This window comes from Salmo trutta, chromosome 21 (genome assembly GCF_901001165.1).
Source record: "Salmo trutta chromosome 21, fSalTru1.1, whole genome shotgun sequence".
Lineage (NCBI taxonomy): Eukaryota > Metazoa > Chordata > Actinopteri > Salmoniformes > Salmonidae > Salmo > Salmo trutta.
The window spans coordinates 46,357,453-46,418,400 of NC_042977.1; the positions used below are offsets into that span (position 1 = coordinate 46,357,453).

General features: G+C 41.2%; 2 protein-coding genes across 5 annotated transcripts; one reads left to right on the forward strand and one right to left on the reverse strand.

Moving 5' to 3' along the window:
• Nucleotides 1-15,948: 15,948 nt before the first annotated feature.
• LOC115157566 (solute carrier family 22 member 13) lies at nt 15,949-34,767 on the forward strand. The gene is made up of 10 exons (XM_029705939.1): nt 15,949-16,469; nt 16,578-16,681; nt 16,861-17,015; nt 17,159-17,327; nt 17,568-17,688; nt 24,643-24,737; nt 24,862-25,076; nt 30,735-30,843; nt 33,270-33,476; nt 33,698-34,767. The coding sequence occupies exons 1-10, from the start codon at nt 16,095-16,097 to the stop codon at nt 33,774-33,776; spliced, it is 1,629 nt and encodes a 542-aa protein (XP_029561799.1). The 5' UTR covers nt 15,949-16,094; the 3' UTR covers nt 33,777-34,767.
• Nucleotides 34,768-46,119: 11,352 nt separating this feature from the next.
• LOC115157568 (solute carrier family 22 member 13) lies at nt 46,120-60,324 on the reverse strand. 4 transcript variants are annotated; one of them, XM_029705941.1, is made up of 11 exons: nt 59,767-60,318; nt 59,555-59,658; nt 59,221-59,375; nt 58,909-59,077; nt 58,548-58,668; nt 57,651-57,760; nt 57,313-57,527; nt 48,774-48,882; nt 47,416-47,622; nt 47,089-47,196; nt 46,120-46,264 (listed from the first exon to the last, which is right to left on the reverse strand). In XM_029705941.1, the coding sequence occupies exons 1-10, from the start codon at nt 60,139-60,141 to the stop codon at nt 47,118-47,120; spliced, it is 1,644 nt and encodes a 547-aa protein (XP_029561801.1). In that variant the 5' UTR covers nt 60,142-60,318; the 3' UTR covers nt 46,120-46,264; nt 47,089-47,117. The 4 variants fall into 4 exon arrangements, with proteins under 4 accessions (XP_029561801.1, XP_029561800.1, XP_029561802.1 ...); XM_029705940.1 differs by having other exon boundaries at nt 46,120-47,196; nt 59,767-60,317; XM_029705942.1 differs by having other exon boundaries at nt 46,120-47,196; nt 57,651-57,745; nt 59,767-60,315.
• Nucleotides 60,325-60,948: the final 624 nt, after the last annotated feature.

The following is a 60,948-nucleotide window of genomic DNA, read 5'->3' on the forward strand; positions in this document are numbered from 1 at the left end:
GTCTAAATTGTAAACAATGAATAGTTGAAGATGGTGGGCAGGAATAAAAACTTGCACACAGTGCAGTCCATTGTACAAAATAAGACAATTTTTAAGTTTGGTCACCTCCCTGATCAAGGCCCGTCTCCCCTCCCAGACTGAGGGGGACGTTCAAATCCAATGAAATGTTATTTGTCACATGCACTGAATACAAAAGGTGAAATGCTTACTTTACAAGCCCTTAACATTCACGTCATTTAGCAGACGCTCATATCCAGAGCAACTTACAGTAGTGAATGCATACATTTCATACAACTTCATACATTTTTTTCCTGTGCTGACCCCCCATGGGAATCAAACCCACAACCCTGGCATTGCAAACAACATGCTCTACCAACTGAGCTACAGGGTAGGCTAACAGTTAGCCAACAATACAGTTCAACAAATATAGTTCATAAAATATTTACTAAATAATCTCAGTAAGTAAAGTAAAGTAAGTAAAAAAAAAAATCTAATCAATAACATGGTAACACAAGAAATGTACATAACAATAATGAGGCTATATACAGGGGGTACCGGTACAGAGTCAATGTGGAGGCTATATACAGGGGGTACCGGTACAGAGTCAATGTGGAGGCTATATACAGGGGGTACCGGTACAGAGTCAATGTGGAGGATATATACAGGGGGTACCGGTACCGAGTCAATGTGGAGGCTATATACAGGGGGTACCGGTATCGAGTCAATGTGCGGGGGGGGGGGGGGGGGGGGGGGTTCAATGTAAATAGTCTGGGTAGCAATTTTGACTAGTTTAGTTGTTCAGCAGTCTTACGGCTTGGGGGCTGTTAAGGTCTAGACTTGGTGCTCCGGTACTTCTTGCCGTGCGGTGGCAGAGAGAACAGTCTATGACTTGGGTGACTGGAGTCTTTCACAATTTTTTGGGCCTTCCTCTGACACGCCTAGTATATAGGTCCTGGATGTCAGGAAGTTTTGCCCCAGTGATGTACAGGGCCGTACGTACTACCCTCTGTAGCGCCTTCCGGTCAGATGTTGAACAGTTACCATACCAGGCGGTAATGCAACCGGTCAGGATGCTCTCTATGGTGCAGCTGTATAACTTTTTGAAGATTTACTCAGTCTCCTGAGGGGGAAAAGGTGTTCTTATGCCCTCTTCACAACTGCCTTCGTGTGTTTGGACCATGATAGTTTGTTGATGATGTGGACACCAAGGAACATGAAACTCTCGACCCGCTCCACTTCAGTCCCGTCGATGTTAATGTGGGCCTGTTCTGCCCTCCTTTTCCTGTAGTCCACGATCAGCTCCTTTGTCTTGCTCACATTGAGAGATTGTTGTCCTGGCACTACACTGCCAGTTCTCTGACCTCCTCCCTAAAGGCGGTCTCGTTGTTGTCGGTGATCAGACCTACCACTGTACCACAGCAAACTTAATGATGGGGTTGGAGTCGTGCTTGGCCACAAGGAGTCGCGTGCGAACAGGGAGTACAGAAGGGGACTAAGCACGCACCCCTGAGTGGCCAGTGTTGAGGAACAGTGTGGCAGATGTGTTGTTGCTTACCCTTACTGCCTGACGGTGGCCCGTCAGGAAGTCCAGGATCCTGTTGCAGACAGGTGTTCAGTTCCAGGGTCCTTAGCTTAGTCATGAGCTATGTGGGCATTATGGTGTTGAACGCTGAGCTGTAGTCAGTGAACAAATCAAATCAAATCAAATGTATTTATATAGCCCTTCTTACATCAGCTGATATCTCAAAGTGCTGTACAGAAACCCAGCCTAAAACCCCAAACAGCAAGCAATGCAGGTGTAGAAGCACGGTGGCTAGGAAAAACTCCCTAGAAAGGCCAAAACCTAGGAAGAAACCTAGAGAGGAACCAGGCTATGAGGGGTGGCCAGTCCTCTTCTGGCTGTACCGGGTGGAGATTATAACAGCACATGGCCAAGATGCTCAAATGTTCATAAATGACCAGCATGGTCAAATAATAATAATCATAGTCTTTGAGAGTATCTCTACCGCTCCTGCTGTCTCTAGAGAGTTGAAAACAGCAGGTCTGGGACAGGTAGCACATCCGGTGAACAGGTCAAGGTTCCAGCAGGTCTGGGACAGCAGGTCTGGGACAGGTAGCACGTCCGGTGAACAGGTCAGGGTTCCATAGCTGCAGGCAGAACAGTTGGAGCTGGAGCAGCAGCACAGCCAGGTGAACTGGGGACAGCAAGGAGTCATCAAGCCAGGTAGTCCTGAGGCATGGTCCTAGGGCTCAGGTCCTCCGAGAGAGAGAAAGAAAGAGAGAAAGAGAGAATTAGAGAGAGCATATTTAAATTCACACAGGACACCGGAAAAGACAAGAGAAATACTCTAGATGTGACAGACTGACCCTAGCCCCCCGACACATAAACTACTGCAGCATAAATACTGGAGGCTGAGACAGGAGGGGTCAGGAGACACTGTGGCCCCATCCGATGAAACCCCCGGACAGGGCCAAACAGGTAGGATATAACCCCACCCACTTTGCCAAAGCACAGCCCCCACACCACTGGAGGAATATCTCCAACCACCAACATACCATCCCGGGACAAGGCCGAGTATAGCCCATAAAGATATCCGCCACGGCACAACCCAAGGGGGGGCGCCAACCCAGACAGGAAGACCACGACAGTGACTCAACCCACTCAAGTGACGCACCCCTCCCAGGGACGGCATGGAAGAACACTAGTAAGCCAGTGACTCAGCCCCTGTAATAGGGGTAGAGGCAGAGAATCCCAGTGGAAAGAGGGGAAACCGGCCAGGCAGAGACAGCAAGGGCGGTTCGTTGCTCCAGCCTTTCCGTTCACCTTCACACCCCTGGGCCAGACTACACTTAATCATAGGACCTACTGAAGAGATGTGTCTTCAGTAAAGACTTAAAGGTTGAGACTGAGTCTACGTCTCTCACATGGGTAGGCAGACTATTTCATAAAAATGGAGCTCTATAGGAGAAAGCCCTGCCTCCAGCTGTTTGCTTAGAAATTCTAGGAACAATTAGGAGGCCCGCGTCTTGTGACCGTAGCGTACGTGTAGGTATGTACGGCAGGACCAAATCGGAAAGATAGGTAGTAGCAAGCCCATGTAATGCTTTGTAGGTTAGCAGTAAAACCTTGAAATCAGCCCTTGCCTCAACAGGAAGCCAGTGTACTCAAAGCATTCTCACATAGGTGTTCCTTTTGTCCCGGTGGGAAAGGGCAATGTGGGGAGTGATTGAGATTGCGTCATCTGTGGATCTGTTTGGGCGGTATACGAATTGGAGTGGGTCTAGGGTTTCTGGCATGATGGTGTTGATGTGAGCCATGACCAGCATTTCAAGGCACTTCATGGCTACAGACGTGAGTGCTATGGGGCGGTAATCATTTAGGCAGGTTACCTTCTCTATCTTGGGCACAGGGATTATGGTGGTCTGTTTGTAACATGTGGGTATTACAAACTCGGCCAGGGAGAGGTTGAAAATGTCAGTGAAGACACTTGCCAGTTGGTCCGCGCATGCTTTGTGTACATGTCCTGGTAATCCGTCTGGCCCCGCGGCTTTGTGAATGTTGACCTGTTTAAAGGTCTTGATCACATCGGCTACGGAGAGCGTGGTCACACAGTCATCCGGGACAGCTGGTGTTCTCATGAATGCTTCAGTGTTTCTTGCCTCAAAGCAAGTATAAAAAGGCATTTAGCTTGTCTGGTAGGCTCGCGATACTGGGCAGCTCGCAGTTGGGTTTCCCTTAGTAGTCCGCTCTGACGAGCATCAGAGACGGCTTAGTAGGATTCAATCTTAGTCTTGTACTGATGTTTTGACTGTTTGATGGTTCATCTGAAGGCATAGAGGGATTTCTTATAAGCGTCCAGATTAGTTTCCCGCTCCTTGAAAGCGGAAGCTCTAGCCTTTAGCTCGGTGCAGATGTTGCCTGTAATCCATGGCGTCTGGTTGGGAAATGTACGTACGGTCACTGTTGGGACGACGTCATCGATGCACTTACTGATGAAGCACATTTTCCAGTCTGTGCTAGCAAAACAGTCCTGTAGAGTAGCATCCACATCATCTGACCACTTCTGTATTGAGCGAGTCACTGGTAATTCCTGCTTTAGTTTTTACTTGTTATTGTACTTGTACTTTTACTTGTTATTGTAATTATGGTCAGATTTGCCAAATGGAGGGCGCGGGAGAGCTTTGTATGCATCTCTCTGTGTGGAGTAAAGGTTGTCTAGAGTTTTCTTTCCTCTGGTTGCACATCTGACATGCTGGTAGAAATGAGGTAACATGGATTTATGTTTGCCAGTATTAAAGTCCCCGGGCACTAGGAGCGCCGCTTCTGGATGAGCATTTTCTTGTTTGCTTTTGGCCTTATACAGCTCGTTGAATGCAGTCCCAGTGCCAGAATCGGTTTTTGGTGGTAAATAGACAGCTACGAATAATATAGATGTGAACTCTCTTGTTAGATAGTGTGGTCTACAGCTTATCATGAGTTATTCTACCTCAGGCGAGCAATACCTTGAGGCTTCTTTAATATTAGACATCGCGGACCAGCTGTTATTGACAAATAGACACACAACCCCGCCCCTTGTCTTACCAGACGTAGCTGCTCTGTCCTGCGGAAAAACAGAGAAGCCAGCCAGCGCTATATAATCCGTGTCATTGTTCAGCCAAGTCTCGGTGAAACATAAGATATTACAGTTTTTAATGTCCCGTTGGTAGGATATTCTTAAATTGTAGATCGTCCAGTTTATTTTCCAATGATTGCACGTTGTCCAATAATACAGAGGGTAGTGGTGGTTTACTCACTCACCGACTAATTCTCACAAGGCACCCAGGCCTCCGCCCCCTGTATTTCCATCTTTTCTTTATGCGAATGACGGGGTTGAGGGCCTTGTCTCCGGGAAACAGTACATCCTTTGCGTTGGACTCATTAAAGAAAAAATCTTTGTCCAGTTCGAGGTGAGTAATCGCTGTTCTGATGTCCAGAAACTATTTTCAGTCATAAGAGATGGTAGCAGCAACATTATGTACAAAATTAGTTACAAAAGAAATCGAAAAAACAAACAAAATAGCAAAGTTGTTTAGGAGCCAGTAAATGCTGCAGGTGGACTCCAATCAAGTTGTAGAAACATCTCAAGGATGATCAATGGAAACAGGATGCAACTGAGCTCAATTTCCAATCTCATAGCAAAGGGTCTGAATACTAATGTAAATTAGGTATATATATTTTATACATTTCAAAAAGAAATCTAAAAACCTATTTACGCTTTGTCATCATGGGGTATTGTGTGTAGATTACTGAGAATTGTTTTTATTTAATACATTTTAGTATTAGGCTGTAACGTAACAAAATGTGGAAAAAGTCAAGGGGTCTGAATACTTTCCGAAGGCATCAATAGAAGTGACCACGTCTATTGGTGCCGGCCATGACAAACTGGGCAAGTCTTCAGTCTAGGAAAAAGACTATCATGCCAGCAAGGATGCACTGGCCAAATCCACCTAGTGTCTGACTCAAACAAGATGCATAAGAACGTCTTGTCACTCCGACCCATTCAGTTGCTGTGTGGAAGGAACATGTAATAATGTTAAACAACTTAATATGACCGGCTGACTGACAAATCATTGACTAAGTTTTGTTATCTCATGTTTATTCCTTTAGAAGGTAGGTTTGTTTGGAATGGAAATGATTTTACCTAGTATCACCCACCATATGCGATCCCTACTAAAAACTGGGATGCCATATACAAATAAAAGTTTGGAGACAAGCCTGTCGTTACAGTAAAAATGAGCATAATAACCATGGGTATCTGAGTTGCTCGTTGGCGACCAAATCTGGAAGAGAAAAGGGGAGAAAACCATGTTGGTTAAAACTGTTTTAAACCTCCTTTTGAAGGTTTGATGAATGTTCCTCTGAAAAAACGTTTTTATGTTTGGTTGCATTTTTACAGAGTGACAGAAGACCAGAAGTAAAAGATGTCATTCAAAATGTACAGTTATGAATATAACTACTGTTCCCTGAAGGAGGTATAAGATACTATCTTTTTTCTAACTTTATTTAACTAGGCAAGTCAGTCAAGAACAAATTCTTATTTTCAATGACAGCCTAGGAGTAGGTTAACTGCCTTGCTCAGGGGTAGAACAGATTTTTTTTACCTTGTCAGCTCAGGGATTTGATATTGCAACCTTTTGTTGCTAATCTAACACTCTAACCATTAGGCTACCTGCCGCCAATGGGGCAGAAGAACCAATCATATTCACTTGAAGAAAACTAAACTCACGCCCAACAGGCCAATGGATGCCGAGCCCGCCCTCGGAAGCCACTCCTTCCTGCCTATAATAACTGGGCTTGTATTCATTTCCTCAATTCAGTACTGCTCTTTAGTGAGCCCAAATCACCTGACGACGCTGGGCCAAAATATGCTATACCTCGTTTGCTCCTTCAGGGAACAGTAGTTATTTTCAAAACTGTACTTTCCCTTTCAGTCGGTCACTCGGTATAGCATACTATAGGGACATACAATCACGCCTCAAGCTGGCTCAGAGGGTAGCGAACTAGGAGGCCCACTGCAGCCTAACAACACACAGGTTCCACCGGCAACAAAAATAGGATAAAGAAGCCACTTTTTTCCTTAAGAACCGAGAAGCCTAAACTGTCATAGCCTCATGAAGCCTGAACTGTCATAGCCTCATGAAGCCTGAACTGTCATAGCTTCATGAAGCCTGAACTTACGAGTTGCTGTACCCTAAGGCAGCCCAAGGACCAACCCGGATAAATATGCAACTTCCGTGCTGTCTAAAGGTGGCCGAAACAGTTCAGAACCAGTCGTGCATACAGTACCAGTCAAAAGTTTGGACACACCTACTCATTCAAGGATTTTTTTTATTTTTTACGATTTTCTAAATTGTAGAATAATAGTGAAGACATAAAAACTATGAAATGATACATATGGAATCATGTTGTAACCAAAAAAGTATGAAACAAATCAAAATATATTTTCTATGTGAGATTCTTCAAAGTAGCCTGCCTTTATGACAGCTTTTCACACTCTTGGCATTCTCTCAACCAGCTTCATGAGGTAGTCACCTGGAGTGTGCAAAGCTGTCACACTCTTGGCATTCTCTATAGTTAAATAGTAAAAAATTAAGAAAAAACCTGGAATGAGTAGGTTGACCTTTCTTTTTACTATTTTCCACATTGTAGCCTCGATTCTTCTTGGGTATGACGCTACAAGCTTGGCACACCTGTATTTGGGGAGTTTCTCCCATTCTTCTCTGCCGATCCTCTCAAGCTCTGTCAGGCTGGATGGCGAAAGTCACTGCTCAGCTATATTCAGGTCTCTCCAGAGATGTTAGAGCAGGTTCAAGTCCAGGCTTAATTGATTGATTGAATTTATTTGACAATTTGTAAAATCCATACATAAGGGTGCTCCAGCTGGTGACGCCTCCACATACAATGAAACTTGTTATGGATAGGGGGCAGTATTTCCACGGCCGGATAAAAAAACGTGCCCGACTTAATCTGATTATTACTCCTGCCCAGAAACTAGAATATGCATGTAATTATTAGCTTTGGATAGAAAACACTCCAAAGTTTCTAAAACGGTTTGAATGGTGTCTGTGAGTATAACAGAACTCATTTGGCAGGCCAAAACCTGAGAAGATTCCAAACAGAAAGCGCCCTCTCTGACCATTTCTTGGCCTTCTTGATCATCTCTATCCAAAACAGGGGATCTTTGCTGTAACGTGACAATTTCTAACGCTCCCATAGGCTCTCAGAAGGCGCCAGAACGTTGAATGATGACTTTGCAGGCCATGGCTGAAAAACAGTAGCGCATCTGGTAAGTGGTCGATCAGAGAACAATGACACTGGCGCGAGCGTGCACGAGAAGAGTCCATTTTAGATTTTTAGTCTTTGAACGAAAACAGGGTTTCCCGGTCGGAATATTATCGCTTTTTTACGAGAAAAATCGCATAAAAATTGATTTTAAACAGCGTTGGACATGCTTCGAAGTACGGTAATGGAATATTTAGATTTTTTTTGTCACGAAACGCGCCGAGCGCGTCACCATTCTTTACCCTTCGGATAGTGTCTTGAACGCACAACAAAACACCGCTATTTGGATATAACTATGGATTATTTGGAACCAAACCAACATTTGTTATTGAAGTAGAAGTTCTGGGAGTGCATTCTGACGAAGAACAGCAAAGGTAATCCAATTTTTCTTATAGTAAATCTGAGTTTGGTGAGTACCAAACTTGGTGGGTGTCAAAATAGCTAGCCTGTGATGGCCGTGCTATCTACTCAGAATATTGCAAAATGTGCTTTCACCGAAAAGCTATTTTAAAATCAGACACCGCGATTGCATAAAGGAGTTCTATATCTATAATTCTTAAAATAATTGTTATGTTTTTTGTGAACGTTTATCGTGAGTAATTTAGTAAATTCACCGGAAGTGTTCGGTGGGAATGCTAGTTCTGAACGTCACATGCTAATGTAAAAAGCTGTTTTTTGATATAAATATGAACTTGATTGAACAAAACATGCATGTATTGTATAACATAATGTCCTAGGAGTGTCATCTGATGAAGATCATCAAAGGTTAGTGCTGCATTTAGCTGTGGTTTGGGTTTTTGTGACATTATATGCTAGCTTGAAAAATGGGTGTCTGATTATTTCTGGCTGGGTACTCTGCTGACATAATCTAATGTTTTGCTTTCGCTGTAAAGCCTTTTTGAAATCGGACAGTGTGGTTAGATAAAGGAGAGTCTTGTCTTTAAAATGGTGTAAAATAGCCATATGTTTGAGAAATTGAAGTTTTTGGATATTTGAGGAATTTGTATTTCGCACCACGCCCATCATTGGATATTGGAGCAGGTGTTCCGCTAGTGGAACGTCTAGATGTAAGAGGTTATTAACCTGTTAGGGCTAGGGGGCAGTATTTACACGGCCGGATAAAAAACGTACCCGATTTAATTTGGTTACTACTCCTGCCCAGTAACTAGAATATGCATATAATTATTGGCTTTGGATAGAAAACACCCTAAAGTTTCTAAAACTGTTTGAATGGTGTCTGTGAGTATAACAGAACTCATATGGCAGGCCAAAATCTGAGAAGATTCCATGCAGGAAGTGGCCTGTCTGACAACTTGTTGTTCTTCTTGCCTCTGTTTATTGAAGACTGAGGATCTTTGCTGTAACGTGACACTTCCTACGGCTCCCATAGGCTCTCAGAGCCCGGGAAAAAGCTGAACGATATCAAGGCAGCCCCAGGCTGAAACACATTATCGCTTTTGACAAGTGGCCGATCAGAGGACAATGGGCTTAGGCGCGTGCCCGAGTCGACCCTGTGCTTTATTTTCTTTCGTCTGTTTACCTAATTGCAGACTCCCGGTTGGAATATTATTGCTTTTTTACGAGAAAAATGGCATAAAAAATGTATTTTAAACAGCGGTTGACATGCTTCGAAGTACGATAATGGAATATTTAGAATTTTTTTGTCACGAAATGCACCGTGCTCGTAACCCTTATTTACCATTCGGATAGTGTCTTGAACGCACGAACAAAACGCCGCTGTTTGAACATAACTATGGATTAGTAAATCGGAGTTTGGTGAGGGCTAAACTTGGTGGGTGTCTAAATAGCTAGCCCGTGATGGCAAGCGTCCCACCTAGCCCATAGAAGTTAAACAAATCAAAATGTATTTTATATTTGAGATTCTTTAAAGTAGCCACCCTTTGCCTTGATGACAGCTTTTCACACTCTTGGCATTCTCTCAACTAGCTTCATGGGGTAGTCACCTGTAGTGTCACATGGAGTGTGCAAATCTGTCATCAAGGCAAAGGGTGGCTACTTTGAAGAAACTAAAATCTAAAATGTATTTTGATTTGTTTAACATTTTTTGTGGGTTAGTACATGATTCCATATGTGTTATTTCATAGTTTTGATGTCTTCATTATTATTCTACCATGTAGTGTCATGACTCTCTCTCCTTGGTGAGGATTAAAAGGGCCAGATCAGCTTGGCACATGGCTGACAGATAGCCAGACTCCGGTTTTATGACTTAACAGCCGGTCATAAATAGTTAGCAGAAACTTTCTCTTTCTTGCCCTGCAGTATTGGGAAATAAATCCCTTTGTCCACAGAAGATCTTTGCTGCCAAAAACTCTAACGGCCAAAGAATGACCTTTGGAACAATATTCATGAGGTAAGAATATTAAGAATGGTCCGTGGGGATCTAAAGAATAATCCTGTCATATGGTTTATTATTTTGTGATGTCATTAAGGATGGTATGACAAAGTGACTGTAACTCGGAAAGTGTATGCGTCCTTCATATCAAGTTTACATCTAAAGGTGGTATAAAATATATGATTAAATATGAGAATACTTTTCTGAAGATAGCAACGTGATTTTAGCTTTCTAAATGAGATAATTGTTTTTCATATAAACTTGTGCCCAGTCAGTAGCCAGGCCCAAGTGAGCTCAAAGTTCATGTCAGCATGACGAAACGCCCCCTTTGGTCAGAGTGCTTGAAAGGACTCGCTAAAAATAAACATATAGACCAAAAAGATATGAGGCCGCGGTCCACACCTTGAAATGGTTAGAAACGTTGTACTGAGACCACACAGCGTGGATTGGTGGCTACACGGCTGAAAATGTATTTTAAACTCTACAGACCAGCCTGACATACAGCGTGAGCTGAACGTTACGAAATGATTTAAACTCTACAGACCAGAAAATACGGGACGGTAGTCCATAGGTTTGAAATGGTGAAACTCACTCTCAATCTCTACAGAAGAAGATAACCTCATCTAGGAGACCAGAAACATTCACAGTCTGCAGCTGTGCATGTAAAAAAGTACCCTCATCACCTTACTCTAAACTTGATTTTAAAAAAAGACCAATCATCAATCTACACACAATACTCAATAATGACAAAGCAAAAAATATAATATACACTGCTCAAAAAAATAAAGGGAACACTTAAACAACACATCCTAGATCTGAATGAAAGAAATAATCTTATTAAATACTTTTTTCTTTACATAGTTGAATGTGCTGACAACAAAATCACACAAAAATAATCAAGGGAAATCCAATTTATCAACCCATGGAGGTCTGGATTTGGAGTCACACTCAAAATTAAAGTGGAAAACCATCCCTACAGTGAAGCATGTTGGTGGCAGCATCATGCTGTGGGGATGTTTTTCAGTGGCAGGGACTGGGAGACCAGTAAGGATCGAGGGAAAGATGAACGGAGGATAGTACAGAGAGATCCTTGATGAAAACCTGCTCCATAGCGCTCAGGACCTCAGACTGGGGCAACGGTTCACCTTCCAACAGGACAATGACTCTAAGCACACAGCCAAGACAATGCAGGAGTGGCTTTGATACAAGTCTCTGAATGTCCTTGAGTGGCCCAGCCAGAGCCCGGACTTGAACCCTATCGATCTCTGGAGAGACCTGAAAATAGCTGTGCAGCGACTTTCCCCATCCTACCTGACAGCTTGAGAGGATTTGCAGAAAAGAATGGGAGAATCTCCCCAAATACAGGTGTGCCTAGCTTTTAGCGTCATACCCAAGAAAACTCAAGGCTGTAATCTCTGCCAAAGTACTAAGTAAAGAGTCTGAATACTTATGTAAATGTGATATTTTCTATTTATTCTTTGTAAAAACCTTGTTTTTCCTTTTTCATTATGGGGTATTGTGTGCAAATTGATGAGGGGAAAAAACTGTTTAATCAATTTTAGAAGAAGGCTGTAACGTAACAACATGTGGAAAACGTTAAGGGGTCTGAATACGTTCCTAATGCATACACATATATATGTGTGTGTGTGTTTTTGTGTGTATAAATAAATGTATCTTATGTACATATATGGCCCATGAATATAACTTATTTTACATTGTTTAATAACCCTTAACTTATCACATTCTTTGCTCCTTCATTCAGACAAACGGCCACAGGCTTGGGCTCAATAGCGATCAGAATTGCTTCAATGCTGTCTCCAATGCTCAACATATTGGCCACATACCATTGGTCTATCCCCACTATTGTGTTCAGCAGCCTGTCATTGGTTGGTGGGGCTCTGTTTTTTCTACTTCCTGAGACTAGGAGGACAGAACTACCTGACTCTACAGATGAGGCCGAGGGGAAGAGGTAGGTGGTACCAGAGGATATGTGAGGAAAGATGCACATACATAAAACTTGGCAGATCGTTTTTGCATTTGTAGGAATGCTGTGGAACTATAAGAGGGTATTCGTTCATATATGAGGCAGATGGAATAATCAAAATAAGTTACAAAGAAGTTGTTTAAGGATGTATAACTCTTTGTTGTCTTTTGAAGCTTGGTGTCATTGATATCTCCTTTTTCCTGTAGAAATGTGACTATCGCCATGAAGATAGAAAAAGGCTGCAAAGTGGATGATTATGACTGTGAAAAATCTACCAAACTATAAAGTCATGTTTATGTAAGTCTTTTTTCTGGGTAAATTTATTTTCAAGGTTTAGTTAGTAAGACTGGTGCATGGTTGTTGTAACACCAAGGTTGTGAATTTGATTCCTGGATGGGCCACATAACTTGCTGTTTTTAACTTTGGCTAATATAATTTTTTTGAATTACTCTTTTTGTAACTCTTATTACTGGCTAAATGGATCAAAAACATACAATAAAAGTGTCTACTAAATGAACATATTATTATTATTATATTTGAATTTAAATACATTTGCAGTGTATCAACAAATCCAATGATATATACACCATTACTCACATTTGTACAAAAAAACGGACTATCACCCATGTTACCCAATGAATCTGTAAATATTGTTAGGAAACCACCGAGCCAGCCTACTGCTGACTTTATAGTCGCAGTGTCCAGGGGTCCTATAGTTCTGGCTAAATAATCTGTATCCTGATTGAATGTGTGTATTTATGTGAGAAGTAAAAGTATGCAGATCAGGTGTTGAATTCATGTGACCCAGGAGATAGCAAACTCTGGATCCAGGGCCAGTTCCTGATTAGTAGTTTAGTTATGTTTAGTAATGTTCACAATGGTTGGTGACAAAAATAAACATATTCAAAATAACTTTTTTTTCGGGGGGGGAACGATGGATTTAACCACCCAAACACAGGAAGTCCCGTCAGACCCAAGGGGCTACATTCAAGCCTCACTGAAGGGTCTGCCAGTCACTGATTGCCCAGAGCTGATCAACTTAGCATTAAGCGTTGATATTTCAATCAGCTGTGTAATGCAAAGGCAAAAAAACTAAATGTGTACCCCTTTTGGTCCCCAGGACCAGGATTGAGAAACACTATTCACAATTGTTTCAGATAACTTTTTTTTTATTTGCTACGTCACGTGAAATTGCCGTACTGTCTACCTGTCGGGTTGCCAAGATTGTTTACAATAAATAGCTTCTTTTTTCTTTTTTATACAAACAGGTAACTTTGTCATCTCAATTCTTACATTCAGCATCTACCCAGATCATTAACTTAAAATTAAAACTAAAAAGTATTATATTCAGAGGTCCAACCCTCTGTAAGTCATCCTTGCTGTTCCACAATAATGTTTTTTTTCTGACTGAATAAAACCCAAAGAGCATTCCTACTGTACAATAAGCTAATTAAATGGAAGTGACTTTATGTCCCAGGTTATTCAACTACAGTTCTAAGAAGGCACCTGCCAAGTGTCAAGTGAGGTTTATAGCATCTGTAAAGAATCATCAGTCGACGGTCGACTGGCAACAACATGTCATTACTCAGCCGTACTGTAGAGAACCCCATCACAGTCACCCTCTCTGGCCCTGGGACACACTCACAAAACACTCTGTCACTTCTAACTCCTGCAGAAGGCGCTCCTCCCCCGCTGGAGCCTAGCACACAGAGGGGTTGGAAACTATCTTTCCTTACATCAGGCACTAGCCAAACCCAGTGGTTTCTTGTTGTCAGGGGCCCTTACCACACGTGGAGTCAGCCAATCACAGGCAGGTCATCTAGGGTCTCTGATCCTCCTCCCAGTCTTCAGCAAGCAATGGCAGAGTGAGGAGCTACCTCAGAAACCTCTGCCCTGTATACCAACAACTGGGCCACAACCAATAGATCTTTCTCTTACAGCCCTGGACACTCACAACAGATGCATGTTTTAGTGTGTTACTGACCTATGAAAGTGGACTCTGGACAGGAAAATTATGTCTAATTGTACCATACGCTTGTTCAGGAATTCTCAAAGCCACTTAAAAGTTAGGTCTAAAAAGTTAAATGCTGTTAACTAATAAGATAATACACATTAAAACAACAGTATCTAAGTCACAGATTTGGACTATAAAAATGATTTTCCTTAGCATATTGTCATGATGTTGGCCTGTGGGTAAGGTTTATGACCCACCCCCCCATAAATACCTTTCTCCCTTCCCCTCTCTCTCTGACCCTACTGAAGGACTGTTGAATAGCCTTTGTTAAATATAGAGAGTCTGGGAACATCAAACAAATGGGGAAAATAAACCATTTTTCGGTAATAGAACCAGTTGGAAATATGCGTTGGAACTTAATGAGTATGGATGTCAGTTCGGTTGTCATCTGAGACATTATGACTGATGACAGGACGACATAAACTGTACCTGGGAAAGTCTACACATTATAGTTATCAGATTCACATGGAATTGTTGTGCAATTTAAATGTTTGATGTTGAGATTGTTTGTTAGGAGATTAAATGTAATTTTATCTTCCAAATGAGAGAATTGGGATTTCATAAGGAAAGCGCCCTGCTTAATCAGTGGGCCGCCTCTGTGAAGAGACAGTGGTTATAAACGATGAAACACATCCATCTCCCCTCACCACTATATAAGAGAATGGCACAATGTAACCAGGGTTCCACTACGTGAGGTCTGCAGCCTCTACGTTAGAAGGACACACATGTCAAGTACAGAACTAAGCCAACCTCGGCGTGAGCTTTGGTTGCGAATGGTATGAACTTTGAACGCTTATTCACTACAGAAGTGATACTTCCTAGCCGTTGAGTTAGCAGCGGCCGCTGTAGACGTGGGCTAGGAAAGGACGGACGACGGATCCAGTCTAACACACGACGAAGATACTTTTGTTCCTCAGTCTTCCCGCTCTTTCATTCAAGCCCAACCCCCTTTCTTTGTGTAACAAGCCGCCATGTCGGCTCCATCCACCAGGGTCGTGTTCTGTATGACATCATTTGTATTCTGTGTATATGTAATTCGGTGTGATTAGTTAGGTATTTAGTAAATAAATAATTAAACCCAATTTTGTATTGCTGATTCAACTTGGTAGCCAGGGTTCGTGAAAATAACCAAGAATTTACAACTTTCATTATGAGACTGAAAATAAGATGAGGATTAATATTGACGGCTATCGATGTGAAATATTACTACGTTTTTAAGAGTTTATTCGGAAGATAACGGCTCTATAAACACTCTTCCGTGGTGTCCCGACTTTCTAGCTAATTACATTTACATGATTAGCTAATCAGGTGATATTAATTACAGAGAAAGGATTTTATAGGATAACATGTCATATCACTTAATCCGGCATAGCCAAAGACACGACAATATGAAGGATTATCTCACCCTTGTAAATTTGAAGTAAGTTAAATTCACAGGAGGTTGCTGAAGGGAGAACGGCTCATAATAATGGCCATAATGGAGCAAATGGAATGGCATCAAACACTTGCAAACCACATGTTTGATGTATTCCACTGATTCCACTCCAGTCATTGCCACGAGCCTGTCCTCCCAAATTAAGGTCCCACCAACTTCCTGTGGTAAATTGTATAATGTTGATCTGCTTGCGTCATTTTGAAACTCCTAAGCGGTATTATAGTGCAACTAAAATATTTTGGGGCAAAATATTTAGATATTTAAAAAAAAAAGTTGAATAACTAGGGAACGGACGGTGCAGAAAGGTTATATTCCTTCTAACTGCTCTTCTTTAAAAAATCCTGTTTCTACACATGCTGAATCATGGTTGCTGAATGACTGTGGGAAAGTAAAGTTAAACATTAATTGATCTTGCATAAAGGCTTATCTGACAAAGCACTTTCATTCTGGAGCTCCTCAAGCAGAGAATTGCTTTAATTCTTGAACATGGCTGATTTTGGCGAGATCCTGAGGACCATTGGAGACTTTGGATTATTCCAGAAGCTCATACTATTTGGACTATGCTTCCCGAATCTTGTCCTGCCTTTCCACCTGGCCAGTTTGATTTTCATCCAGTCAGACCCTGAGCGCCACTGTAACACTGACTGGATACTTAGAGCTGGTTCCAATCTGAGCAGTGAGGAACAGCTGAATCTGACCGTGCCCCGGCAGGAGGATGGAACCTTCAGTAGGTGCCTGATGTTTACCCCTGTAGACTGGGACATTGACACCATCAGGGAGCATGGACTCAATCAGACCACTGACTGCCAGAATGGATGGGTGTATAGCAATATAGTGTATGAAGCCACCATAGTCACTGATGTAAGTAGGACTAGATGAGTGTTGGGGATGTTTTTTTACTAAACATAAGACTGTATATTGTCATGTCATTAATGAGCTTGTATGTTATCTGATTTTATTTTGTTGCAGTTTGATCTTGTCTGTGGCAAAGCTAACGTTGTCGGACTTGCACAAACTGTGTTCATGGCTGGCATACTTCTTGGTTCACTCTTGTTTGGACCTTTTGCTGAATCGTAAGCACACTTGAAGTTGTGAATAACATGTCCTATACTTCTTGGTTTCTTTCTTTCTCTTTGTAAAAAAAACACCACAAAACATAAACAAGTAAATCAAGAGGAACATTCATCAAAACTTCAAAAGGATGTTTCAAACCGTTTTAACCAACACAGTTTTCTCACTTTTTCTCTTCCAGATTTGGTCGCCAACGAGCAACTCAGATACCCATGGTTATTATGCTAATTTTTACTGTAACGACAGGCTTGTCTCCAAACTTTTATTTGTATATGGCATCCCAGTTTTTAGTAGGGGTCGCATTTGGTGGATTTCGAATCAACTGCATTGTATTAGGTAAAGTGATGTCCATTTCAAACAGACTATGCTCTATAATAAAATGTAAAAAAGAACATGAGATAACAGAACTCAGTCAATGATTTGTCAGTCAGCCGGTCATATGAAGTTGTTTAACATTATTACATGTTCCTTCCACACAGCAACTGAATGGGTCGGAGTGACAAAACGTTCTTATGCATCTTGTTTGAGTCAGACGTTTGGTGGAGTTGGCCAGTGCATCATTGCTGGCATGATCTTCTTCATCCGAGACTGGAGACTTGCTCAGTTTGTCATGGTTGCACCAATAGCAGTGGTCGCCGTATACATATGGTGTGTACACGTGTCGTCTTTAACCAATATTAAAACTGATCGTTTTAATCCATTGAGGCAATACACATCCCACAATGGAAAATATTAAAACTGATGAAGACCTTAGGGACATTACAAAGCCAAGAGGAAGCACCACAAATTGATACAATTCTTACCAGCATTACAGCACCCAAACTGAATAATAATGATTATCAATATTAATTATAATTGTAAAATTGTCTGCCTGTTCTGTGTTTCCAGGTTTATTCCTGAATCAGCCAGGTGGTTATTGGATCAGGGGAAAACAGAGGAAGCTAAGAAGTTGATACTCAGGGTAGCAGCCATCAACAAACGCACAGTTCCAGACACTATTCTAGAGAAGGTAAAGTGCATGAATTAGGAATTGGTATAAAGGTCAGGGAGCTGGCCAACCATTGCTTGCCAGTGCTGTGATAAGATAGTGTAAAATCCTGAATATGAAGAATTTATCTGCACTTGTTAGCTAGCTAGCTAGCCAGACAGTTGTAGAGGAAATAACACATACATTTTTCAAATTAACTGCCAATATGCAAACATTCCATTCGAACAATGCAGTCAATCCACAGCCATACATTGGCTGAAATCAGTTGATGATTGGACGCAGACAAGATTTCAATGCAACAAGTACTGATATTGTATCATTTTATAGCACTCACAGCTTTCCAAGAAAACAAACATTTAGACATTTATGGTCTGTTTATATGTATATTATTTGAGAGGCTATTTATACAGACAATTGGCATAAAACTTGTATAAAATGTATTTATAATTATATGGCAATATTTTAGGTTGACAATAATTAGGTTACACAATTTCTGATATCACATGCCTTATTTGGTTGTTTTCGCTGCATAACATGTAGAAGTTGTCCCTTTTCAGGTTTAGAAGAAGTGACCGCTAAATGCTAACTCCCGTTCGCATAAGGTGGTTAGATATCACATGCCTTATTTGGTTGTTTTCGCTGCATAACATGTAGAAGTTGTCCCTTTTCAGGTTTAGAAGAAGTGACCGCTAAATGCTAACTCCCGTTCGCATAAGCTGGTAAGCATAGCTAGCATTCAGAAATCAGTGGTGGTAGTCAAAGTCGTTTTTAACTGTAATACAGTTGGTTGGTATTGATGACATGAACCTGTGTTGGGGTTGACATGCGTACAAAAATTATACTCAGATTTTTATCTCAACATAGTGTGAAATGTACATATAAACAATAGCCTAAATGTAAGCATATTTAGTTGGTGTGCAATGAGGCAACTCGTGATCTTTCCCTCACGGCCCTTTTCCCCATGCGTTTCCATGGCAATTCCATTGTTTTGCTTGTGTTTGATTGACCTCTTAACCTGTTAGGGTTAGGGGGCAGTATTTATACGGCCGGATAAAAAACGTACCCGATTTAATCTGGTTACAACTCCTGCCCAGTAACTAGAATATGCATTTAATTGGCTTTGGATAGAAAACACCCTAAAGTTTCTAAAACTGTTTGAATGGTGTCTGTGAGTATAACAGAACTCATATGGCAGGCAAAAACCTGAGAAGATTCCTTACAGGAAGTGGCCTGTCTGACCATTTCTTGCCCTCCTTGATCATCTCTATCCAAAACAGGGGATCTCTGCTGTTACGTGACACTTCCTACGGCTCCCATAAGCTCTCAGAACCCGGGAAAAAGCTGAATGATGTAATTCCATCCCCAGGCTGAAACACACTAGCGCTTTTGGCAAGTGCTCTATCAGAGGACAATGGGCTTAGGCGCGTGCACGAGTCGACCCCATGCTTTTATTTTCTTTCGTCTTTTATCCTAAACACAGATTCCCGGTCAGAATATTATCGCTTTTTTATGAGAAAAATTGCATAAAAATTGATTTTGAACAGCAGTTGACATGCTTCGAAGTACGGTAATGGAATATTTAGACATTTTTTGTCACGAAATGCGTCGTGCTCGTCACCCTTCTTTACCATTCGGATAGTGTCTTGAACGCACGAACAAAACAGAGGATATTTGGAAATAACTATGGATTATTTGGGACCAAACCATCATTTGTTTTTGAAGTAGAAGTCCTGGGAGTGCATTCTGACGAAGAACACCAAAGGTAATAACATTTTTCTTATAGTAAATCTGACTTTGGTGAGTGCTAAACTTGCTGGGTGTCTAAATAGCTAGCCCTGTGATGCCGGGCTATCTACTCAGAATATTGCAAAATGTGCTTTCACCGAAAAGCTATTTTAAAATCAGACATATCGAGTGCATAGAGGAGTTCTGTATCTATAATTCTTAAAATAATTGTTATGTTTTTTCTGAACGTGAGTAATTTAGTAAATTTTTAGTAAATTCACCGGAAGTTTGCGGGGGGTATGCTAGTTCTGAACATCACATGCTAATGTAAAAAGCTGGTTGTTGATATAAATATGAACTTGATTGAACAAAACATGCATGGATTGTATAACATAATGTCCTAGGTGTGTCATCTGATGAAGATCATCAAAGGTTAGTGCTGCATTTAGCTGTGGTTTGGGTTTTTGTGACATTATATGCTAGCTTGAAAAATGGGTGTCTGATTATTTCTGGCTGGGTACTCTGCTGACATAATCTAATGTTTTGCTTTCGTTGTAAAGCCTTTTTGAAATCGGAGAGTGTGGTTAGATTAACCTGTTAGGGTATAGGGGGCAGTATTTTCACGGCTGGATAAAAAAATGTACCCGATTTAATCTGGTTACTAATCCTACCCAGTAACTACAATATGCATATACTTATTATATATGGATAGAAAACACCCTAAAGTTTCAAAAACTGTTTGAATGGTGTCTGTGAGTATAACAGAACTCATTTGGCAGGCAAAACCCTGAGACAGATTCTGACAGGAAGTGGATACCTGATGTGTTGAATTGACTTTAAGCCTATACCATTGAAAAACAAAGGGGGTGAGGAATGTTTTGGCACTTCCTATTGCTTCCACAAGATGTCCCCAGCCTTTACAAAGTGTTTTGAGTCTTCTACAGTGAGATCTGACCGAATAAGAGCCTTGGAACTGTGATGGCCCATTAGACACCTTGCGCGTGAGTTGATGGTGGGTACTCTCATTCCGAAACGTTTTAAAAGAGAACCCAATGGTCCGCCTTGAATTTTATTCATATTCTGGTTAAAAAAGGCCCTAATGATTTATGCGATAAGACGTTTGACATGTTTGAACGAACGTAAATATATTTTTTCCGTTCGTGAAGTGAAGTGAAGTCCGGCTGGCTTAGATCATGTGCTAACAACACAAAGGTTTTTGGACATAAATGATGAGCTTTTTTGAACAAAACTACATTCGTTATGGACCTGGGATTCTTTGGAAGTGACATCTGATGAAGAGAATCAAAGGTAATGGATTATTTACATAGTATTTTTGATTTTAGATCTCTCCAACATGGCGGTTAGTCTGTATCGCAATGCGTATTTTTCTGGGCGCAGTGCTCAGATTATTGCAAAGTGTGATTTCCCAGTAAGGTTAATTTTAAATCTGGCAAGTCCATTGCGTTCAAGAGATGTAAATCTATCATTCTTTGAATGACAATATAATATTTTACCAATGTTTTCTAATATTAATTAATTATTTTGTTGTCATGACTTGACTGCCGGTATTGGAGGGAAACGATTTCCTGAACATCAACGCCATAGTAAAACGCTGTTTTTAGATATAAATATGAACTTGATAGAACTAAAAATGCATGCATTGTCTAACATAATGTCCTAGGAGTGTCATCTGATGGAGATTGTAAAAGGCTAGTGCATAATTTTAGCTGATTTTATGGTTTTGGTGACGCCTGTCTTTGAATCGACAATACATTACACACAGCTATTGTCAATGTACTCTCCTAACATAACCTAACTTTATGCTTTCCCCGTAAAACCTTTTTGAAATCGGACAATGTGTTTAGATTAAGGAGATGTTTATCTTTCAAAGGCTGTAAGTTAGTTGTATGTTTGAGAATTTTGACATTTATTTGGTTTCAAATTTGCCGCTCTTGAAATGCACCTGCTGTTGATAGGGTGCGCCACGGGGGGCACGCTAACGTCCCACATAGCCCCAAGAAGTTAACCTGTTGGGGCTAGGGGGCAGTATTTACACGGCCGGATAAAAAACGTACCTGATTTAATCTGGTTACTAATCCTACCCAGTAACTAGAATATGCATATACTTATTATATATGGATAGAAAACACCCCAAATTTTATAAAACTGTTTGAATGGTGTCTGTGAGTATAACAGAACTCATTTGGCAGGCAAAAACCTGAGAGATTCCTTTAGAGGAAGTGGCCTGTCTGACCATTTATTTGCTTTCTTTGACATCTCTTCCAAAAACTAAGGATCTCTGCTGTTACGTGACACTTCCCACGGCTCCAATGGACTCTCAGAGCCCGGGAAAAACCTGAATGACGTAATTCAAAGCCCTGGCTGAAACACACGAGCGCTTTTGCTAAGTGGTCTATCAGAGGACAAAGGGCTTAGGCGCGGGCACTGCCCGCCCCCGCCTTTCTGTTTTTCCCTCTATTTACAGACAAGCAGATTCCCGGTCGGAATATTATCGCTTTTCTACGAGATAAATTGCATAAAAATTGATTTTAAAAGGCGGTTGACATGCTTCGAAGTACGGTAATGGAATATTTAGACATTTTTTGTCACGTTATGCGCCATGCGCACGACCGTGATTTACCATTCTGATAGTGTCTAGAACTCACGAACAAAACGTCGCTGATGGAACATAACGATGGATTATTTGGGACCAAACCTACATTTGTTATTGAAGTAGAAGTCCTGGGAGTGCATTCTGACGAAGAACAGGAAAGGTAAGACCATTTTTCTTATAGTAAATGTGATTTTGGTGAAGGCTAAACTTGCCGGGTGTCTAAATAGCTAGCCCGTGATGGCTGGGCTATGTACTTAGAATATTGCAAAATGTGCTTCATCCGAAAAGCTATTTTAAAATCGGACATATCGAGTGCATAGAGGAGTTCTGTATCTATAATTCTTAAAATAATTGTTATGCTTTTTGTGAACGTTTATCGTGAGTAATTTAGTAAATTGTTAGTAAATTCCCCGGAAGTTTGCGGGGAGTATGCTTTTTCTGAACGTCACATGCTAATGTAAAAAGCTGTTTTTTGATATAAATATGAACTTGATTGAACAGAAATGCATGTATTGTATAACATAATGTCCTAGGGTTGTCATCTGATGAAGGTCATCAAAGGTTAGTGCTGCATTTAGCTGTCTTCTGGGGTTTTGTGACATTATATGCTAGCTTGAAAAATGGGTGTCTGATTATTTCTGGCTGGGTACTCTGCTGACATAATCTAATGTTTTGCTTTCGTTGTAAAGCCTTTTTGAAATCGGACAGTGTGGTTAGATTAACGAGAGTCTTGTCTTTAAATAGCTGTAAAATAGTCATATGTTTGAGAAATTGAAGTAATAGCATTTCAAAGGTTTTGAAAATCGCGCCACAGGATTCAACTGGCTGTTACGTAGGTGGGACGATTTGGTGCCACCTAGCCCAGAGAGGTTAACGAAAGTCTTGTCTTTAAAATGCTGTAAAATAGTCATATGTTTGAGAAATTGAAGTAATAGCATTTCTAAGGTATTTGAATAACGCACCACAGGATTCCACTGGCTGTTACGTAGGTGGGAAGATTTCGTCCCGCCAACCCCAGAGAGGTTAACTTCTTGGGGCTATGTGGGACGTTAGCGTGCCACCCGTGGCGCACCCTATCAACAGCAGGTGCATTTCAAGAGCGGCAAATTTGAAACCAAATAAATGTCAAAATTCAAATTTCTCAAACATTCAACTAACTTACAGCCTTTGAAAGATAAACATCTCCTTAATCTAACCACGTTTTCCGATTTCAAAAAGGTTTTACGGGGAAAGCATAAAGTTAGGTTATGTTAGGAGAGTACATTGACAATAGCTGTGTGTAGTGTATTGTCGATTCAAAGACAGGCGTCACCAAAACCATAAAATCAGCTAAAATTATGCACTAACCTTTTACAATCTCCATCAGATGACACTCCTAGGACATTATGTTAGACAATGCATGCATTTTTAGTTCTATCAAGTTCATATTTATATCTAAAAACAGCGTTTTACTATGGCGTTGATGTTCAGGAAATCGTTTCCCTCCAATACCGGCAGTCAAGTCATGACAACAAAATAATTAATTAATATTAGAAAACATTGGTAAAATATTATATTGTCATTCAAAGAATTATAGATTTACATCTCTTGAACGCAATGGACTTGCCAGATTTAAAATTAACCTTACTGGGAAATCACACTTTGCAATAATCTGAGCACTGCGCCAGAAAAATACGCATTGCAACACAGACTAACCGCCATGTTGGAGAGATCTAAAATCGAAAATACTATGTAAATAATCCATTACCTTTGATTCTCTTCATCAGATGTCACTTCCAAAGAATCCCAGGTCCATAACGAATGTAGTTTTGTTCAAAAAAGCTCATCATTTATGTCCAAAAACCTCCGTGTTGTAGCACATGATCTAAGCCAGCCGGACTTCACTTCACTTCAAGAACGGAAAAAATATATTTACGTTCGTTCAAACATGTCAAACGTTGTATCGCATAAATCATTAGGGCCTTTTTTAACCAGAACATGAATAAAATTCAAGGCGGACCATTGGGTTCTCTTTTAAAACGTTTCGGAATGAGAGTACCCACCATCAACTCGCGCGCCAGGTGTCTAATGGGCCATCACGTTCCAAGTCTCTTATTCGGTCAGATCTCAGAGTAGAAGACTCAAAACACTTTGTAAAGGCTGGGGACATCTTGTGGAAGCAATAGGAAGTGCCAAAATATTCCTCAGCCCCTTTGTTTTTCAATGGTATAGGCTTAAAGTCAATTCAACACATCAGGTATCCACTTCCTGTCAGAATCTGTCTCAGGGTTTTGCCTGCCAAATGAGTTCTGTTATACTCACAGACACCATTCAAACAGTTTTTGAAACTTTAGGGTGTTTTCTATCCATATATAATAAGTATATGCATATTGTAGTTACTGGGTAGGATTAGTAACCAGATTAAATCGGGTACATTTTTTTATCCAGCCGTGAAAATACTGCCCCCTATACCCTAACAGGTTAACCGCATCTATGACTGCTGTTTTCAACCCATTCTGGAACTTTGAAGGTTTATGACACAGGCCCTCTAGTAATTTAATAGGATCTCTATGGTAAAGTGTGACACATGAGTCTTTGGAAGCAGAGATTCAATTGTCTTTAATTATTCATTTCTGTAAAAGATAACTCTATTCCAGATAGCTGAGAAGAAAGTTGTTCAGAAGGGAGGCATACTCATTCTCATCAGATCTGCTGTACTTAGGAAATACTTCTTAACTATTACTCTTGCATGGTAAGTACTTTAATAATACTTCTTAATAACTTAATATCTCATATTGGCCAACTTTCAGCCCATACTAAATCTCATCATGATCAACAAATGTGATCTCTGTTTTTGTGTCTCTCTGAACTCCCAGGATCTCGTTAAACCTCTCCTACTACTGTCTGTCCTTCAACGTCGGGAACTTTGGCCTGAACATCTTCTTGACTCAGCTCATGTTCGGACTCACAGAGATACCAGGTCTTATACTCTGCATCTTTATACTGGAATATTTGGGGAGGAAGATATCCTTAATGTCCACCCTTCTGACTGGCGGATTCACATGCTTCCTAATCCTGGCTGTTCCACAAGGTAAAGTTCCAACTGGAATAGATTTTAAATGTTTTGTCATTTAGTAGATGCTCTTATCCATAGCGAGTTGCAATTTCCTCAACATAGTATTTATCAGGAAAGTCAGTGCTTGTGGGAAAAGAGAAGTGCTGTGAGAGTTATCGAATATACTCTTCAACAAGGTAATTTTCCAGACGTTTTTGAAGATGAGCAGAGACTATGCTGTCCTGACTTTAGGGGTAAGCTTGTTCCATCATCGGTGTGCCAGGACAGAAAAGAGATTTCACTGGGCTGAGCGAGAGCTGTCCTCATGTAGGGGTGGGAGAGCAAAAAGACCAGAGTGCTCAGGTTGGGATGTAGGATTTGAACATAGCCTGAAGGTAAGGAGGTGCAGTTCCTCTTGCTGCTCCGTGGGTAAACACCAGGGTTTTGAAAATGATGCGAGCATCGTCTGGAAGCCAGTGAAGTGTGCCGAGGAGCAGGGTGACATGAGAGAACTTAGGAAGGTTGAACACCAGGCGGGCTGCGGCATTCCATTCTGGATAAGTTGAAGTGGTTTGATGGCACAAGCAGGGAGCCCAGCCAATAGAGAGTTGCAGTAGTCTAGACGGGAGATGGAACGTGCCTGGATTGGAAACTGTGCTGCTTCCTGTGTGAGGAAAGGTCATTCTCTACAGATGTTAATGGGCATGAACCTGCAGGAGCGAGTCACTGCTTTGATGTTTGCAGAGGACAACAGGGTGTCTGGGAGGGGGACACCGTGGAGTTGTCAACCATGATGGAGAGGTCTTGGAGCGGGCATGCCTTTGCCTGGATGAAGAGCAGCTCCTTTTTGTCGAGGTTGAGCTTGAAGTGGTGGGCCGACTTCGAAACTGAGATACTGTATCTGCCAGGCACGCAGAGATGCGTGTCGCTTTCTGGTTGTCACGAAGGGGGGAAGGAGAACAGTAGTTGAGTGTCATTGGCATAGCAATGATAGGAGAGAACATGTGAGGATATGACCGAGCAGAGTATACAAAACATTAGGAACACCTTCCTAATATTGAGTTGGATCCCCTTTTGCCCTCAGAACAGACTCAATTTGTTGGGGCATGGACTCTACCAGGTTTCAAGTGCGTTCCATGGGGATGCTGGCTCATGTTGACTACAATGCTTCCCACAGTTGTGTCAAATTTGCTGGATGTCCTTTGGGTGGTGGACCTTTCTTGATACATACAGGAAACTAATTAGCGTAAAAAAAACAGCAGCGTTGCACTCAAACTGGTTCACCTGGCACCTACTACCATAGACTGTTCAAAGGCACTTCAATATTTTGTCTTGTCCATTCACCCTCTGAATGGCACACATACACAATGCATGTCTCAATTGTCTCAATACTTAAAAATCCTTCTTTAAGAATGGTCCGTGGGGATCTAAAGAATAATCCTGTCATATGGTTTATTATTTTGTGATGTCATTAAGGATGGTATGACAAAGTAACTTTAACTCGGAAAGTGTATGCGTCTTTCGTATCAAGTTTACATCTAAAGGTGGAATAAAATATATGATTAAATATGAGAATACTTTTGTGAAGATAGCAATGTGATTTTATCCTTCTAAATGAGATAATTGTTTTTTATAACTTGTGCCCAGTCCGTAGCCACGCCCAAGTGAGCTCAGAGTTTGTGTCAGCATGACGGAATGCCCCCTTTGGTCAGAGTGCTTAAACGGACTCGCTAAGAATTAACATATAGACCAAAAAAGCATGAGGCCGTGGTCCACACCTTGAAATGGTTAGAAACGTTGTACTGAGACCATACAGCATGGAGCGGTGGCTACATGGCTGAAAATGGTTTTTAACCTCTTACATCTAGATGTTCATCTAGCGGAACGTCTCGCCAATATCCAATGATAGAGCGTGGCGCCATTTACAATCTCCTCTAAAATCCCAAAACTTAAATTTTTCAAACATATGACTATTTTACACCATTTTAAAGACAAGACTCTCCTTTATCTCACCACATTGTTCGATTTCAAAAAGGCTTTACAGCGAAAGCAAAACATTAGTTTATGTCAGGAGAGTACCCAGCCAGAAATAATCAGACACCCATTTTTCAAGCTAGCATATAATGTCACAAAAACCCAAACCACAGCTAAATGCAGCACTACCCTTTGATGATCTTCATCAGATGACACTCCTAGGACATTATGTTATACAATACATGCATGTTTTGTTCAATCAAGTTCATATTTGTATCAAAAAACAGCTTTTTACATTAGCATGTGACGTTCAGAAATAGCATACCCACCGAAGACTTCCGGTGAATTTACTAAATTACTCACGGTAAACGTTCACAAAAAACATAACAATTATTTTAAGAATTATAGATACAGAACTCCTTTATGCAATCGCTATGTCCAATTTTAAAATAGCTTTTCGGTGAAAGCACATTTTGCAATATTCTGAGTAGATAGCCCGGCCATCATGGCTAGCTATTTTGACACCCACCAAGTTTGGCACTCACCAAACTCAGATTTACTATGAGAAAAATTGGATTAACTTTGCTGTTCTTCGTCAGAATGCACTCCCAGGACTTCTACGTCAACACCCAATGCTGTTTTGGGTCCAAATAATACATAGTTATATCCAAATAGCTCCGTTTTGATCATGTGTTCAAGTCACTATCCAAACGGTGACGCACGAGCGCATTTCGTGACAAAAAAATTCAAAATATTCCATTACCGTACTTCGAAGCATGTCAAACGCTGTTTAAAATCAATTTTTATGCTATTTTTCTTGTAAAATAGCGATAATATTCCAACCGGGCAACGTTGTATTCATTCAAAGGCTGAAAGAAAAAAATAGAGAATTCTCATGAACGCCCATCTCCAGTGTCACTGTTCCCAGCCTGACCACTCACAAATTATCCTGCTGTTCTTCGCCCAGAGACAGGAGACACGTCATTCCACTTTCTGGCGCCTTCTGAGAGCCAATGGAAGCCTTAGAAAATGTCACGTTACAGCAGAGATGCTGTATTTTCGATAGAGATGCAACAGAAGGATAACAAATTTTCAGACAGGCCACTTCCTGTATTGAATCTTCTCAGGTTTTGGCCTGCCATATGAGTTCTGTTATACTCACAGACACCATTCAAACAGTTTTAGAAACTTTGGAGTGTTTTCTATCCAAATCTACTAATTATATGCATATTCTAGTTTCTGGGCAGGAGAAGTAACCAGATTAAATCTGGTACGTTTTTTATCCGGCCGTGAAAATACTGCCCCCTATCCCAAACAGGTTAATATTCTTACCTCATGAATATTGTTCCAAAGTTCATTCTTTGGCCGTTAGAGTTTTTGGCAGCAAAGATCTTCTGTAGACAAAGGGATTTATTTCCCAATACTGCAGGGCAAGAAAGAGAAAGTTTCTGCTAACTATTTATGACCGGCTGTTAAGTTATAAAACTGGAGTCTGGCTATCTGTCAGCCATGTGCCAAGCTGATCTGGCACTTTCAACTTCTCTAGGGAAGGGGGCAGTATTTTGACGTCCGGATGAAAGGCGTGCCAAATTAAACTGGCTGCTACTCAGACTCAGAAGGTAGGATATGCATATTATTAGTAGATTTGGATAGAAAACACTCTGCAGTTTCTAAAACTGTTTGAATGATGTCTGTGAGTATAACAGAACTCATATGGCAGGCAAAACCCTGAGAAAAATCCAACCAGGAAGTTGAAAATCTGAGGCTTGTAGTTTATTTAATTGATTCCCTATTCCAACTACAGTGACTTAGGGGTCATTTTGCAGTTCCTAGGGCTTCCACTAGATGTCAACAGTCTTTAGAACGTTGTTACAGGATTCTACTGTGACCTGGAAGGGAATGACAGTCATTTCAACCAGAGTGCCATTAGATCATTAATGCGCGTGGCCGTCAGCACGAGGTGCTTTCTTTTTCCTTTCTGAAGACAAAGGCTTTGTCCGGATGGAATATTATCGAAGATGTATGATAAAAACATCCTAAAGATTGATGCTATACACCGTTTGACATGTTTCTACAAACTGTAGTATAACTTTTTGGACTTTTCATCTCAACAAAATGCGCGAGCATGGCACATTTGGATAACTTGACTGAACGCGCGAACAAAACGGAGGTGTTTGGACATAAATATGGAGTTTAGCGAACAAAACGAACATTTCTTGTGGAAGTGGGAGTCCTGGGAGTGCATTCCGACGAAGATCAGCAAAGGTAAGTGAAGATTTATAATACTATTTCTGACTTTTTTTGACTCCAGAACCTGGCGGCTAACTGTATAGCTTGCTTTGATGGCTGAGTTCTGTACTCAGAATATTGAAAAATGTGCTTTCGCCGTAAAGCTATTTTGAAATCTGACACAGCGGTTGCATTAACCTCTTGCATCTAGACGTTCCGCTAGCGGAACCCCGTTCCACCAGCGGAACCCCTAGCCAACAGCCAATGGCATCGCATGGCGCGAAATACAAAACCAACTAAAATACCACAATTCAATTTTCTCAAACAATCAACTATTTTACACCATTTTAAAGACAAGACTGTCATTAATCTAACCACATTGTCCGATTTCAAAAAGGCTTTACAGCGAAAGCAAAACATTAGACTATGTCAGGAGAGTACCCAGCCAAAGAGACTCACACAGCCATTTTCAAAGCAAGAATATATGTCACAAAAACCAAAACCACAGCTAAATGCAGCACTAACCTTTGATGATCTTCATCAGATGACACTCCTAGGACATTATGTTATACAATACATGCATGTTTTGTTCAATCAAGTTCATATTTATATCAAAAAACAGCTTTTTACATTAGCATGTGATGTTCAGAACTATCATACCCAACAAAAACTTCCGGTGAATTTACTAAATTACTCATGATAAACGTTGACAAAATACATAACAATTATTTTAAGAATTATAGATACAGAACTCCTTTATGCAATCGCGGTGTCCGTTTTTAAAATAGCTTTTTGGCGAAAGCACAATTTTCAATATTCTGAGTACATAGCTCGGCCATCAAGGCTAGCTATTCAGACCCGCCAACGTCGGGACAGCCTAAACTCAGAATTACTATTAGAAAAATTGGATTACCTTTGCTGTTCTTCGTCAGAATGCACTCCCAGGACTTCTACTTCAACAACAAATGTTGTTTTGGTTCCAAATAATCCATAGTTATATCCAAATACCTCCGTTTTGTTTGTGCGTTCAGGTCACTATCCAAAGTGTGACCAAAAAAATTCAAAATATTCCATTACCGTACTTCGAAGCATGTCAAACGCTGTTTAAAATAAATTTTTATGCTATTTCTCTTGTAAAATAGCGATAATATTCAAACCGGGCAACGTTGTATTCATTCAAAGAGTGAAAGAAAAAAAATGAGAATTCAAAGGCAAAGGGTGGCTACTTTAAAGAATCTCAAATATAAAATATATTTTGATTTGTTTTACACTTTTTACTACATGATTCCATGTGTTATTTCATAGTTTTTGTCTTCACTATAACATTATGCTACTATGTAGAAAATGGTAAAAATAAAGAACAATCCTGGTATGAGTAGGTGTATCCAAACTTTTGACTGGTACTGTACATAACAAATCTACCGAGGCAGTGGACTGATCATACAGAGATGAGAAAACATGTTGATGTGCAGTATGTTAACTCTATTTTAGACAACGCCGTTGCTATTACTGCTCTTGCTACTGCTGGGCGGTTTTTCATGAACAATGCTGGATCCATATGCAACGTCTATGTTCAGGAGCTGTTTCCCACCTCTGTTAGGTAAGAACTATATATTTCTATATACATGTATACAGCCCCCTTCACTTTTTTTGTGAAGGGGTCAGTCTTACTCTAAACTTGATTTAAAATAAGATCAATCATCAATCTACACACAATACTCAAAAATGACAAACCAAAAAATGTAATATATATATATATATATATATACATATATATATATCATATTTACATAAGTATTCAGATCCTTTGCTATGAGACTCGAAATTGAGCTCAGGTGCATCCTGTTTCCATTGATCATCCTTGAGATGTTTCTACATCTGGACTGGAGTCCACCTGTGGTAAATTCAATTGATTGGTAGAAAATAAAGGAAAGCCGCACACTCTAAGAGCTCAGATGCAAAAATTTTAATAACCAACGTTTCGACAGCTAAGCTGTCTTCATCAGGGTATCATCACAAACACTGGGAGATGAGTCATTTATATAGTGTCAAGAGACACACAGGTGTTTGTAATCATGGCCAAGTATGGCCTAATATCATTGGTTAACTGAAATATTAAAAAAATGGTATACAAGAAACATACAAAAAGACAAACAAATGGATAACATATGATCATAGCATTTGTAGTCTAAAAAGTATCTAACAAACAATTACAATGGCAAAATCACAATAATCACAAGAATGGCTTCAGATCAAAGTCTATGTTGAGACCGAAGGGAGCAAGTGTCTTTAAATTAAAGATCCAGGCAGCCTCTCGTTTTAACAATAAATTATCAAGGTCACCCCCTCTCCTCGGGAGGGTGACATGTTCGATGCCAATATAACGCAGAGACGAAATCGAATGGCCTGCCTCCAAAAAGTGGGCCGCAACTGGGTAAGTCAGGTTTTTGCACCTAATGGTGCTACGGTGCTCTGAGATACGTACTTTTAATTCACGCTTTGTTTTACCCACATAATTTTTACCACAGGGACAAGTTATAAGGTAAATAACTGCCTTAGTGGAACACGTAATAACACCTTTAATTGGGATAGATTTCCCTGTTTGGGGGTGTTCAATTGATTGGACATGATTTGAAAAGGCACACACCAGTCTATATAAGGCCGACAGTGCAAAAACCAAGCCCTGAGGTCGAAAGAATTGTCTGTAGAACTTCGAGACAGGATTGTGTTGAGGCACAGATATGGGGAAGGGTACCAAAAATGTATGCAGCTTTGAAGGTCCCCATGATCACAGTGGTTTCCATCATTCTTAAATGGAAGTAGTTTGGAACCACCAACACTCTTCCTAAAGCTGGCAGCCCGGCCAAACTGAGCAATAGGGGGAGAAGGGCCTTGGTCAGGGAGGTGACCAATAACCCGTTGGTCACTCGGACAGAGCTCCAGAGTTCCTGTGTGGAAATGGGAGAACCTTCCAGAAGGATAACCATCTCTGCAGCAGACTACCAATCAGGCGTTTATGGTAGAGTGGCCAGATGGAAGCCACTCCTCAGTAAAAGGCACATGACAGCCCACTTGGAGTTTGCCAAAAGGCACATAAAGGACTCTCAGACCATGAGAAACAAGATTCATTGTTTTATTGAAACCAAGATTGACCTCTTTGGCCTGAATGCCAAGCATCATGTCTGGAGGAAACCAGGCAACGCTCATCACCTGGCCAATACCATCCCTGAGGTGAAGCATGTTGGTGGCAGCATCATGCTGTGGGGATGTTTTTCAGCGGCAGGGAGTGGGAGACCAGTAAGGATTGAGGTAAAGATGAACGGAGGAAAGTACAGAGAGATCCTTGATGAAAACCTGTTCTATAGCGCTCAGGACCTCAGACTGGGGCAACGGTTCACCTTCCAACAGGACAATGACCCTAAGCACACAGCCAAGACAATGCAGGAGTGGCTTCTTTACAAGTCTCTGAATGTCCTTGAGTGGCCCAGCCAGAGCCCAGACTTGAACCCTATCGAACATCTCTGGAGAAACCTGAAAATAGCTGTGCAGCGACTTTCCCCATCCTACCTGACAGAGCTTGAGAGGATTTGCAGAAAAGAATGGGAGAATCTCCCCAAATACAGGTGTGCCTAGCTTTTAGCGTCATACCCAAGAAGACTCAAGGCTGTAATCTCTGCCAAAGTACTGAGTAAAGGGTCTGAATACTTATGTAAATGTGATATTTTCTATTTATTCTTTGTAAAAACCTTGTTTTTCCTTTTTCATTATGGGGTATTGTGTGCAAATTGATGAGGGGAAAAAACTGTTTAATCAATTTTAGAAGAAGGCTGTAACGTAACAACATGTGGAAAACGTTAAGGGGTCTGAATACGTTCCTAATGCATACACATATATATGTGTGTGTGTGTGTTTTTGTGTGTATAAATAAATGTATCTTATGTACATATATGGCCCATGAACATAACTTATTTTACATTGTTTAATAACCCTTAACGTATCACATTCTTTGCTCCTTCATTCATTCAGACAAACGGCCACAGGCTTGGGCTCAATAGCGGTCAGAGTTGCTGGAATTCTGTCTCCAATGCTCAACATATTGGCCACATACCATTGGTCTATCCCCACTATTGTGTTCAGCAGCCTGTCATTGGTTGGTGGGGCTCTGGTTTTTCTACTTCCTGAGACCAGGAGGACAGAACTACCTGACTCTACAGATGAGGCCGAGGGGAAGAGGTAGGTGGTACCAGAGGATATGTGAGGAAAGATGCACATACATAAGACTTGGCAGATCGTTTTTGCATTTGTAGGAATGCTGTGGAACTATAAGAGGGTATTCGTTCATATATGAGGCAGATGGAATAATCAAAATAAGTTACAAAGAAGTTGTTTAAGGATGTATAACTCTTTGTTGTCTTTTGAAGCTTGGTGTCATTGATATCTCCTTTTTCCTGTAGAAATGTGACTATCGCCATGAAGATAGAAAAAGGCTGCAAAGTGGATGATTATGACTATGAAAAATCTACCAAACTATAAAGTCATGTTTATGTTAGTATTTTTTCTGGGTAAATTTATTTTGAAGGATTAGTTAGTAAGACAGTTGGCTGGTGCATGGTTGTTGTAACACCAAGGTTGTGAATTTGATTCCTGGATGGGCCACATAACTTGCTGTTTTTATCTTTGGCTAATATAATTTTTTTGAATTACTTTACTCTTTTTGTAACTCTTATTACTGGCTAAATGGATTAAAAACATACGATAAAAGTGTCTACTAAATGAACATATTATTATTATTATATTTGAATTTAAATACATTTGCAGTGTATCAACAAATCCAATGATATATACACCATTACTCACATTTGTATAAAAAAACGGACTATCACCCATGTTACCCAATGAATCTGTAAATATTGTTAGGAAACCACCGAGCCAGCCTACTGCTAACTTTATAGTCGCAGTGTCCAGGGGTCCTATAGGTCTGGCCAAATAATCTGTATCCTGATTGAATGTGTGTATTTATGTGAGAAGTAAAAGTATGCAGATCAAGTGTTGAATGCATGTGCCCCAGGAGATAGCAAACTCTGGATCCAGGGCCAGTTTCTGATTAGTAGTTTAGTTATGTTTAGTAATGTTCACAATGGTTGGTGACAAAAATAAACATATTCAAAATAACTTTTTTTTTTGGGGGGGGACGAAGGATATAACCACCCAAACACAGGAAGTCCCGTCAGACCCAAGGGGCTACATTCAAGCTTCAATGAAGGGTCTGCCAGTCACTGATTGCCCAGAGCTGATCAACATCATCAAGCGTTGATATTTCAATCAGCTGTGTAATGCCAATGCAAAAAAAAAAAAATGTGTACCACTTTTGGTCCCCAGGACCAGGATTGAGAAACACTATTCACAATTGCTTCAGATAACTTATTTTTTAGTTGCTACGTCACGTGAAATTGCCGTACTGTCTACCTGTCGGGTTGCCAAGATTGTTTACAATAAATAGCTTATTTTTTCTTTTTTAAACAAACAGGTAACTTTGTCATCTCAATTCTTACATTCAGCATCTACCCAGATCATTAACTTAAAATTAAAACTAAAAAGTATTATATTCAGAGGTCCAACCCTCTGTAAGTCATCCTTGCTGTTCCACAATAATGTTTTTTTTCTGACTGAATAAAACCCAAAGATCATTCCTACTGTACAATAAGCTAATTAAATGGAAGTGACTTTATGTCCCAGCTTATTCAACTACAGTTCTAAGAAGGCACCTGCCAAGTGATGAGTGAGGTGTATAGTATCTGTAAGGAATCATCAGTCGACTGGTAACAACATGTCATTACTCAGCCGTACTGTAGAGAACCCCATCACAGTCACCCTCTCTGGCCCTGGGACACACTCACAAAACACTTCTAACTCCTGCAGAAGGCGCTCCTCCCCCGCTGGAGCCTAGCACACAGAGGGGTTGGAAACTATCTTTCCTTACATCAGGCACTAGCCAAACCCAGTGGTTTCTTGTTGCCATTGGCCCTTACCACACGTGGAGTCAGCCAATCACAGGCAGGTCATCTAGGGTCTCTGATCCTCCTCCCAGTCTTCAGCAAGCAATGGCAGAGTGAGGAGCTACCTCAGAAACCTCTGCCCTGTATACCAACAACTGGGCCACAACCAATAGACCTTTCTCTTACAGCCCTGGACACTCACAACAGATGCAAGTTTTAGTGTGTTACTGACCTATGAAAGTGGACTCTGGACAGGCAAATTATGTCTAGTTGTACCGTACGCTTGTTCAGGAATTCACATTTCAATTCTCAAAGCCACTTGTCAATCTGGCAGATCAGGAACAGTTTTTTACTTACCCGAAGATTATGGTCACTTGCCCAGAAAATTCAGTTGGCTTTTTACATTCTCACATGACAAAAGTGTAAAAGTTTATTCACTCCAACATAACTCCCTTATCCTGGTGGAACCAGATTGATCGGTGTTCACGCAGCTATCAGGTTGGTTTAACCAGGCTAGAAATCCTTAGGGGAAGAATCAAAAATATGTTTTACTGGAATTGGTTGGAGTTGAACTTTTTTGATAAAAGTTAGGTCTAAAAAGTAAAATGCTGATAGCTAATAAGATAATACACATTAAGCCAACAGTATCTAAGTCACAGATTTGGACTATAAAAAGGATTTTCCTTAGCATATGAAGGATTATTACATTTACATTTACGTCATTTAGCAGACACTCTTATCCAGAGCGACTTACAAATTGGTGCATTCACCTTATGATATCCAGTGGAACAACCACTTTACAATAGTACATATATATATATTTTTTTGGGGGGGTTAGAAGGATTACTATATCCTATCCCAGGTATTCCTTAAAGAGGTGGGGTTTCAGGTGTCTACGGAAGGTGGTGATTGACTCCGCTGTCCTGGTGTCGTGAGGGAGCTTGTTCCACCATTGGGGTGTCAGAGCAGCGAACAGTTTTGACTGGGCTGAGCGGGAACTGTGCTTCCGCAGCGGTAGGGGGGCCAGCAGGCCAGAGGTGGATGAACGCAGTGCCCTTGTTTGGGTGTAGGGCCTGATCAGAGCCTGAAGGTACGGAGGTGCCGTTCCCCTCACAGCTCCGTAGGCAAGCACCATGTTCTTGTAGCAGATGCGAGCTTCAACTGGAGGCCAGTGGAGTGTGCGGAGGAGCGGGGTGACGTGAGAGAACTTGGGAAGGTTGAACACCAGACGGGCTGCGGTGTTCTGGATGAGTTGTAGGGGTTTAATGGCACAGACAGGGAGCCCCGCCAACAGGGAGTTGCAGTAATCCAGACGGGAGATGACAAGTGCCTGGATTAGGACCTGCGCCGCTTCCTGTGTAAGGCAGGGTCGTACTCTGCGAATGTTGTATAGCATGAACCTACAAGATCGGGTCACCGCCTTGATGTTAGCGGAGAATGACAGGGTGTTGTCCAGGGTCACGCCGAGGCTCTTAGCACTCTGGGAGGAGGACACAATGGAGTTGTCCACCGTGATGGCGAGATCATGGAAAGGGCAGTCCTTCCCCGGGAGGAAGAGCAGCTCCGTCTTGCCGAGGTTCAGCTTGAGGTGGTGATCCGTCATCCACACTGATATGTCTGCCAGACATGCAGAGATGCGATTCGCCACCTGGTTATCAGAAGGGGGAAAGGAGAAGATTAATTGTGTGTCGTCTGCGTAGCAATGATAGGAGAGGCCATGTGAGGATATGACAGAGCCAAGTGACTTGGTGTATAGCGAGAATAGGAGAGGGCCTAGAACTGAGCCCTGGGGGACACGGATTCTCGCCACGCCACCTGGTAGGAGCGGCCTGTCAGGTAGGACGCAATCCAAGAGTGTAGGTTTTTTGAGAAGGGGTGCAACTCTTGCTCTCTTGAAGACGGAAGGGACGTAGCCAGCGGTCAAGGATGAGTTGATGAGCGAGGTGAGGTAAGGGAGAAGGTCTCCGGATATGGTCTGCAGAAGAGAGGAGGGGATAGGGTCGAGCGGGCAGGTTGTTGGGCGGCCGGCCGTCACAAGACGCAAGATTTCATCTGGAGAGAGAGGGGAGAAAGAGGTCAAAGCATAGGGTAGGGCAATGTGAGCAGGACCAGCGGTGTCGTTTGACTTAACCTGTCTGGGCTAGGGGGCAGTATTGAGAATTTTGGAAAAAATATGTTCCCATTTTTAACTGCCTCCTACACCAACTCAGAAGCTAGAATATGCATATTATTGTTCAGGTTTGGATAGAAAACACTCTGAATTTTCTAAAACTGTTTGAATGGTGTCTGTGAGTATAACAGAACTCCTATGGCAGGCAAAAACCTGACAAGGTTTCAAGCAGGAAGTACCCTGTCTGACAAGGAGTCGTGCGTCTTGCATCTTTTTATTGAAAAGTAAGGATCTTAGCTGTAACGTGACAATTCCCAGGGCTCCGATAGGCTCTCAGAGCCCGGGAAATAACTGAAGGTTTACGAGGGAGCCTCAGGCTGAAACACATTCTCACCTTTTGTAAGTGGCTGCTCCGAGGACCTTTGAATGAGGCGCGTGCACGAGTCGCTTCTGAGGAGAAATTTTATTCGGCTGTTTAGGCTCAATGCATACTCCCGGTCGGAATATTATCACTTATCTACGAGTTAAATGGCATAAAAATTGGTTTTAAACAGCGGTTGACATGCTTCGAAGTACGGTAATGGAATATTTAGACATTTTTGACACGCCAATGCGCCATGCGCAGGACCGTGAAGAAGCATTCTGATAGTGTCTAGAACTCACGAACAAAACGTCGCTGTTTGGATATAACGATGGATTATTTGGGACCAAACCAACATTTGTTATTGAAGTAGAAGTCCTGGCAGTGTATTCTGATGAAGAACAAGCAAGGTAAGAACATTTTTCTTATAGGAAATGTGATTTTGGTGGAGGCTGACCTGGGTGGGTATCTAAATAGCTAGCCCTGTAATGCCGGGCTATGTACTTAGATTATTGCAAAATGTGCTTCATCCGAAAAGCTATTTTAAAATCGGACATATTGAGTGCATAGAGGAGTAATGTATCTATAATTCTTAAAATAATTGTTATGCTTTTTGTGAACGTTTATCGTGAGTAATTTAGCAAACTGTTAGTAAATTCCCCGGAAGTTTGCGGGGGTTATGCTTTTTCTGAACGTCACATGCTAATGTAAAAAGCTGTTTTTTGATATAAATATGAACTTGATTGAACAGACATGCATGTATTGTATAACACAATGTCCTAGGTGTGTCATCTGATGAAGATCATCAAAGGTTAGTGCTGCATTTAGCTGTGGTTTGGGTTTATGTGACATGATATGCTAGCTTGAAAAATGGGTGTCTGATTTTTTCTGGCTGGGCACTCTGCTGACATAATCTAATGTTTTGCTTTCGTTGTAAAGCCTTTTTGAAATCGGACAGTGGGGTTAGATTAACGAGATTCTTGTCTTTAAATAGCTGTAAAATAGTCATATGTTTGAGAAATTGAAGTAATAGTATTTCTAACGATTCAAAAATCGCGCCACTGGAATTTCAGTAGCTGTTACGTAGGTGGGACGAAATCGTCCCACATACCCCAGAGAGGTTAACAAACGAGGATCGGATGTTGTCGACCTTCTTTTCAAAATGGTTGACGAAGTCATCTGCAGAGAGGGAGGAGGGGGGAGGGGAGGAGGATTCGGGAGGGAGGAGAAGGTGGCAAAGAGCTTCCTAGGGTTAGAAGCAGATGCTTGGAAGTTAGAGTGGTAGAAAGTGGCTTTAGCAGCAGAAACAGAGGAGGAAAATGTAGAGAGGAGGGAGTGAAAAGATGCCAGGTCCGCAGGGAGGCTAGTTTTCCTCCATTTCCGCTCGGCTGCCCGGAGCCTTGTTCTGTGAGCTTGCAATGAGTCGTCAAGCCACGGAGCAAGAGGGGAGGACCGAGCCGGTCGGGAGGATAGGGGACATAGAGAGTCAAAGGATGCAGAAAGGGAGGAGAGGAGGGTTGAGGATGCAGAATCAGGAGATTGGTTGGAGAAGGATTGAGCAGAGAAAAGAGATGATAGGATGGAAGAGGAGAGAGTAGCAGGAGAGAGAGAGCGAAGGTTGCGACGGCGCAATACCATCTGAGTAAGGGCAGAGTGAGAACATTAGATTATGTCAGCAGAGTACCCAGCCAGAAATAATCAGACACCCATTTTTCAAGCTAGCATATCATGTCACATAAACCCAAACCACAGCTAAATGCAGCACTAACCTTTTATGATCTTCATCAGATGACACACCTAGGACATTATGTTATACATTACATGCATGTCTGTTCAATCAAGTTCATATTTATATCAAAAACTAGCTTATTACATTAGCATGTGACGTTCAGAACTAGCATTCCCACCGAACACTTCCGGTGATTTTACTAAATTACTCACGATAAACGTTCACAAAAAGCATAACAATTATTTTAAGAATTATAGATACAGAACTCCTCTATGCACTCGATATGTCCGATTTTAAAATAGCTTTTCGGATGAAGCACATTTTGCAATAATCTAAGTACATAGCCCAGACATCACGGGCTAGCTATTTAGACACCCAACCAGTTTAGCCTTCACCAAAATCACATTTCCTATAAGAAAAATGTTCTTACCTTGCTTGTTCTTCGTCAGAATGCAGTCCCAGGACTTCTACTTCAATAACAAATGTAGGTTTGGTCCCAAATAATCCATCGTTATGTTCCATCAAGACGTTTTGTTCGTGTGTTCTAGACACTATCCCAACGCTAAATCTCGGCCACGAGCATGGCGCAGAATGTGACAAAAAAATTCTAAATATTCCATTACCGTACTTCGAAGCATGTCATCCGCTGTTTAAAACCAATTTTTATGCAATTTATCTCGTAGAAAAGCGATAATATTCCGACCGGGAATCTGCCTGTCTGTATACTGAGGGAAAAACCGAAAGCCGGGGGCGGGGCGGGTCGCGAGCGTAAGGCTTAGTCCACTGAGTGACCACTTAGCTTTTGCTCTCCTTTGTTTCAGCCAGGGCTTTGAATTACGTCATTGCTGTTTTTCCCGGGCTCTGAGACTCCATTGGAGACGTGGGAAGTGTCACGTAACAGCAGAGATCCTTAGTTTTTGGAAGAGATGTCAAAGAAAGAAAATTAAAGGTCTGACAGGGTACTTCCTGAACAGAAGCATCTCAGGTTTTTGCCTGCCATAGGAGTTCTGTTATACTCACAGACACCATTCAAACAGTTTCAGAAACTGTGGAGTGTTTTCTCTCCAAAGCTAATAATTATATGCATATTCTAGTTTCTGGGCAGGACTAATAATCACATTAAATCGGGTGCGTTTTTTATCCAGCCGTGAAAATACTGCCCTCTAGCCATAAGAGGTTAACATAATGTCCTAGGTGTGTCATCTGATGAAGATAATCAAAGGTTAGTGCTGCATTTAGCTGTGGTTTTGTTTTTTGTTACATTATATGCTAGCTTGAAAAATGGGTGTCTGATGGGTGTCTGATTATTTCATTTATCCTTGATACAAAGACAGCAGATACAACTATGTAGCTAGCTAACAATACACTAATCAAATAGTTCCAATGTAATGTAATATTACCCACGGAGCGAGGTGCAGCACGACCACTCACTCCAGCATCCGGAAGAACGAAGGACAAATTTGAAGTAAGTTAACCCCTGTGCGGACATCCAGCGAAAAATCCTATCGCCATTAGCATAACAAAATTTTATAAAAAAAAATTTTCCATTTTTTTTCTCAAATTATATCGTTTTATAGATACACCTCTCCTGAATCGAACCACGCTGTCCGATTTCAAAAAAGTTTACAGCAAAAGCAAAACATTAGATTATGTTAGAGGAGTATATCGTAAAAGTAGCCACATAGCCATTTTCCGACCAACCACATGCATCAAAAATAACCAAAAAACAGCTAAATGCAGCACTAACCTTTGATGATCTTCATCAGATGACACTCCTAGGACATTATGTTATACAATACATGCATGTTTTGTTCAATCAAGTTCATATTTATATCAAAAAACAGCTTTTTACATTAGCATGTGACGTTCAGAACTAGCATTCCCACCAAACACTTCCGGTGAATTTACTAAATTACTCACGATAAACGTTCACAAAAAACATAACAATTATTTTAAGAATTATAGATACAGAACTCCTTTATGCAATCGCGGTGTCCGATTTTAAAATAGCTTTTCGGTGAAGGCACATTTTGCAATATTCTGAGTAGATAGCCCGGCCATCACAGGCTAGCTATTTTGACACCCACCAAGTTTGGTACTCACCAAACTCAGATTTACTATAAGAAAAATTGGATTACCTTTGCTGTTCTTCGTCAGAATGCACTCCCAGGACTTCTACTTCAACATCAAATGTTGGTTTGGTTCCAAATAATCCATAGTTATATCCAAATAGCGGCGTTTTGTTTGTGCGTTCAAGACACTATCCGAAGGGTAACGAAGGGTGACGCGCCGGCGCTAATCGTGACAAAACATTTCAAAAGATTCTATTACCGTACTTCGAAGCATGTCAAACGCTGTTTAAAATCAATTTTTATGCGATTTTTCACGGAAAATAGCGATAATATTCCAACCAGGAGACGTCGTTTTCGTTCAAAGACTGAAAATGTAAAATGGACTCTTCACGTGCACGCGTGCACCCGTCTCATTGTTCTCAGATCGACCAGTATCCAAATGCACTACTGTTTTTCAGCCAGGGACTGCAGAGTCATCATTCAACGTTCTGGCGCCTTCTGAGAGCCTATGGGAGCCTTAGAAAGTGTCACGTTACAGCAGAGATCCTCTGTTTTCAATAAAGAGGCTAAAGATGGCCAAGAAATGGTCAGAGAGGGCGCTTCCTGTTTGGAATCTTCTCAGGTTTTGGCCTGCCATATGAGTTCTGTTATACTCACAGACACCATTCAAACAGTTTTAGAAACTTTAGGGTGTTTTCTATCCAAATCAAACAATTATATGCATATTCTAGTTTCTGGGCAGGAGTAATAAACAGATTAAATCGGTTACGTTTTTTATCCGGCCGTGAAAATACTGCCCTATCCATAACAGGTTAACATCATTACCATTAACGCCCTCCAGGTTCCCTTGGAGAGTTCATCAATGAGCTTAACGCTTGATAAGTTCCTTTCCTGAGGATGGCTCACCCCTCACAGTTCTGGGTGACTTTAACCTCCCTACGTCTACCTTTGACTCATTTCTCTCTGCCTCCTTCTTTCCACTCCTCTCCTCTTTTGACCTCACCCTCTCACCGTCCCCCCCTACTCACAAGGCAGGCAATACGCTTGACCTCATCTTCACTAGATGCTTGTTCTTCTACTAATCTCACTGCAATTCCCCTCCAAGTCTCCGATCACTACCTTGTATCCTTTTCCCTCTCGCTCTCCTCCAACACTACTCACTCTGCCCTTACTCAGATGGTATTGCGTCGTCGCAACCTTCGCTCTCTCTCTCCTGCTACTCTCTCCTCTTCCATCCTATCATCTCTTTTCTCTGCTCAATCCTTCTCCAACCAATCTCCTGATTCTGCATCCTCAACCCTCCTCTCCTCCCTTTCTGCATCCTTTGACTCTCTATGTCCCCTATCCTCCCGACCGGCTCGGTCCTGCCCTCCTGCTCCGTGGCTTGACGACTCATTGCGAGCTCACAGAACAAGGCTCCGGGCAGCCGAGCGGAAATGGAGGAAAACTAGCCTCCCTGCGGACCTGGCATCTTTTCACTCCCTCCTCTCTACATTTTCCTCCTCTGTTTCTGCTAAAGCCACTTTCTACCACTCTAACTTCCAAGCATCTGCTTCTAACCCTAGGAAGCTCTTTGCCACCTTCTCCTCCCTCCCGAATCCTCCTCCCCCTCCCCCCTCCTCCCTCTCTGCGGATGACTTCGTCAACCATTTTGAAAAGAAGGTCGACGACATCCGATCCTCGTTTGTTAAGTCAAACGACACCGCTGGTCCTGCTCACATTGCCCTACTCTATGCTTTGACCTCTTTCTCCCCTCTCTCTCCAGATGAAATCTTGCGTCTTGTGATGGCCGGCCGCCCAACAACCTGCACGCTCGACCCTATCCCCTCCTCTCTTCTGCAGACCATTTCCGGAGACCTTCTCCCTTACCTCACCTCACTCATCAACTCATCCTTGACCGCTGGCTACATCCCTTCCGTCTTCAAGAGAGCAAGAGTTGCACCCCTTCTCAAAAAACCTACACTCGATCCCTCCGATGTCAACAACTACAGACCAGTATCCCTTCTTTCTTTTCTCTCCAAAACTCTTGAAAGTGCCGTCCTTGGCCAGCTCTCCTGCTATCTCTCTCAGAATGACCTTCTCGATCCAAATCAGTCAGGTTTCAAGGCTGGTCATTCAACTGAGACTGCTCTTCTCTGTGTCACGGAGGCTCTCCGCACTGCTAAAGCTAACTCTCTCTCCTCTGCTCTCATCCTTCTAGACCTATCTGCTGCCTTTGATACTGTGAACCATCAGATCCTCCTCTCCACCCTCTCCGAGTTGGGTATCTCCGGTGCGGCTCACTCTTGGATTGCGTCCTACCTGACAGGCCACTCCTACCAGGTGGCGTGGCGAGAATCCGTGTCCCCCAGGGCTCAGTTCTAGGCCCTCTCCTATTCTCGCTATACACCAAGTCACTTGTCTCTGTCATATCCTCACATGGCCTCTCCTATCATTGCTACGCAGACGACACAAAATTAATCTTCTCCTTTCCCCCTTCTGATAACCAGGTGGCGAATCGCATCTCTGCATGTCTGGCAGACATATCAGTGTGGATGACGGATCACCACCTCAAGCTGAACCTCGGCAAGACGGAGCTGCTCTTCCTCCCGGGGAAGGACTGCCCTTTCCATGATCTCGCCATCACGGTGGACAACTCCATTGTGTCCTCCTCCCAGAGTGCTAAGAGCCTCGGCGTGACCCTGGACAACACCCTGTCATTCTCCGCTAACATCAAGGCGGTGACCCGATCCTGTAGGTTCATGCTATACAACATTCGCAGAGTACGACACTGCCTTACACAGGAAGCGGCGCAGGTCCTAATCCAGGCACTTGTCATCTCCCGTCTGGATTACTGCAACTCCCTGTTGGCGGGGCTCCCTGCCTGTGCCATTAAACCCCTACAACTCATCCAGAACACCGCAGCCCGTCTGGTGTTCGACCTTCCCAAGTTCTCTCACGTCACCCCACTCCTCCGCACACTCCACTGGCTTCCAGTTGAAGCTCGCATCTGCTACAAGACTATGGTGCATGCCTACGGAGCTGTGAGGGGAACGGCACCTCCGTAACTTCAGGCTCTGATCAGTCCCTACACCCAAACAAGGGCACTGCGTTCATCCACCTCTTGCCTGCTGGCCCCCCTACCGCTGCGGAAGCACAGTTCCCGCTCAGCCCAGTCAAAACTGTTCGCTGCTCTGGCACCCCAATGGTGGAACAAGCTCCCTCACGACGCCAGGACAGCGGAGTCAATCACCACCTTCCGTAGACACCTGAAACCCCACCTCTTTAAGGAATACCTGGGATAGGATATAGTAATCCTTCTAACCCCCCCCAAAAAAATATATATGTACTATTGTAAAGTAGTTGTTCCACTGGATATCATAAGGTGAATGCACCAATTTGTAAGTCGCTCTGGATAAGAGTGTCTGCTAAATGACGTAAATGTAATAATCCTTCATATGCTAAGGAAAATCCTTTTTATAGTCCAAATCTGTGACTTGATGGCTTAATGTGTATTATCTTATTAGCTATCAGCATTTTACTTTTTAGACCTAACTTTTATCAAAAAAGTTCAACTCCAACCAATTCCAGTAAAACATATTTTTGATTTTTCCCCTAAGGATTTCTAGCCTGGTTAAACCAACCTGATAGCTGCGTGAACACCGATCAATCTGGTTCCACCAGGATAAGGGAGTTATGTTGGAGTGAAAAAACTTTTACACTTTTGTCATGTGAGAATGTAAACAGCCAACTGAATTTTCTGGGCAAATGACCATAATCTTCGGGTAAGTAAAAAACTGTTCCTGATCTGCCAGATTGACAAGTGGCTTTGAGAATTGAAATGTGAATTCCTGAACAAGCGTACGGTACAACTAGACATAATTTGCCTGCCCAGAGTCCACTTTCATAGGTCAGTAACACACTAAAACTTGCATCTGTTGTGAGTGTCCAGGGCTGTAAGAGAAAGGTCTATTGGTTGTGGCCCAGTTGTTGGTATACAGGGCAGAGGTTTCTGAGATAGCTCCTCACTCTGCCATTGCTTGCTGAAGACTGGGAGGAGGATCAGAGACCCTAGATGACCTGCCTGTGATTGGCTGACTCCACGTGTGGTAAGGGCCCCTGGCAACAAGAAACCACTGGGTTTGGCTAGTGCCTGATTTAAGGAAAGATAGTTTCCAACCCCTCTGTGTGCTAGGCCCCAGCGGGGGAGGAGCGCCTTCTGCAGGAGTTAGAAGTGACAGAGTGTTTTGTGAGTGTGTCCCAGGGCCAGAGAGGGTGACTGTGATGGGGTTCTCTACAGTACGGCTGAGTAATGACATGTTGTTGCCAGTCGACCGTCGACTGATGATTCTTTACAGATACTATAAACCTCACTCATCACTTGGCAGGTGCCTTCATAGAACTGTAGTTGAATAAGCTGGGACATAAAGTCACTTCCATTTAATTAGCTTATTGTACAGTAGGAATGATCTTTGGGTTTTATTCAGTCAGAAAAAAAACATTATTGTGGAACAGCAAGGATGACCTACAGAGGGTTGGACCTCTGAATATAATACTTTTTAGTTTTAATTTTAAGTTAATGATCTGGGTAGATGCTGAATGTAAGAATTGAGATGACAAAGTTACCTGTTTGTTTAAAAAAGAAAAAATAAGCTATTTATTGTAAACAATCTTGGCAACCCGACAGGTAGACAGTACGGCAATTTCACGTGATGTAGCAACTAAAAAATAAGTTATCTGAAGCAATTGTGAATAGCGTTTCTCAATCCTGGTCCTGGGGATGAAAAGGAGTACACATTTAGTTTTTTTGCATTGGCATTACACAGCTGATTGAAATATCAACGCTTGATGATGTTGATCAGCTCTGGGCAATCAGTGACTGGCAGACCCTTCAGTGAGGCTTGAATGTAGCCCCTTGGGTCTGACAGGACTTCCTGTGTTTGGGTGGTTATATCCTTCGTCCCCCCCCAAAAAAAGTTATTTTGAATATGTTTATTTTTGTCACCAACCATTGTGAACATTACTAAACATAACTAAACTCCTAATCAGGAACTGGCCCTGGATCCAGAGTTTGCTATCTCCTGGGGCACATGCATTCAACACCTGATCTGCAAACTTTTACTTCTCACATAAATACACACATTCAATCAGGATACAGATTATTTAGCCAGACCTATAGGACCCCTGGACACTGCGACTATAAAGTTAGCAGTAGGCTGGCTTGGTGGTTTCCTAACAATATTTACAGATTCATTGGGTAACATGGGTGATAGTTTTTTTATACAAATGTAGTCCATTTTTTTATACAAATGTGAGTAATGGTGTATATATCATTGGATTCCTTGATACACTGCAAATGTATTTAAATTAAAATATAATAATAATAATAATAATATGTTCATTTAGTAGACACTGTTATCGTATGTTTTTGATCCATTTAGCCAGTAATAAGAGTTACAAAAAGTAATTCCAAAAAATTATATTAGCCAAAGTTAAAAACAGCAAGTTATGTGGCCCATCCAGGAATCAAATTCACAACCTTGGTGTTACAACAACCATGCACCAGTCTTACTAACTAAACCTTGAAAATAAATTTACCCAGAAAAAAGACTTCCATAAACATGACTTTATAGTTTGGTAGATTTTTCATAGTCATAATCATCCACTTTGCAGCCTTTTTCTATCTTCATGGCGATAGTCACATTTCTACAGGAAAAAGGAGATATCAATGACACCAAGCTTCAAAAGACAACAAAGAGTTATACATCCTTAAACAACTTCTTTGTAACTTAATTTGATTATTCCATCTGCCTCATATGAACGAATACCCTCTTATAGTTCCACAGCATTCCTACAAATGCAAAAACGATCTGCCAAGTCTTATGTATGTGCATCTTTCCTCACATATCCTCTGGTACCACTTACCTCTTCCCCTCGGCCTCATCTGTAGAGTCAGGTAGTTCTGTCCTCCTGGTCTCAGGAAGCAGAAAGACCAGAGCCCCACCAACAAATGACAGGCTGCTGAACACAATAGTGGGGATAGACCAATGGTATGTGGCCAATATGTTGAGCATTGGAGACAGCATTCCAGCAATTCTGATCGCTATTGAGCCCAAGCCTGTGGCCGTTTGTCTGAATGAATGAACGAGCAAAGGATGTGATACATGAAGGGTTATTAAACAATGTAAAATAAGTTATATTTATGGGCCTCATCTGTACATGTATATGTAAGATAAATATATTTATACACACAAAAACACACAGACACACACATATACATGTGTATGCATTCGGAACGTATTCAGACCCTTTACATTTTTCCACATGTTGTTACGTTACAGCCTTCTTCTAAAATTGATTAACAATTTTTTTCCCCTCATCAATTTGCACACAATACCCCATAATGAAAAAGGAAAAACAAGGTTTTTACAAAAAATAAATAAATAGAAAATATCACCTTTACAAAAGTATTCAGACTCTTTACTCAGTACTTTGGCAGAGATTACAGCCTTGAGTCTTCTTGGGTATGACGCTAAAAGCTAGGCACACCTGTATTTGGGGAGATTCTCCTATTCTTTTCTGCAAATCCTCTCAAGCTCTGTCAGGTTGGATGGGGAAAGTTGCTGCACAGCTATTTTCAGGTCTCTCCAGAGATCAATAGGGTTCAAGTCCGGGCTCTGGCTGGGCCACTCAAGGACATTCAGAGACTTGTATCAAAGACACTCCTGCATTGTCTTGGCTATGTGCTTAGAGTCATTGTCCTGTTGGAAGGTGAACCGTTGCCCCAGTCTGAGTTCCTGAGCGCTATGGAGCAGGTTTTCATCAAGGATCTCTCTGTACTATCCTCCGTTCATCTTTCCCTCGATCCTTACTGGTCTCCCAGTCCCTGCCACTGAAAAACATCCCCACAGCATGATGCTGCCACCAACATGCTTCACTGTAGGGTTTTCCACTTTAATTTTGAGTGTGACTCCAAATCCAGACCTCCATGGGTTGATAAATTGGATTTCCCTTGATTATTTTTGTGTGATTTTGTTGTCAGCACATTCAACTATGTAAACAAAAAAGTATTTAATAAGATTATTTCTTTCATTCAGATCTAGGATGTGTTGTTTAAGTGTTCCCTTTATTTTTTAGAGCAGTGTATATTACATTTTTTGCTTTGTCATTATTGAGTATTGTGTGTAGATTGATGATTGGTCTTATTTTTAAATCAAGTTTAGAGTAAGGCAAAAAAAGTGAAGGGGACTGTATACATGTATATAGAAATATATAGTTCTTACCTAACAGAGGTGGGAAACAGCTCCTGAACATAGACGTTGCATATGGATCCAGCATTGTTCATGAAAAACCGCCCAGCAGTAGCAAGAGCAGTAATAGCAACGGCGTTGTCTAAAATAGAGTTAACATACTGCACATCAACATGTTTTCTCATCTCTGTATGATCAGTCCACTGCCTCGGTAGATTTTTTATGTACAGTACCAGTCAAAAGTTTGGATACACCTACTCATACCAGGATTTTTCTTTATTTTTACTATTTTCTACATAGTAGAATAATGTTATAGTGAAGACAAAAACTATGAAATAACACATGGAATCATGTAGTAAAAAGTGTTAACCTGTTGGGGATAGGGGGCAGTATTTGCACGGCCGGATAAAAAACGTACCCGATTTAATCTGGTTACTACTCCTGCCCAGTAACTAGAATATGCATATAATTGTTTGATTTGGATAGAAAACACCCTAAAGTTTCTAAAACTGTTTGAATGGTGTCTGTGAGTATAACAGAACTCATTTGGCAGGCCAAAACCTGAGAAGATTCCAAACCGGAAGCGCTCTCTCTGACCATTTCATGGCCTTCTTGATCATCTCTAACCAAAACAGGGGATCTCTGGCATTACGTGACATTTTCTAACGCTCCCATAGGCTCTCAGAAGGCAGGAAAAAGCTGAATGGTGGCTTTGCAGCCCCTGGCTGAAAAACATTAGCGCCTTTGGTAAGTGGTCTATTAGAGGACAATGAGACTGAGGCGTGTGCACGAGGCGACCCCATGTTTTTATTTTCTCTCTCTTTGAACGTAAACACGGTTTCCCGGTCGGAATATTATTGCTTTTTTACAAGAAAAATGGCATAAAAATTGATTTTAAACAGCGGTTGACATGCTTCGAAGTACGGTAATGGAATATTTAGAATTTTTTTGTCACGAAATGCGTCGGGCGCGTCACCCTTCTTTACCCTTCTGATAGTGTCTTGAACACACGAACAAAACAGAGGATATTTGAGCATAACTATGGATTATTTTGAACCAAACCAACATTTGTTATTGAAGTAGAAGTCCTGGGAGTGCATTCTGACGAAGAACAGCAAAGTTAATCCAATTTTTCTTATAGTAAATCTGACTTTGGTGAGGGCTAAACTTGGTGGGTGTCTAAATAGCTAGCCCGTGATAGCGATTGCATAAAGGAGTTCTGTATCTATAATTCTTAAAATAATTGTTATGTTTTTTGTGAACGTTTATCGTGAGTAATTTAGTAAATTCACCGGACGTTTGCGGTGGGTATGCTAGTTCTGAACGTCACATGCTAATGTAAAAAGCTGTTTTTTTATATAAATATGAACTTGATTGAACAAAACATGCATGTATTGTATAACATAATGTCCTAGGGTTGTCATCTGATGAAGATCATCAAAGGTTAGTGCTGCATTTAGCTGTCTTCTGGGTTTATGTGACATTATATGCTAGCTTGAAAAATGGGTGTCTGATTATTTCTGGCTGGGTACTCTGCTGACATAATCTAATGTTTTGCTTTCGTTGTAAAGCCTTTTTGAAATCGGACAGTGCAGTTAGATTAACGAGAGTCTTGTCTTTAAAATGGTGTAAAATAGTAATATGTTTGAGAAATTGAAGTAATAGCATTTCTAAGGTATTTGAATAACGCGCCACGGGATTACACTGGCTGTTGAGTAGGTGGGACGCAATCGTCCCCCTCGAATCTTATTGTCTCTCTTGTTGAAACAGGCCCTGAAGATTAATGTTATACAACGTTTGACATGTTTGAACGAATCTAAATGAGGGAAAAAAGTTTTTTGTTCGAAAATGCTGTCCCGCGCCCGACGGAGCAGTTGGATACAGCCTTCAGACGCGCTAACAACAGCAAGCTAATGGAACATAAAGGATGGACTTTTTCGACAGAAAATACATTTGTTCAGGACCTGGGATTCCTGGAAGTGCTTTCTGATGAAGACAACTAAAGGTAAGGGATTATTGACAATAGTATACAAGATTAGATGTGATATGCGATTGTTCCAAGATGGTGCCGAGCTACGTTTACCAGCTAATTTTCTGAGTATCGCATCCCCTTTTATCGCAAAGTGTGATTACCCAGTAAAGTTATTTTTAAATCTGGTATGACAGGTGCTTTCAAGAGATATTCATCTATAAATCTTAGAATGACAATATTACATTTTAAAAATGTTTTCGAATAGTAATTTAGTAAATTGTAGCGCTGTTTCATCTGATGCATTTGACGGAAAATAGTTAGTCAACGTCAGGTTCCGATGTAAAATGCTGTTTTTATATATAAATATGAACTTTATTGAACAAAGGAATGCATGCTTTGTGTAACATGATGTCCTAGGTGTGTCATCTGATGAACTTTGTAAAAGGTTAGTGCTGCATTTAGCTGTTTTTTGGTTATTTGTGATGCATGTGGTTGGTCGGAAAATTGCTATTTTGCTACTTTTACCATGTACTCCTCTAACATAATCTAATGTTTTGCTTTTCCTGTAAAACCTTTTTGAAATCGGACGACGTGGGTCGAATCAGGAGAGGTGTATCTATAAAACGATATGAGACAGTCCTATATTTGAAAAAATATATATATTAAATTTCGTTATGCTAATGTCGCTAGGAGTTTTTCGCTGGATGTTGATCCCGCTTGCGGGATGAGACGCTCAAGATTAACAGCCGGTCATAAATAGTTAGCAGAAACTTTCTCTTTCTTGCCCTGCAGTATTGGGAAATAAATCCCTTTGTCCACAGAAGATCTTTGCTGCCAAAAACTCTAACGGCCAAAGAATGAACTTTGGAACAATATTCATGAGGTAAGAAAATTAAGAATGGTCCTTGGGGATCTAAAGAATAATCCTGTCATATGGTTTATTATTTTGTGATGTCATTAAGGATGGTATGACAAAGTGACTGTAACTCGGAAAGTGTATGCGTCCTTCGTATCAAGTTTACATCTAAAGGTGGTATAAAATATATGATTAAATATGAGAATACTTTTCTGAAGATAGCAACGTGATTTTAGCTATCTAAATGAGATAATTGTTTTTCATATAAACTTGTGCCCAGTCAGTAGCCAGGCCCAAGTGAGCTCAGAGTTCATGTCAGCATGACGAAACGTCAGAGTGCTTGAAAGGACTCGCTAAGAATAAACAGATAGACCAAAAAGATGTGAGGCCGCGGTCCACACCTTGAAATGGTTAGAAGCGTTGTACTGAGACCACACAGCGTGGATTGGTGGCTACATGGCTGAAAATGTATTTTAAACTCTACAGACCAGCCTGACATACAGCGTGAGCTGAACGTTACGAAATGATTTAAACTCTACAGACCAGAAAACACGGGACGGTAGTCCATAGGTTTGAAATGGTGAAACTCACTCTCAATCTCTACAGAAGAAGATAACCTCATCTAGGAGACCAGAAACATTCACAGTCTGCAGCTGTGCATGTAAAAAAGTGTCCTAAAGACACAAGGTGGCAAGGAAGAATCCCGTTGGTACTTCTGAAGGATTTATCTAACAAACACTCCAAGACCAGAGAAGCTCTACAACTAAGAAGGACATTGTGATCTCGGTGTACAACCAGAGCCTTACATCGAGCCACTACCCGTAGATGGATCGATTGGTTTCAACAGAGACGACAGAGAAAGACAGCTACGCGTAAATATATATGGCATTTCTAATCCGAATGAGCGGTGGTTAGGGTGCTAAGTATTATGGTTACTGTGAGCGTAGTTTCCAAATGTATGTGTGATAAGTTGACTCTCTTTGTCTCTCCCTCTCTTTCTTTCCCCACCCCCTTTCAATTGTTTAACAAGCTGTCAAATTGTGTCAGTCCACTAGGGACTTTTATCTCATGTATGTGTATTCTGTGTTATTATTTAGTTACTTAGGAAATAAATAATTAAGCCAATTTGTGTATTGATGATTCATCAATAAGGGCTAGGGTTCTTGCGACGTTCAGAATGAGACTGATTTGAGGTAATAATGATTAATTAGTGACTGTTCAGAATGAGACTGATGAGGTAATAATGATTAATAAGTTACTGTTCAGAATGAGACTGAGGTAATAATGATTAATAAGTCACTGTTCAGAATGAGACTGGTGAGGTAATAATGATTAATAAGTGACTGTTCAGAATGTGACTGATGAGGTAATAATGATTAATAAGTGACCGTTCAGAATGAGCCTGATGAGGTAATAATGATTAATAAGTGACTGTTATTGATGTCAGAGATATCTGTATCTCTTAAGAGTTTAAGGGAGATAATAACTTGTTAAACTTTTCCCGTGGTGCCCCAATTTCCTAATGAGTTAATTGTTACATGATTCATTTAACTTCTCTAGGGTAGGTGGCACCAAATCGTCCCACCTACGTAACAGCCAGTGGAATCCTGTGGCGCGATATTCAAATACCTTAAAAATGCTATTACTTCAATTTCTCAAACATATGACTATTTTACAGCATTTTAACCTCTAGGGGCTATGTGGGATGCAAGCGTGCCACCCGTGGTGCACCCTATCAACAACAGGTGCATTTCAAGAGCGGCAAATTTGAAACCAATTAAATGTCAAAATTCAAATTTTTCAAACATACAACTATCTTACACCCTTTGAAAGATAAACATCTCCTTAATCTAACCACGTTGTCCGATTTCAAAAAGGTTTTACGGCGAAAGCAAAAAGTTAGATTATGTTAGGAGAGTACATTGACAATAGCTGTGTGTAATGTTTTGTCAATTCAAAGACAGGCGTCACCAAAACCATAAAATCAGCTAAAATTATGCACTAACCTTTGACAATCTCCATCAGATGACACTCCTAGGACATTATGTTAGACAATACATGCATTTTTAGTTCTATCAAGTTCATATTTATATCCAAAAACAGCGTTTTACTATGGCGTTGATGTTCAGGAAATCGTTTCCCTCCAATAACCGGCAGTCAAGTCAGCACAACAAATTAAATAATTACTATTCGAAAACATTGGTAAAATATTATATTGTCATTCAAAGAATTATAGATTTACATCTCTTGAACGCAACCGGCTTGCCAGATTTAAAAATAACCTTACTGGGAAATCACACTTTGCAATAATCTGAGCACTGCGCCCAGAAAAATACGCTTTGCGATACAGACTAACCGCCATGTTGGAGAGATCTAAAATCGAAAATACTATGTAAATAATCCATTACCTTTGATTCTCTTCATCAGATGTCACTTCCAGGAATCCCAGGTCCATAACGAATGTAGTTTTGTTCGAAAAAGCTCATCATTTATGTCCAAAAAGCTCCGTGTTGTTAGCACATGATCTAAGCCCGCCGGACTTCACTTCATGAACGAGGGGGAAAAAAATATTTACGTTCGTTCAAACATGTCAAACGTTGTATAGCATAAATCATTAGTGCTTTTTTAACCAGAACATGAATAATATTCAAGGCGGACGATTGCGTTCTCTTTTAAAACGTATTGGAACGAGAGTACCCAACATGAACTCGCGCGCCAGAGTCTAATCGGCCATCACCGTTCCATGGCTCTTGTTCGGTCAGATCTCACAGTAGAAGACTCAAAACACTTTGTAAAGGCTGGTGACATCTAGTGGCTCAAACATTAATAAGCCCCTGTGTGTTTCAATGGCATAGGCTTAAAGGTAATTCAACACATCAGGTATCCACTTCCTGTCAGAATCTGTCTCAGGGTTTTGACTGCCATATGAGTTCTGTTATACTTACAGACACCATTCAAACAGTTTTAGAAAATTCAGAGTGTTTTCTATCCAAACCTGAACAATAATATGCATATTCTAGCTTCTGAGTTGGTGTAGGAGGCAGTTAAAATGGGCACATATTTTTTTCAAAATTCTCAATACTGCCCCCTAGCCCTAAGAAGTTAATAACCTCTCTAGGATATCGTCCCACCTACTCAACAGCCAGTGTAAACCCGTGGCGCAATATTCAAATACCTTAGAAATGCTATTACTTCAATTTCTCAAACATATTACTATTTTACACCATTTTAAAGACAAGACTCTCGTTAATCTAACCACACTGTCCGATTTCAAAAAGGCTTTACAACGAAAGCAAAACATTAGATTATGTCAGCAGAGTACCCAGCCAGAAATAATCAGACACCCATTTTACAAGCTAGCATATAATGTCACATAAACCCAAACCACAGCTAAATGCAGCACTAACCTTTGATGATCTTCATCAGATGACAATCCTAGGACATTATGTTATACAATACATGCATGTTTTGTTCAATAAAGTTTATATTTATATCAAAAACCAGCTTTTTACATTAGCATGTGACGTTCAGAACTAGCATACCCACTGCAAACTTCCGGTGAATTTACTAAATTACTCACGATAAACGTTCACAAAAAACATAACAATTATTTTAAGAATTATAGATACAGAACTCCTTTATGCAATCGCTATGTCCGATTTTAAAATAGCTTTTCGGTGAAAGCACATTTTGCAATATTCTGAGTAGATAGCCCAGCCATCACGAGCTAGCTATTTAGACACCCACCAAGTTTAGCCCTCACCAAAGTCAGATTTACTATAAGAAAAATTGGATTACCTTTGTTGTTCTTCGTCAGAATGCACTCCCAGGACTTCTACTTCAATAATAAATGTTGGTTTGGTTCAAAATAATCCATAGTTATGTTCAAATATCCTCTGTTTTCTTCGTGCGTTCAAGACACTATCCGAATGGTAAAGAAGGGTGACGCGCACGACACGTTTCGTGACAAAAAATGTCTAAATATTCCATTACCGTACTTCGAAGCATGTCAACCGCTGTTTAAAATCAATTTTTATGCCATTTTTCTCGTAATCAAGCGATAATATTCCGACCGGGAAAGCCTGTTTTAGTTCAAAGAGAGAGAAAATAAAAACATGGGGTCGCCTCGTGCACACGCCTCAGTCTCATTGTCCTCTGATAGACCACTTACCAAAGGCGCTAATGTTTTTCAGCCAGCGGCTGGAATTACATCATTCAGCTTTTTCCCGCCTTCTGAGAGCCTATGGGAGGAAGTGTCACGTTATAGCAAAGATCCTCAGTTTTCAATAAAGAGAGTCAAGAAGAACAAGAACTTGTCAGACAGGCCACTTCCTGTAAGGAATCTTCTCAGGTTTTTGCCTGCCATATGAGTTCTGTTATACTCACAGACACCATTCAAACAGTTTTAGAAACTTTAGGGTGTGTTCTATCCAAAGCCAATAATTATATGCATATTCTAGTTTCTGGGCAGTAGTAATAACCAGATTAAATCGGGTACTTTTTTTATCCGGCCGTGTAAATACTGCCCCCTAGCCCTAGCCCTAACAGGTTAACGCTAATCAGTTTCCTGTGTGTATTAAGAAAGGTCCACCACCCGAAGGACATCAAGCAAATTTGACATAACTGTGGGAAGCATTGGAGTCAACATGAGCCAGCATCCCCGTGGAACGCATTCGAAACCTGGTAGAGTCCATGCCCCAACAAATTGAGGCTGTTCTGAGGGCAAAAGGGGGTCCAACTCAATATTAGGAAGGTGTTCCTAATGTTTTGTACACTCTGCTCGGTCATATCCTCACATGGTCTCTCCTATCACTGCTTTGCCAATGGCACTCAACTACTTTTCTCCTTGCCCCCTTGGGACACCCAGGTGGCGACACGCTTCTCTGCTTGCCTGGCAGATACAGTATCTCAGTTTCGATGTTGGCCCACCACTTCAAGCTCAACCTCGACAAAACGGAGCTCCTCTTCATCCAGGCAAAGGCCTGCCCGCTCCAAGACCTCTCCATCATGGTTGACAACTCCACGGTGTCCCCCTCCCAGACACCCTGTTGTCCTCTGCAAACATCAAAGCAGTGACTCGCTCCTGCAGGTTCATGCCCATTAACATCAGTAGAGAATGACCTTTCCTCACACAGGAAGCAGCACATTGTCCAATCCAGGCACATTTCATCTCCCGTCTAGACTACTGCCGCAGCCCGCCTAGGGTTCAACCTTCCTAAGTTCTCTCATGTCACCCCGCTCCTTGGCATACTCCACTGGCTTCCAGACGATGCTCACATAATTTTCAAGACCCTGGTGTTTACCCACGGAGCAGCAATAGGAACTGCACCTCCTTACCTTCAGGCTATGTTCAAATCCTACATCCCAACCTGAGCACTCTGGTCTTTTGGCTCTCCCACCCCTACAGGAGGACAGCTCCCGCTCAGCCCAGTCAAATCTCTTTTCTGTCCTGGCACAGCAATGATGAAAAAGCTTACCCCTAAAGTCAGGATAGCAGAGTCTCTGCCCATCTTTCAAAAATGTCTGAAGTCTGAAACATTACCTCTTTGAAGAGTATATTCAATAAGTCTCACGTCACCCCCCCCCCCCCCCCCAAAATACAATACAATGAAAAAACACTTCTCTTTTCCCACAAGCACTGACTTTTCTGATAAATACTATGTTGAGGGAATTGCAACTCGCTCTGCATAAGAGCATCTACTAAATGACAAAACATTTCAAATCTATTCCAGTTGGAACTTTACCTTGTGGAACAGCCAGGGTTAGGAAGCATGTGAATCCGCCAGTCAGAAGGGTGGACATTAAGGATATCTTCCTCCCCAAATATTCCAGTATAAAGATGCAGAGTATATGACCTGGTATCTCTGTGAGTCCGAACATGAGCTGTGTCAAGAAGATGTCCAGGCCAAAGTTCCCGACGTTGAAGGACAGACAGTAGTAGGAGAGGTTTAACGAGATCCTGGGAGTTGAGAGATACACACAAAAACAGAGATCACATTTGTTTGTCATGATGAGATTTACTATGGGCTGGAAGTTGGCCAATATGAGATATTAAATTATTAAGAGTTAATAAAGTACTTACCATGCAAGAGTAATAGTTAAGAAGTATTTCCTAAGTACAGGAGATCTGATGAGAATGAGTATGCCTCCCTTCTGAACAACTTTCTTCTCAGCTATCTGGAATAGAGTTATCTTTTACAGAAATGAATAATTAAAGACACTTGAATCTCTGCTTCCAAAGACTCACGTGTCACACTTTACCATAGAGATCCTATTAAATTACTAGAGGGCCTATGTCATAAACCTCCAAAGTTCCAGAATGGGTTGAAAACAGCAGTCATAGATGCGATTAAGAGGTCAATCAAACTCAAGCAAAACAATGGAATTGCCATGGAAACGCATGGGGAAAAGGGCCGTGAGGGAAAGATCACGAGTTGCCTCATTGCCCACCAGCAAAATGTGCCTACATTTAGGCTATTGTTTATATGTACATTTCACACTATGTTGAGATAAAAATCTGAGTATAATTATTGTACGCATGTCAACCCCAACACATGTTCATGTCATCATTACCAACCAACTGCATTACAGTTAAAAACGACTTTGACTACCACCACTGATTTCTGAATGCTAGCTATATATACATATAAATAGACCATCAATGTCTAAATGTTTGTTTTCTTGGAAAGTTATGAGTGCTATTATATTGAAAACTTGTCTGCGTCCAATCATCAACTGATTTCATCCAGTGTATGGCTGTGGATTGACTGCATTGTTCAAATGGAATGTTGGCATATTGGCAGTTAATATGAAAAATGTATGTGTTATTTCCTCTACAACTGTCTGGCTAGCTAGCTAGCTAACAAGTGCAGATAAATTCTTCAAATTCAGGATTTTACACTATCTTACCACAGCACTGGCAAGCAATGGTTGGCCAGCTCCCTGACCTTTATACAAATTCCTAATTCATGCACTTTACCTTCTCTAGAATAGTGTCTGGAACTGTGCGTTTGTTGATGGCTGCTACCCTGAGTATCAACTTCTTAGCTTCCTCTGTTTTCCCCTGATCCAATAACCACCTGGCTGATTCAGGAATAAACCTGGAAACACAGAACAGGCAGACAATTTTACAATTATAATTAATATTGATAATCATTATTATTCAGTTTGGGTGCTGTAATGCTGGTAAGAATTGTATCAATTTGTGGTGCTTCCGCTTGGCTTTGTAATGTCCCTAAGGTCTTCATCAGTTTTAAAAGTTTCCGTTGTGGGATATGTATTGCCTCCATGGATTAAAACGATCAGTTTTAATATTGGTTAAAGACGACAGGTGTACACACCATATGTATACGGCGACCACTGCAATTGGTGCAACCATGACAAACTGAGCAAGTCTCCAGTCTCGGATGAAGAAGATCAGGCCAGCAAGAGTGCACTGGCCAACTCCACCGAACGTCTGACTCAAACAAGATGCATAAGAACGTTTTGTCACTCCGACCCATTCAGTTGCTGTGTGGAAGGAACATGTAATAATGTTAAACAACTTAATATGACCGGCTGACTGACAAATCATTGACTGAGTTCTGTTATCTCATGTTCTTTTTTACATTTTATTATAGAGCATAGTCTATTTGAAATGGACGTCACTTTACCTAATACAATGCAGTTGATTCGAAATCCACCATATGCGACCCCTACTAAAAACTGGGATGCCATATACAAATAAAAGTTTGGAGACAAGCCTGTCGTTACAGTAAAAATTAGCATAATAATCATGGGTATCTGAGTTGCTCGTTGGCGACCAAATCTGGAAAAGAAAAAGTGAGAAAACTGTGTTGGTTAAAACGGTTTGAAACATCCTTTTGAAGTTTTGATGAATGTTCCTCTTGATTTACTTGTTTATGTTCTGTGGTGTTTTTTGTACAAAGAGAAAGAAAGAAACCAAGAAGTATAGGACATGTTATTCACAACTTCAAGTGTGCTTACGATTCAGCAAAAGGTCCAAACAAGAGTGAACCAAGAAGAATGCCAGCCATGAACACAGTTTGTGCAAGTCCGACAACGTTAGCTTTGCCACAGACAAGATCAAACTGCAACAAAATAAAATCTGATAACATACAAGCTCATTAATGACATGACAATATACAGTCTTATGTTTAGTAAAAAAACATCCCCAACACTCATCTAGTCCTACTTACATCAGTGACTATGGTGGCTTCATACACTATATTGCTATACACCCATCCATTCTGGCAGTCAGTGGTCTGATTGAGTCCATGCTCCCTGATGGTGTCAATGTCCCAGTCTACAGGGGTAAACATCAGGCACCTACTGAAGGTTCCATCCTCCTGCCGGGGCACGGTCAGATTCAGCTGTTCCTCACTGCTCAGATTGGAACCAGCTCTAAGTATCCAGTCAGTGTTACAGTGGCGCTCAGGGTCTGACTGGATGAAAATCAAACTGGCCAGGTGGAAAGGCAGGACAAGATTCGGGAAGCATAGTCCAAATAGTATGAGCTTCTGGAATAATCCAAAGTCTCCAATGGTCCTCAGGATCTCGCCAAAATCAGCCATATTCAAGAATTAAAGCAATTCTCTGCTTGAGGAGCTCCAGAATGAAGGTGCTTTGTCAGATAAGCCTTTATGCAAGATCAATTAATGTTTAACTTTACTTTCCCACAGTCATTCAGCAACCATGATTCAGCATGTGTAGAAACAGGATTTTTTAAGAAGAACAGTTAGAAGGAATATAACCTTTCTGCACCGTCCGTTCCCTAGTTATTCAACTTTTTTTTTATATGTAAATATTTTGCACCAAAATATTTTATTTGCACTGTAATACCGCTTAGGAGTTTCAAAATGACTAAAGCATATCAACATTATACATTTTACCACAGGAGGTTGGTGGGACCTTAATTTGGGAGGACATGCTCGTGGTAATGACTGGAGTGGAATCAGTGGAATACATCAAACATGTGGTTTGCAAGTGTTTGATGCCATTCCATTTGCTCCATTATTATGAGCCGTTCTCCCTTCAGCAGCGTGTGCTAGGCTCCAGCGGGGGAGGAGCGCCTTCTGCAGGAGTTAGAAGTGTTTTGTGACTGTGTCCCAGGGCCAGAGAGGGTGACTGTGATGGGGTTCTCTACAGTACGGCTGAGTAATGACATGTTGTTACCAGTCGACTGATGATTCCTTACAGATGCTATAAACCTCACTTGTCACTTGGCAGGTGCCTTCTTAGAACTGTAGTTGAATAAGCTGGGACATAAAGTCACTTCCATTTAAATAGCTTATTGTACAGTAGGAATGATCTTTGGGTTTTATTCAGTCAGAAAAAAACATTATTGTGGAACAGCAAGGACTTACAGAGGGTTGGACCTC

Coding starts and splice junctions, on each gene's coding strand:
- LOC115157566 (XM_029705939.1), top strand. CDS start 16,095: ATGGCTGATTTTGGCGAGATCCTGAGGACCATTGGAGACTTTGGATTA. Junction 17,328..17,567: donor GTGGTCGCCGTATACATATG/GTGTGTACACGT, acceptor CTGTGTTTCCAG/GTTTATTCCTGAATCAGCCA. Junction 17,689..24,642: donor CAGACACTATTCTAGAGAAG/GTAAAGTGCATG, acceptor ACTCTATTCCAG/ATAGCTGAGAAGAAAGTTGT.
- LOC115157568 (XM_029705941.1), bottom strand. CDS start 60,141: ATGGCTGATTTTGGCGAGATCCTGAGGACCATTGGAGACTTTGGATTA. Junction 59,659..59,766: donor AAGCCACCATAGTCACTGAT/GTAAGTAGGACT, acceptor ATTTTGTTGCAG/TTTGATCTTGTCTGTGGCAA. Junction 47,623..48,773: donor CTGTTTCCCACCTCTGTTAG/GTAAGAACTATA, acceptor TCATTCATTCAG/ACAAACGGCCACAGGCTTGG.